We start from the raw sequence: 51,019 nt of genomic DNA, 5'->3' as shown, positions 1-51,019 counted from the left end.
TAAAATCAAATACTGCTTGGATTGTCTACAGCAGTGGTACTCTGGTGCCCTCGAGATCTATTCCAGTTCTGCTCTTTATTGCAACCAGGTCCTACATTAGTTAATTGCCTCTTAATAGCTTCAACCTGGACTGGATTGGATCTTGAGGGCTAGAGTTGAGTACAGCTGGTCTCATCTGAAAAGTTAACACCACATAGGAGAAGCCGTATGGGCTTGAACATCTGATGATAGATACAATGACCATGGATCATATTAAAATAAAAATTATCCTACAGGATCTGTTCAGTTACTTAATAGACTCTAAATATCATTCATAATAACACTGTTATATTTTGGTGTTGTTATTTTTGTCATTAGTTTAGGAAACTATAAATGTTCATCTTTTTCACTAACATAGGGGGAATGTCCCCTGACCCTGAAATAAATTCATAGTAACATGTGTCACAAAGACGGCCGGAGTGGGGGTCGTCAGACCAGGAACAGAAACCAGGAAATAAACAACAGAGAGGTGGAGTTTGGTGGAGCTGAGTGAATGGTCTCGCTCAGTATTTAATAAATTAACAAAAAAACAGTCATAAAATAAAAGGTTTGTACCAAAAACAGCACATGGCACTGAGGCCAAAATAAATAGACAAACAAAACGAGTAGACACTAACAAAACAGGGTGGACGAACGCTACACAAAACAAGTACGGTAGCAATTGATATTTCTAATTACGCTTCTCCTCTCTCTCTCCCCCGTTCTCCACTCCCGAACACAGAACACCGAGTGAGTGAAAATATGCAGCTTTTATGCAGCTGTACTGAGACTCGATTGTTAATCATTCAATTGGAGTCGCGGTACAACTGCACGTAAATTAATAAAGTGCAATTCCCCGTGCTCACATATTATTACATTTTACCTGCAAGTGAAGTGCTGTGCAATCCTCGTGCCTAAATACAAATATACATTTTAAACACTTGTGTTACACAGACCCGTTTATATCCCATGTACCAATAACTATACACCAACATTAACACACAACACAAAATACACACAGGAGCGGGCACTTTGCCACATATACTCCCCCTTGTGCAAAGCACACATGACCTCAATGGCCACCTCCCCCCTTAAAATCCCCAAAGTCTCGGGCCAAGAACAGGGACTTTAAGGGGTTGATGGGCGGCAATGTTGCCAGTAGCCAGGCTGCTATTGGACATGCTGTCAGCAGACGTACTGACTGGGGTGAATCTCTTCTCCCGCTGTACCATTGGTAGTGGAAATGCTGCCAATGGTGCGGCTGTCAGCAGACATGCTGACAGTTCCCAGACTGACTCCTTCAGACGGGGCAAGTCCAGCAGCGGAAAAGCTGCTGGGTTTGGTGGTCTCCAGACCTCCCCCAAGATCTCTGGCAGAGAAACTGCTACGGGGGGAAGGTGGTCGCCTGACCTCTCCCCCCTTTATAGCCAGCAGCTCCCTCTGGGGGTACTCCAGCCCCCAGAACTCCTGCAGCGAAATTGCTGCCGAGACAGGTGGTCTCCTGACCTCTCCCCCCTTTTTCATAGCCGGCAGCTCCCTCTGGTGGGGCTCTGGCCACACTGACCCCTGTGGCCAAGCAGAGCTGACTGCAACCCAGGTGAAGCAGTTCCAGTGACCCCAGGCGATGCGGAGTGGCTGGAAACCCCAGGCGATGCGGAGCAACAGGCAACCCCAGGCGATGCGGAGCAACAGGAAACCTCAGGTAATGCGAAGCAACAGGCAACCCCAGGCGATGCGGAGCAACAGGCAACCCCAGGTGGTGCGGAATGGCAGGCAACCCCAGGCGATGCGGAGCAACAGGCAACCCCAGGCGATGCGGAGCAACAGGCAACCCCGGGCGATGCCAGGCAGGCATTCTTGGATGAAGTGAGACAGGCATCCTTGGGAGAAGCGAAGCAGGCAACTTTGGGCAAAGCGAGGGAGGGAGGACAAGCTGGGATGCGGTTGTTGGCCCTCTTCTCGGCCACTGCGCCTGGGAGGTTCTTCCCTTTACTTCCCTCAGCAGCCTATGCAAGGGCTGCTGAGGACTGCCAGCATCTATTCCTGGTCCTTCTGGTGCAGGGAGAGGCAGCTCCTGCTCATCTTTTCCCGTGATGGTGATGGAGCCAGAGGCAGCTCCAGCTCCTCTCCTTGTGATGGTGGGGGAAGTGATACCAGCCGGCATTCATCCTCTGCTGGTGCAAAGGGACCCAGCAGGCATTCACCCTCTGCTGGTGGAGGTGGTGGAGGCAGAAGCAGCTCCTGCTGCTCTGCTCCTGGCAGTGGAGGTGTCAGGGGCATGTAGTCTCCTGCCAGTGAAGGTGGCGGAGGCTGAGGCAGCTCCTGTTGCTTTGCTCCTGCCAATGGAGGTGGCGGAGACATGTACTCTCCAGGCGATGGAGGTGGGAGCAGCTTGCAGTCTCCTTGCGGCGGAGGTGGGAGCGCCGAGTAGTCTCCTGGCGGCGGAGGTGGGAGCGGCTTGTAGTCTACCCTTATTACAGTGCTCTGCCTCACTTGCAGGGGACTGGTGAGGCTCTCCCTCACTTGCAGGGGAAGGTGATGGAGGCAGAGGAAGCACCTGCTCCTCTCCTCTAGGTGGTGACAGTAGGGGAATTGATACCGGCAGGCACTCGCCCTCTGCTGGTGGAGATGGGGACAGCAGGCATTCTTCCTCTGCTGGTGGAGATGGGGTCTGCAAGTATTCTTCCTCTGCTGGCGGAGATGGAGTCAGCAGGCATTCTTCCTCTGCTGGTGGAAGTGGGAACAGCTCCCTCTCAGGCTTTGGATTCCCGCGGTCCCCCCGCCTGGGCGCTGGAGACCCTGCTACCTGGACTGCTGTTCTGTTTATAGCTGCCTCCAGGTAGCAGAGGACCAACTCCACACTTTCCTCCAGGGAGTTTGGGGTGTGTTCCCTCTCATACGTCTTCCATCGCTCCCTGTCCATCAGCCACAGGACCCGGATGTCTATGGCCATGGACTGGGCCTCCAGCCCAGCATTGTCCTGGATCCAGTCCATCAGTCTGAGGGAGTCTTCTGACATTTTTTTTTTGTTTGTTTGTTTTTGTTTTTTTTTTTTTTTTTTTTTAACAAGAAACTGAGGTTCCTGCTCTGGTCTGTGTCTAGGAGGCGTTGGTAATCTCAATTCTCACACCACGTGTCACAAAGACGGCTGGAGTAGGGGACGTCAGACCAGAAACAGGAACCAGGAAATAAACGACAGAGAGGTGGAGTTTGAATGGTGGAGCTCAGCATTTAATAAATGAACAGACAGTCAGAAAATAAAAGGTTTGTAACAAAAACAGCACACAGCACGTGAGGCCAAAATAAAACGAGTAGACAAACAAAACAAGCAGACAATAACAAAACAGGGTGGACGAACGCTACACAAAACAAGCACTGTGCTGGTGCTTCCAGCACTCACAGCAATTGATATTTCTAATTACGCTTCTCCTCTCTCTCTCTCTCCCCCGTTCTCCACTTCCGAACACACAACACCGAGTGAATGAAAATATGCAGCTTTTATGCAGCTGTACCGAGACTCGATTGCTAATCAATCATTCAATTGGAGTCGCGGTACAACTGCACGTAAATTAATAATGTGCAATTCCCCATGCTCACATATTATTACATTTTACTTGCACGTGAAGTGCTGTGCAATCCTTGTGCCTAAATACAAATATACATTTTAAACACTTGTGTTACACAGACCTGTTTATATCCTGTGTACCAATGACTATACACCAACATTAACACACAACACAAAATACACACAGGGGCAGGCACTTTGCTACAAATGTAATAATGCATTTTAAAGGCATTGCAAAGCCTAGAAAAGCATATTAAAAACAAGGCAAAATATGCTAAACGCGTAAGCAGTTATTTGTGAGTAAAGATACAAACAACTCAAAGGTTAGTCCCTCTTCTTCTCTCACATTGATTATTTAGCAAAATGGCCATTGGGTGTCTTCTTTGTATATAGCATAGTGTATAAAAATAACTTGTGAATGCATTGTTAATACATTGCAATTACCATTGTTGAACAATTCAGTCCAAACAGGACACATTGTTTTCTGCAGGTTTTGAGAATTAAGGCAAAGCAAGAAATCCCAGCTGGTAACAGATAGCATGCATGTGAGTCAACTTCACAGTTGAAATCAGACATTGATTTTATACAAAGACTACAGTAAATAGACCTGTACCTACAATAGTTCATCAGGAGGATTACTACACTGGGGACTGAAAACATCCTGAAGTCAGCAAATACAAGCTAGCTTCCCTTGAGTCAGAGTGATGCAGCAAACCTAGGCTCCGGTTAAACACAGTCAGCAAGCAATGTTGTATGAGTTATCAGGATCCCAGGAGCTGATTAATATTAATAAGTAGCTCAGTTGTGCACTTGGCTATAGAGGCGGTGTATTCCCGTAAGGAAATGTTGTGTTTGTGTGTTTTTAGTATTGCTCTACAAACCAATTTACGATGAGCTGATTTCAGCAGGTGGTGCTGCTGAAGAATTTACAATAAAAAAAAATAATAATAATAATATTCTTTTTTGGGGCATTTTCAATAATTGTGCTTTAATTTTAAAACACAAAAAAGGCGAAGTAGCGCTAAAGCTGCTAAATCTAATCTGAAAGAAGTGATTTGCGCTATTCATATTAGATGTGAAGGTCCATCTACCTATCAATGGAGACTTAATGTACCTTGAGGCATCCTATACTGAATACAGCAGCTTAACACATTGATCAATTGATTGACTGGGTGAACGCTCCAGCAGGATTCAAGGTCAACTCTGCCAGTCCCACCTATCTCATGTCTACTGTATGTAAATGTAGAACACAGCTGAATAGCCACATCGTCACATGAGGAATTCTGTTAAGATCTGGCACTCTGGATTCTCCCGACAAACACTCACGCAAATTTGGTGCAAAGACAGATTATAATAATAGATTCTAAACCAGGACCACGCAGAACAATTGCAAACAACATAATCTAATTATTAAAAATAAATGAACTGTTTTGCTCATATCTGAAGCTCTTGTAGAACATAAAAATCAATCCCACTGTCTTTTAAAAACCCTTTGCAAATTACGTACGCATAGTCACATGCAGATCTGCCAAGTTAGTAATGATTTGTTGATAGATTCTACAAAGCAACAGCCTGACTCTTTTTTTTTTTTTTTTTTAATGCTAGCTTGTATCGTGTTTAATCATCATCAGCAAACATAAAAGGAAAGAAAATTAAGCAATGCATCCTTTAGCTGCCTTTGAAGTTTACATAACATTAAAAAGGAAAACATTCCAGTAAATACAGCCCAACGACAGTAATTCATACAAATATTTCGTAGCACAGTCAGGAAAAAGTACAACATTTAGATACAGCTTTGCCTTTTCAAGGTTTTTATTTTCTTTTTGGATTAGGTTCAAAAAGTATTTTACATATAGATACAAACAATACTGTTTTTTTATTTCATAGATTAATGCTTTTGTATATGTACATAACAAAATAGGAAAACTAATCTTACTGTTGATGTTTGGAGTGTCGTTGTCGCGTTCAAAAAACAGCATTTACTGTTAGACTGTAGTAGGACCACTCTGCCTATTACCCAATTCACCATTCTGTACACTGCCTTTAAAGGTGGTGACTGGCTACCAGAATGAAATGAGCTTGCTACTGTACAGTACATAAACCCCTAATGGTAAAAATGCATGATATTGCCAGCAATGTCATTTGGCTAATAAGGCTCCAGCTTTGGCTAATATCATTTCCTATAGAGTTTAGTGGCTACTGTGAAAAAGTCTGAAGAGCACCCTTGTTTTAGTCTACTGATCTGTGGCATTCACAGTATTATGATGCAAACAAAACATTAAACATTGTAGCTACATATTTTATAAGATTATAACATGTTCAAGGCTAATTAAAATCAAGCTGCTAATTTTACAGTCTCTCTGTCCAGCAGTTTGTGTTGGTTACTGCCCTGAGTTGGTGCTAAATGCTGCATAGCAAATGGTTTCTCTTAAATACCTTAGGAAAGCGACTCAAAGGGGAAATGTGGTACTTTCCAGGCAGCTTTAGGTTTTCTGGCAATAATGTGTGAATTTGTTTTTTTAATTATTTTGCCCTTAACGGTTACAGGCAAAACAAATGTGTTTTGAAGTGATTGTAGTGAACATGTACTTTCATTTTAGAACACACTATCTGCTACTACACTAGGTTACTGAAATCCCTGTTGGCAGGCCTTGCTACTTGCTTAGTCTCCCTGGAGATTGAAATTGTCCCCACACCTTCAGGGCCTTCTTTAACCAACCAGCTGCTTTCCCTAATGGCTGATTGCAGCCTGTAAGATGCTTTGACCCCAAAGACAATATTAAGGGAAATGCACTAGGAAGTAAAACAGTAACAGATATCCTGAATGGCAAGGCAAGCAATCTTTCTTTAACCTAGTGTAGTGCCAGATGTCATAGAAAGACACACGATTGCCATGCCATGTGTTTCTTTCAAAACTGTACATCTGAGAGCTATATAGTATGCGAAAGTGCATGGCAGGTAAGATTTATGAAGGTATTTCATTAGGTACAACCACCTGTAACTCCTAAATGGACAATGCATCATTTTGATATTGCTGCTATAAGATATGCTGTCAGAAGGTGCTTGTGTACCTTTGTCTAAAGCAACAGCTACCGGTACCATAATGAGCAAGCAGCATGCATTCATGCCACAAGCAGCAGGCCCTTCGACAGCTGTTGGTGCTTGACACTGTGATAAGAAATCAACTTTGGGTCATAACTTTCCCTCCCATAGTGAAATAGTAAAATGTTCCTGATACAGATGGTCAGAACACTGGGGCACTGTGCGTCAATGCTGGCATTAAGCCATCCCTCCCTTTTTGCCTCTTACTAAAACAGCTGCTTGTTGGCGCTATGGCTGCAATGCACCACGCCCACAGAGTTTGTATTTACTTTAGCTCAAACAGGTTTAAAAAAATGTGTAGCACCACAAGGAACGAGAGAACCCAAACAATGGATTTAGTTTTTGTTTTTCATTTTAACTGCATCATTATTGTAAAGCAATGGGTCATTCCTGAATAATAATGTATTCCTGTTCTAACTGTTAGAAAGCTGTGCTGAGTTAGTCAATTATACTCCCGAGATATATGCCACAGCTGGAATATTTTAGAGAGAATCCCGGATTTCATCAAACTTTATCCTGCGATTACCCAGAAAAAAGAGTTGGTTGATGCAATCCAGATGGATTCTATTAAGCATAAAGAAGCAATCTTAGCACTCACCATGGAACACCCATCAAAAGGATCAAGGAACTTTAAACTGTTTCTGTGCTTAAATGATCTTAATAAGAATTTTAAAAGTATCTAGAAATGTAAAGAAGTATATAAACGCTCGCTTAGTTTTATGCATAAAGTCAGCTTTTGTTTCTGATATAACTTTTCTTTGTTTAGCAGGCAAGTAAGATAATTGGGATGAGTTGATGTTGTCCATAAGGGTACTTATCTAGAATATGATGTATCTCCATGCAGTGAACAGCAAAAGTTTTTTTTAAAAAATACCCAGAAAAAAAAAAAAAACAGTTCCCCTTCAAGAAGCTTTACTATTGTTTATATCAATCCTAACAATTTTTCAGGCTTTAGCATGCTCAGGTCATTCATGGAAGTATATTTCTTTTGGGATGATGTAGCTCAATCATTTTGTCTTTTTCTTTTTTTATTCAGTTCTGCTATAATGCAAATGTTTGTATAGGCTATAGAGCTACAGATACAATTATATCTAAGCATGTAATTCAGATTACAAAAAAAAAAAATGTTTTGTAAATTTATGAAAATGCTTTTGTAAAAAAAGGTTATCACAGTTTTGGTAACTTTATGAGTTCATACTACTGAGAATAATTCCCTCACGTGATTGTAAATGAATGGATGGCTGTGCTCTCAGTTGTAGGTTCTGAAGCAGTAGACGCCATACAGCTTGTGTTTCTTGTCTGGGAACCCCACAAAGCGAACCGCCGCCTCGTCTGGACTGCAGCGTCGCCTGGGCCTGGAGATCGGGTAGCGGACACTGCCGTCAGCCAGCCAGCCTCCGTCACAGCGGTCGTATCCCATTAGCTTCCAAGCAGCGAACATCTGGCCCACTTTAGCGATCTGAGACCCGTCCTTCAGGCAAGCCTGGACTGCCTCATCGTAGGTCAGCTTGGTTGGGTGTATCAGGTAGTAAAAACGTCCTGCAAAATGACAGTAAATAACTGAAATGAAATAAAAGTCCTCTCCTAGAGTGATCCGAATTGAAAGACCAATTTATTGTTCAATGTGCTCTAAGAGTGACCAGAAATATCATTCATACTTTTAAACACTCTATCAAGTACTAAAACAACTTTAGAGAAGCATTTCATCAATGAGTGTATTGCTGCATTTACACTTGTGTCCAGGAATCTTTGAAAGGATTCCGAATCACTCTGTTCTGGAAGGGTGTGTTTACACTGGTATGACACAGCAGTGCGTACTTCTCTCAGATGAAAAGAATGAGCATGAGAGTAAGTGAAGTATTCTGGCCAGGGCAGCAGGAAGGTCTGTGGCATGACCATGTGCTTTTCCCCCTAAGATCACAGCCACCAAAGGGTGTCTCCAACCAACAGATGTAAGATGGGAATATGTTATAACAATCCTAAACATTTTAAAGAAAAATGATTGAGTTACTTATTATTGGCAGTATGGTAATCAGAACAGTGATTGGGCAGGGCAACACAAAACTTACTAAATGCAGAGTTATCTACAGTATGCTGTAGAAACTGCAGACCAGGTATCAGTGATCCACGTTTATGTTCAGATGATGCAGGACAGATGCAAATTATTTAATTACTACAGTGGCTACAAGATTGCACGGAGGTTTTCTACAGCATGACAGCTTACAGGAAATGAAAAATGAACACTGCAATCTGCAAATGCGTTTGGTCTGCAAAAAAGTTTGAAGATCCCATCGGATATTCTATTGGTCACATACAGTATTAAAGCTGGGTGATCTGTGGCATCGAGATCTGATACTGTTTCTGGATTACAGCTGTGCAGCTGGCTACAATTGTTAAAATTGACTTGGTTGATAGCTTGAAATCTGGTACAATGCTGCTTACCTTTGTAGTTGGAAGTGAAGCAGAAGACATCATATCTGCCCTTCTCTTTATCACGAAGGCCGTAGTTTCTCACACCAGGGACAGTATCCTTGCCTCCACAGGGTTCTCTGGGTTTGGTAATGGGATATTGCACCGACCCGTCACTCAGCCAGCCCGCGTTACACCAGTCTAGACCTCCTCTCCACGCATCATACAGCTGCTCGAAGGAAGCAATTACTGCATCCTCGTTCTGGCAGGTCTGCTGAGCCTCTTGGAAGTTCAGGTTGTAGCGCCCCATTCGAGGAAAGTAGGGGAACACAACGCCTGTGTGAGTAAAAACAAGCCAGCAAGTAGCCACTGCTCATTTGGAATTCGTATTGCCTTTCAATGGCTCAAGGTGATTTGCATTTGACTAGCAGTAAAAAATAAACAAAAAACTATGACAGTGGGAGAAAACTCTGTCAGACAACTTGATCTTCAGCACGTTATTGCACATTTAAAGGGTTTCCTAATTTATAACGTGCTGCAAGTTTTTAGAACTGAAGCAGGTTAAACTGTTCCAGACCACCCTTTAGTGTTTATAAAACATGCATTGCTTCACCATTGCTGAATCCTGTGTTGTACGTATTGCTGAGGTACATTTTTTAACATAATGACATTGTTTTGATTTTTTTTCACACATCCTGGGTCATAAATCAGCTGGAGAATGAAACTGAACATGTTTCACACATTATTCTAGGCTGTGTCTATTAGGAGGGGCTGCCTTCTGTATGTCACTGAATCTTGTGTTTGCATCCAAATAAATTCTCCCTCCTGCAGCAACACAGCACGGATTGAAAAGCAATAATGGGAACAGAAAAACAGTAGTTTGCAGAAATATTCACCCCCCTGCAAAGTTTTCACATTTTGATGGCACCTGAACACACTTTCAAATTAGACTTAACATGTAGAATCTACACAAACGTAGACAAAAGTCAGGGAAAAGTGGTAGAGAGGCACAGAGCAGGAGAAGGGTACAAGAAAATGTCAAAGGAGCTGATTATGCCTCTCAGCACAGTGAAGTCCATAAGAAGTGGAAGATGCATCTTACCACCCAGACACTACCAGATCAGGTCGCCCTTCCAAACTGAACAGCCAGGCAAGCAGGAAACTGGTTCAGAATGTCACTCTGAAGCCAACAGTGACCTTGAGAGATCTGTAAAGTTCTGTGTCTGGGATGGGAGTCAGTGTTCACACATTAACAATAATCCGGTCCCTACACAAAGCTGGCCTGTATGGACGGGTAGCAAGAAAGAAGCCATTACTCAAAAAGCCTCATCTTAAAGCACATTTGGAGTTTGCAAAAAAGCATGTAGATGATACCTTAGACATGTGGAAAAAAGGTTTTGTGGTCAGACTAGACACAAATTTAACTTTTAGGTCTAAATTCCAAGTGTTACATCTGCCACAAGTCCAACATTGCACATCACCCAATCAACACCATCCCCTGTCAAGCATGGTGGTGGCAGAATCATGTTATGGGGATGCTTCTCTTCAGCAGGGACTGGGAAGCTTGAGGGGATAAAAGGGAGAATGGATGGTGCAAAGCACTGGTGAATCCTTGAAGAAAACCTGTTTGAGTCAGCCAATACTCTGAAACTGGGGTGGAAATTCACATTTCAGCAGGACAATGACCTGAACACAAAGCCAAAGCCACACTGGAGTAGTTGAACAAGAAGAGAATTAATGCTCTTGAGTGATCCAGTCAAAGTTCTGACTTGAATCCAACTGAAAATTTATGGCAAGAATTGCAGTCCAAACCGATCAGAACTGGAGCAATATTCCTCAGAATAATGGACAAAAATTTCACCATCCTACTGTGCAAAGCTGGTAGAGACCTATCCAAAAAAATGATAGCAGTAATTGTTGCAAAACGTGTTTCTACCAAGTACTGACTTAAGGGGCTGAATACTTATGCAAACAGTAAATTTCATTTTGTACATTTTCTTTGCAAGTTTTGCTGACGTTTAATTTCCTCTTCATATAACAGTGTTCAGTTTAACCAATGCAGCTTTGAATAAAAAGGTTTGTTTGAAAAACTGCATAAATTATTTGTATTTCAACAAAATGTGTATATATGATACATCAATGTATATCAGACTTCATTTTATACATATTTGGGTATAAGTCTGAATCAAGTCAATGTTAAGTTTTACCGGAAACTATCAACACTTACCAAGTAAGGTGGTAAATGTCCAGTATTATATATCTTTTTTGACATTTAGCGGTTAATTTTATGACTTACCGAAGCTTATTAGCAAATGTTCGTAATTATGAAGAAATATTGCTTTTCTGACATTTACCAAAAACTTCCTGGTAAAGGCACTTGGTTATTCTTGAGGTTTACCAGTAAATGTCAGAAGTAAAGCATTATCATGTTGACTTATATGGGAAATTATATTGTTCACCTTTAATAACTTAAGAAATTTCATAGCACATGTATCTTTGAGTTTAAAAAGACATAGCAGCATTTTGTACTTGTTCTATGAAGGACACAAGAAGCCAAACTAATATAAAAGACTTAATAGTTGAAACCCATTATAACAAAGTAACCCATCGCATACCCGACTGCGGTGGGACCAGAGTAAGGACGGAGATGTAAAAAGTAAGATCAATGAATCCAGTTTTAAATACTGTAATGTACTCGGAAATTACAGTGACAAGGAGGCTAAACAGGGTTGAACACTAAGTTTATTGGCACCGACAAAGGCACGAAATGTACCAAACATTAACAAACAGCTATGTGCTGTAAGAATTGCAGGGTTGCTGTTGGCCACAACCACGTAACTAATATTTTGTTATCTTCAAAAACACACTGGGCTCTTTTATAGTTCGTCCCTACATGCCACTCTACTCACCACTACCAACATGGCTGTCCCCCAGTCCTACCACACCCGCTAAATCCCGCCCCCCCTTCTCCGAGTCTCTCAGACCAACCACCAGAAGCAGTCCTGTGTCTCCGCTCATCACTTCCCATAGAGTCATGTGGGGACCCATCAATCGTCATCCAATCAGCATCAAGACTGGTGATTGCCCCTCAGAGCAGGGCTAACAATGGAGTCTCAGCTCATAATTTGGTGTATGAGCCCCCGTGCATATTATACCATTATACACAGCTGTAACAAGTGCTATATTCACACATTGACATTCAGCTTTTGTTATGGAGATCCCCTAAATCCATTGTTTAGAAAGATACAGGGTATTCTTGCTTGTGACAGAGTAGCCATCTGCCATGTGGGTGCGTGCATTTGCTGCTGAGTGACAGACAGGAAGTCCAGATGATTGAAGTTGATACACCCTCAGTCAAACAGGATTTCTTTAAATATCAACACATATGTTTTTTATGTTCACTGCAATCAGCTGAAACAATTTTGGAAAGGTGCCAGGCAAATGACCTTGGATTATTCCTGCACTGTGTGGGTAGTATGACCATTCAATCTGACTCCCCCAAGGAAACAATATAAAATAACCAAGTGTTGTTCTAGCTATTTAAGATGCATTTTATAGCATCTAATAAATCTTTTGGTTATTTTTTACTTTATGGATCTGAAACTAATATTCACACATTTCTCGTGTACATGATTTGGTATGTGTTACTTTCCTATGATTTGCTAAGCCTTTTCCTTGGTATATTGCAGTAAACAAGTCTTATCATATTATTTAAATATAAAGACACCCTTATTGTCCCCCACCTCCCTTTCTTTACTCTACAGCTGTCCCTCATCATTCACTGAGTGTCCCACAAGTATTAGAAATATGGACAAAGACAGTTTATGTATTGCATGGTTCGACCTGTTATATTTCTTCTGAAGGTCTTGAGAATGGATTTCACTGTATTTAGATTTGACATTTTATTTTAAATGTAAATTCATTTGGAAATCACTGATAAAAAGTTTGAAGTATTGTCCATTAGATAAATCACTGGCGGACTGAACTACTCGCTGGACTCTACCTTTTTCAGCTCCTCTTTACAAGTTATTGCAACATCACTGGGACAACATACTTTATGCTCAGTACAGACCAGTCAAGTTTGATAAAAAATATATTTATATTTATAAAATACTATACTATATTTATAAAAAATATAGTATATTTACAAAAACATTTTGTTATGTGCGTGATTTCACCTTTACTATTCCATCAAACTTGTGAGGGGCCTAAATGATTACTAGTATTAGCTAAGCATTACAACAGGCATTCTGTTGCAGAGCACTAAAGCTAAAATGCCTGCTGCATTATTTGTCTGCACTGTGTACTATTCGCTTCAAGCCAAATTGAAAATTAGAGTTTGCAGATCTTTGCTAAAATTCGCCTGGGGAAATGTTTTATGGCTGGAACAGGAATCGAATCTCTTACAGCCTCTAACGGTTTCTGTTATTTCTGTCATGCAGGAATATCATTCTCAATTTTCTTGTCAAACATTGGATCAGAAAACAATAGTTTTTGTGCTACATAAGTTTTTTCATCAGTTGCCAGGACATCTTAGGACGCTGGACAATATATAGGCAAGAACAGACATTTTTGTGAACAGTTATTTTAAAAAGAGAAAAATAAAACAACCTATATTCACTAGTTTAAATGAGATGTTAATTGATTGTCACAAATAATTAAAAATGGCCAAAGTATAAGGTTATATGTTTTAGTGCTGTATTTCTTGTTGATTAATTGTTTTTGAGAGTGACAGCTGAAGAACCAATCAAAACTTTGCACGCACTAACTGTTCCTGAACCCTCTGAAGAGGATTTAACATTTGCATTACTATGAGTAAATAAGATGTGGGGTGGGAGGGGCACAGATATTAAATAAATACAACACAGTCATAGCAAAATAGCAATTACCTTGTAAATCAAGAGTGACAACTCCAGTGTCATCCTCCAGTCCTTCAATGATCTCACATTTGTACTTCCCGTAGTCGTCCAAGGTGATGTCAGTGATGATGAGGGAGGCGTCCCTGTTGCTGGCTTCCTGCAGAAATACCCTGCCATGGTAACTGCCGTAGCTCTTCTGATGGTTGCCCATGGCAACAAAGACATCAATCTCCTTGAGGTAATCTGTGGTGAGCTTGGTCCATTTGATCCTCGTCTTGGGACTGTTATCAGTGCCGGAGCTGAATTCGCGGTGGAACTTGCAAGGCAGTGTAGCGTTGCCACCGCGGTGGGAGATTACTTTGGTCTGCTCCATCTCCACTGATAGACGAGGTCCATTTTCTGAAATGAGGCGATAACTTGTGTTAATAAAGGTACAATTAAGAGTACTGTAGCCTTGAACATAATCTTTTATACTACTGAAAAGTTCACAATTGGCCCCTTTTTCCTTTTAGATAATATAATTACTATGTTGATGCAAAAATATAACTTTATTTATAGTATACTACAATATAATTAAGTACTATTAAGGGAAATTCTATCTATCTATCTATCTATCTATCTATCTATCTATCTATCTATCTATCTATCTATCTATCTATCTATCTATCTCTATATTCAATACATATTCAAGATACTAGCTTTCATATGGATTACATTGTAGAGATCTAAATACAAGGATGCATGTCTTTCAAGTTTACATTGACAAGGCTTTAGCATCCAGTGTATTTTATAATATTATAGTATTGCCCTTTATCTGAGTGACATTTAATTAGTTGGAGAGTTACAGTATAACATTAATTTAGATGTATTGTAGTTAATGTTAGGAACGGTAGTGATTGCACTGTACACGCAGGCAGTTACTGCATATGGCATAATGCACAATACATAGCTTTATAGTTGTCTTACTGAGGTCATGGAACTAGGACATATCACCAAGTACCAAATTAAATGGTTAAATCAATTCCTATGTATCACCCATGAAAACACTACTATAGTCCTGATAAGACTACCTCCATAGAAATCTAATATGAAAACGTCTAGCCAGATTGATGTAAAGCCCATTGCATAAGTCAATTAACTCACAAAGTTCATTCTCTTATTAATGGGTTAGTTAATAAGGGGAGAGCAGGTCAGTTCTCAATGGCGCATGTTCATTACTCCATATAAAAGTTTCCCATAGTAAAAGCAAAGCAAAGTGTAATAAAGCATAGTAAAAGTATGGTAATACATAGGTAAGCGTTGTAAATCCTACAGATGTATGGTAAAGCATATTTATAAGCACTGACTGCAATATGAAAGCAAGATGGCAACAGTTCCAAAACCACTGTATTCTCTAACAAAAATCCAGAGAATAGCTTGTCAACATGCTATTCTTAGTCCACTTTATTTATTTTTATTTGTATAGCTTTAGCATCTATTCAACTTAATTTAGGACCATTGGTATAATGTAACACCATGTTTACAGAGAAAGCAGCGTCTTTCATCATCAAGTTAACGTATTCTGTGTCACTGGACTATTCATAAAGCCACTAACCCACACAGTTACAGCAATGGGGGTGATAATCATAATACTCTTAATCTCCATCGTAATAGTGGCTTTTAAAAAGTGTCAAATGAGATCAAAGCAACGGCATGGATTTACATAACTAATGTTTTTGTGTATTTTAAACAGGGTTAACATGGAGCATCTGGTTCACTTTAACAGTATTTTCAGGCTGTAAATTGGGAAGATGGACTAAAATCTTAGAGACAAGCTATCAATATAGTGATTTGTTTTGTGCTGAATCAAAACGAAACAATGACATTTATTTATTTTTAACGGAAGCATGTTATTAACAGAGATATCATTGAAGATACTGCATACAGATTTATATATATATATATATATAAGAACAAGTTGCTAGTCTTTTGCTGTAGCAGAATCCAATGATCAGTTATTAGCAGCACATTTTATAATCACAAATGTCCCTACTTTGCTTTTGCCATTAATGGAGACATCAATTACAATGCTACTGGAAAACCAATTAGTTTGAAAGTCAGGTAATAATAACTTTTAATACTGCATAGCTTGTAAATCAAGTTACCCAGGAGCATGATGCCAACCATTACAACAAACTCAAAATATGTACTGTGACATTTAATTTGACATTTAGCAATTATAACACCAGTATTTTATCAGCTCGTTCAGAAGTGTAATACTGTGGCTTAGGCATTCTAAAGAGCTACAAGATTACCATGAGCATAAAAGTATGAAGCTTCATAAACTAAACACCTCATAAACAGTTATGAAAGTGGGGCCAATCTTAATTAACACAGCCGCTGGTCAAGTGTGCTAATATCTAGTGTCCATGTTGGTATTTACTGTCCATCTGCTTTTGATATGCAGTACTATGCTGGTATTTCTATATCAGTTTATGGGCTTATATTTCCAAACCTTATGCAATCTATGTTGACGTCTTAAGTGATTGACCTTTTATTGTTGTTTGAACTGATTGTTTTTTTTTATTTTTATAATATAAAATGTTATCATAAATATTTAAATGTCTCCTGCCCTTGATATATATACAATCAAGTATTGAAACAGATGAATACTGTGAATGCAGAAGGACAGGTGATGGTGCATTATTTTTATTTCTCTACAGCACCTTTTCATAGTGGACCACCATCACAAAGCACTTTACAAGATATGAGACTAGGGTGTGTGAGCTATGCATCAGTTGCAAAGTCACTTACAGCACCTCACCTGAAGGGCAGAGCACAAGGAGGTTAAGTGACTTGCTCAGGGTCACACAATGAGTTGGTGGTTAAATTGGGATTTGAACCAGAAATCTCTTGGTTACAAGCCTGTTTCTTTAACCACTGGACCACACAGCCTCCTATAATATGTGTATTTTGGTATCTCTAAATCGTCTCCACTTTGAATGCATGCAGTAATTTAGCATTTATCAGAATTGGGCCCTTTGTTTTTAAGCTGGTCACTTGATATTTTGGGGGGGGTGGGCTGCATCTTTTTTTCACCAAAGTCAGTATACAATGACCTTGTAACCTTGTGTTAGCAGCATAAGAACTGCACCTTAACTGCAGTATAACTATAATTCAATGCTAAAACGGCAGTTTTAAGCTATTGTTTTTAATAGAAGCTTGTGTAATACCCCCGCCCCATATGTGTCTTCTGATGTAGAAGAGACCATAAGTAAGGAGATGTTATTGATCTGCACCTACGTATGTTCCCTGAGCGCTGGTTCTACACTGTTATGAATTGTAATTATGTATGCACAGTGCAGCTACACTACAGTTAAACTGTGCTGCTGATGCAACGCACCTGCTCTGTATCTTGTCAAGTAGTATCAAGATGAAACACTGATAACATACCAGATTGGTCCTAGTGATGATTTTTAAAAAGTTCAAGTTGGGCGCTGTTTTTGAATAATCAAATCACTTACACAATACATATTACAGTACATTAGTTTTCTGAAAACTGTTTTTACAGTACATGAAGTGACATTGTAATTACTTATCCTCGCGATCCTGTACCAGTGTTGATGTACTGTCTTCTCGTAAAATCCCAACAGTGGTTTACAGTGTTTCATCTCATTTAACATTAATTTACACTAAAAAGCTCATTTCCAGCTTCTGAACCAGCATTATAATCTGCTGAGTCAACATGATGATCTGAAAGGTTGCACAACCAGCTCTGACCAGACTAAACACTACGCTGGACATTGCTGAAAAATCAGCAGGGCCATGCTCTGTGTCAGAGGCAAAAGCAAACTAGGATGACTTCAGCACCCCATGGGAGGTGAAAGGCTGGTTGCCAATTCTCGCAGAAAGCTTAATAGCTCAAAACTATTTAATGTTTAGCAATTTTCCTCTGTAAATTGGACAGACTAGAAATCAATGAGGCTTAAAGTCATGGAGAAAATAACCAGGCATATTCCCATGAAACTCAAACACATTTAAAAGTGAAGTCCCACCCAGGTCTTTGTTAAAATGTCCTGAAACTCAATTGTTATTCCATGAAATAAATGAAAGAAATCAATGAACCTGTCAATCATTATACAGCTGCATATATTATTCTATTGCAAGACCAGTACTCTGAGGAACCAAAGCATTTCAACATAGTTGCATCACCATGAAAAGATTAGATTTCATGAGGTACCTTGTTTAAAATAAGACTTTTTAGCAAATTGCTTTCAAAATCATAGTTGGTTTGGGCAGCTGATGTGAAACAATTTAGTAGTTTTTCCATATATAACTGTAACTTCAAATAAAATCATAAAATTTTCCCCAAACAAAAGTTTTGTCTATATTTTTTACATATAGTGATGTTGAATATATATGATACAATTTGATTTCTACCTGAATTTCATGTTAAAACAAAACCATTTTAAATTTTAAATGATATATATATATATATATATATATATATATATATATATTATATATATATATATATACACACACACCACACACACACACACACACACACACACACACACACACACACACACACACACACACACACACGATAACAGTTTCATATATATATATATATATATATAAGATATATATATATATATATATATATATATAACATATATGTTCTTATGGGCTAAACACAGCTTATTTAGAATGATAACATATCTGAAACAAGGCCAACTGTCAACTTTACCAAGTATGTTCTAACCTTTGCAGTGCATCTCAATGTCTGTTTTTATACTGTAGGTGTGAACGGCCAGAGTCAACCCTATCAGCCAACGCTGCTTTACTGGCTCAAAAATACAAAACTCATAATGCAATTACTGACCTGCTGGTAGTATATTAGTATGTTGTTGTGTTAATTAATAAAATAGTTGTTTATTATTATTATTATTATTATTATTATTATTATTATTATTATTATTATTATTATTATTATTAGTAGTAGTATCCTACCTGAGATGTAGATGGTTCTATGGTGTTCCACATCACTGTAGCTTCTCTCATAGGGATCTGCCAGACACAGTGAAGTCAGAGCTAGCAAAAGCAGGGAGTTCATTTTTACAGCACCAATGGGTCTCTTTACTGGGGGAAAAAAAAATCAAGATGATATTAAAATTAATCCACTGTAATGCTACTGCACATCATGAAAAAAGGGGTAATACAGATAGCAACATTTTAATCCTGATTAATATATCTTATGTTTTTTTTTTAAAAAAAAAACAATGTCGCAGTGTTATTTAACTTTACAAAATGTTCCCTTCTGAAATACTCTTGAATTTTAATAAAAAGTGAAGGAGAAATAATGTATAAAGACTATACACAATACAGTGTATAAGCAAACATACTGTACATAGAGTAAGTCTCTATCGCTACAGATCTGCACATACACATACACAGAAATTCCAACTGCAGTATGACTCCCGTGAAGCCTTGGAATGCAGATCTCACAATGTGCATCAATGTCAGTGTAAATCTTGTTATTGCAGAACCAGCCCAAGGAAATGAGCATGCTTATTACTTATACTTGAAATTGCCATTAAAGCAGTCATTAAACTTTGAACTCGCACTTTCAACATTCTTTAAATAGCCATTATACAGCATAAGAACAGAAACTCTCTATGCAGTATAAAACACAAGAGCAATTTGTAACGCAGCAGTACTAAAATAAAAACATAGTAAATGTAATTTTAACATATTTGACACTCAGTATCATGCAGCTAAATGAAACTTGCTAAACATATCAAAACATAAGCACATAACAAGATTAAACTCCCCTCTAAGGCAATTTGTATCTGAACATTTTAAAATATCAACTCACCATGATAAAGAGTGCTTGCACCTGAACGAGGTATGTGGAGAGACACACACAAACTAGGTTAGGGCTGTGGGGGCTCACACTGCAGTCACAGTGATTGATTTTTCATTCATTTCTACCTAGAATGCTGACGCACTCTCCCAGTGTGGCAGGTAGAGTTTCTGCAGTCAGCAGAACCAAGCGCTGCAGAACAGCCCTCACCAGCCTCCAAATAGTAATTAGGCAAATGAGGATCCGAAATAGATTAGAAAAGGACAGAAATAAAAGGCCCCTTCTGAAGGGAGTCCAAAATCATAGACGTGGTTTTGTGTCTAACTAAACTGCTTGATTTTTTTAGGATGCAACATCGATAATGGATAATTGCAAAGCATATGACATGGTTTATTTAGATTTCCAGAAAGCTTTTGACAGAGTCAAACTGAACGCAGTAGGGATTCAAGGAAACACATGTACATGGATTAGGTAGTGGTTAACATGTAGAAAACAGAAAGTAATGATTAGAGGAGAAACCTCAGAAAGGAGTGTGGTAACCAGTGGAGTACCACAGGGATCAGTATTAGGTCCTCTGCTATTCCTAATCTACATTAATGATTTCGATTCTGGTATAGTAAGCAAAATTCACAGACAACACAAAAATAGGAGGAGTGGCAAACACTGTTGCAGCAGCAAAGGTCATTCAAAATGATCTAGACAAGATTCAGAACTGGGCAGACACATGGCAAATGACATTTAATAGAGAAAAGTGTAAGGTACTGCACACATTGCATTATAAATATCATATGGGAGATATGAAAATTAAAGAAGGACTCTATGAAAAAGACCTAGCAGTTTTTGTTGACTCAGAAATGTCTTCATCTAGACAATGTGGGGAAGCTATAAAAAAGGCCAACAAGATGCCCGGATACATTGTGAAAAGTGTTGAATTTAAATCAAGGGAAGTAATGTTAAAACTATACAATGCCTTAGTAAGAACTCATCTGAATATTGTGTGCAGTTCTGGTCACCTCACTACAAAAAGGATATTGCTGCTCTAGAAAGAGTGCAAAGAAGACGACCAAAATTATTCTGGGTTTAAAAGGCATGTCATATGCAGACAGGCTAAAAGAATTGAATCTATTCAGTCTTGAACAAAGAAGACTATGCTACAACTTAATTCAAGCATTCAAAATTCTAAAAGGTATTGACAATGTCGACCTAAGGGACTTTTTCAACCTGAAGAAAGAAACCAGGGGTCACAAATGGAGATTAGACAAAGGGGCATTCAGAACAGAATATAGGAGGCACTTTTTGTAACTTTTTTAACATGAATTGTGAGGGTCTGGAATCAACTCCCCAGTAATGTTGTTGAAGCTGACGCCCTGGGATCCTTCAAGAAGCTGCTTGATGAGATTCTGGGATCAATAAGCTACTAACAACCAAACGAGCAAGATGGACTTTCTTATGTTCTTATGTTCTTATTTTAACCCTATTCATCTCGGAAGAGCTGGAGAACTTGTTCAGTGCTGTGCAGGCTGCCAATGCAGGGATAGTTTCCAAAATTTTCACATGCTTCTTTGTAATCTAAAGCATTTATCAGTAAAGCGTGTCACCCACAGCAGTAGAAACAGACAGCGTTTACCATTCTGGGAAAGCCCACAGCGCTAAACCAATAAGCAATAGCAAGATAGGACCACAGATCAATGTGAGCCTCATAAGAAAAGACAGGATTCTCAGGTCACAGGAGCAGTGCAGCCATCACATACAATGCCCAGAGCCTTCATTGCATTTGGAAAATGTGAGAGGGCTGTTTAATGACTAATAGAAAACACCCTTGGCAAGGCTGAAAATGAGGTTGAGGCTGGGGAGGAGGTAAACTGAACAGTACGGGACAGACTCAATGGGGGGGGGGGGGTTCTATAAAACGATAACAAACAGGTCCAATTATACACTGGCTTGAATATGTCTGCTTCATTTGTGGTGAGTTTCTTCTCAAGCAAATTAGCATTCTTGCAGGTGTATTTAGTGTTTCCTGCCTGAGCCTTTGCATACCTTTACAGTTATACAGCAGAAGCATTTGTCTTTTGCACCTTAAAGGAAGTTGCTCAATATCAGTATATAGTATTATTAACACACATAATAATGTGCCCATGTTTAACAAATGTCATATTATATAACAAAACTATGAAACAAATGAGACAGTACCAGTTTTTTGTATGAACAAGAACAAGCAACTTTTTCAGTAAGCCGTGCAGAGTGAATATTAAAAACATAGAAAAAGCACAGCCAAAATAAGCACAGATAGCACTGACTCAGTCAATAACAAATGAGAACAGACAGCAATGACTCAGTCATTAACAAATGAGAACAGACAGCAAAGACTCAGTCATTAACAAATGAGAACAGACAGCAAAGACTCAGTCATTAACAAATGTGAACAGATAACACATCACAAGGCAAGCTAATCCACACACAGGAGGAGGGCGGGCACAAACCCGGGACCTTTTGCACTGAAGCATAGCGCCAATACCGCTGTACAAAGGAGCTGGCGCTATGCTTTAGTGCAAGTGGTCCTGGGTTCACGCCGGCCCTCCACCCGTGTGTGGATTGCCTCGCCCTGTGTGAGGCGCCTGCCTGCGTTAACCAAGATCATTACAGTATGTGTATATATATATATATATATATATATATATATATATATATATATATATATATATATATATATATATATTTGTTGCAACTTTCTGTTATGTGGAATTTAATAAACAAGAACTCAAATGGTGAGTTTTTTCCCCTCTTCACTTTGCAATGCCATTTCCACGTTTGTTTTATTTGAAGTGTTTAAAGGTAAATTTAAGTTTTTGTTTGCTTGTTCAGCTACAAAAAGGCACAAGTAAACCTGCTGTTATTACTTTATGAAAACATGTTGATGGCCACTGATTACTGTGAAGAAACAGCAATGGCAAGGAATGAAAAAATAATAATAATAAATGTGTTGTCAAGTTTATGTACTATTTATTTTGGGAATAAACAAAACAATCTTTAACTTGAACTGCTATTTGGCTCCTTTGCTTTGAAGTTAATTCACTAGGGTAAAGTAAGTCCTTTACTCCTGGGATATTTTTCTATTTTAACGTGTTACATATTGTAAGGTCTTGCTGTAAAAAAAGGCACACACACAGGACCACGCCCCCCTGCCCGTGCTGTTGCTATGCTGTCTCTGCCAGCATTCACAGCAATATAATGGCTTTAATTACTTTCTGAAAAACAAACGAATATCTAAGTGAATATTTAAATTGTGAGCGAATCTTTGTGGTATTTAAATTGTGAGCGAATCTGAAGTCAATCTTTTTTATTATATTTGTTTCTGATTGAGTGTTTTGAAATTGTGACGGATACTTTTAAAAGTCAACATGCTGTTAGAAACTTTGCTATGGTTTATATATCTGCTGTGGATTGCGTGGGTATGTGTGCTGGAAGGGGGTGGGTAACTCTATGTAATATGTTTACCACAATATCTTCCTCACTGATATCTTGTGAACATCCCTGGCAAAACAATAATGTGTGTGACTCACCAGTCAGGGCAGTGATACACTACTGAGCAGTGATGCACACAATAATGCACGCCTGCAGGGAGCAGTTACTGGAGTTCATCCAGGGTTACAGTATAAGCAATGGTGCTGTTTACTTCATGAACACATGCAGAGCACAAGGACTATTCAAAAAGCTATCTAGAGAGGCATTAGGAAATGTAATATTGTCAATAAACATACAAACAACTTGGTGGTGGCACAAGCTGTTTTTAAAACTCTGAAGCACTTTAAAATAATATGGAAGCATATTTATGATATAATATATATATATATATATATATATATATATATCTATATATATATATATGATATATATATATATATATACTCTATATATAGTGGCAGGGGAGTGACAGTCTGGTGTGAGTAAACAAATAACACCTTTTTTAGATTTCTGTTGTTTTAACAAGTGATATGTGCATACCAAGTGCTTTTCATAGTATCGACCGGTCTCAGTTAAGCTTTCCCAGGATGGAGTCATCTCTTAATGTGTCAGTGTGGCTTTGTTCACAGAAAGGCAGAAGTAATCTAATCTCTGCTTATAGTTTCTGATGAAAGAGGATTTATCAAATGTAGTATTTTGCCAGGGTGATTAGGGGGCCTCTAAGATTTCTTCTTTAAAGCTTTCCTTGAATAGAAAGTTTTTCTAAGAAAGAAAAATTCAGAAAAACAATGTTTTCCTGAGCTTTTGAAAAGGAGATAGCGATAGGAGCACGTGAACTGCATCAGCAAGAGCTAATCTTCATGTACCAGTGCTGGTCTTCTTCCTGCAGGCTCAGCTCTGCCTCACCAAACAGCTGCTATCAGACCCTTCACAGAGAACAGAAACAGCATCTGAAAGGAGAGACCTTGGCAGCTCCATAGGTAACTTGGTTATTAAGATCATTATTTCTGTAGATTCATCTTCAGCCAGGAATTCCCACTTGAAATTAAAAAAAAAAAAATACTGCAAATATCCGCACTTTTACAATATGCAGCAGCCAGACAGAGCCGCTATTTATTCACCTATAGGTTTTTGTTCTTTTTTTAATTCTCGCCTAGTTTCCAAACAGTTATCTTCAAATGTGTCATGTGAATATTATGATTGGATGTTGAAAGGACACACATTTCATTTCTAATAATGAAATCTAATTTGCTTGCCAGCTAAAGTCGGCATTGGTTTCTCTGCAAAAATGAAGACCGTCAAAGCAACAACATAACATATCAGCCACATTACAAGTACATGCAGAATAAAACAACACCATTTAACAATGGCATTGCCAGTTAACCCTTAACATGTCTCACTAAATCTTTAAACAGCAGAATAATCACGTTTAATCAAGGTTCTTGTACTCTTTCTCCTTTCCTTTCACCTTTTCACTTTCCTTTCAACAGACCTCCCAAGTTATCAAAGGCTTTTAGTTGAGAAGCCCATCCCTGCACAAATATTCATGCAATGAATCTTCTACCGAGTGCATTGTTTCAGTTTTAAATACATCCTTGCTCTTAAACCAAAACAGAGTGAAGGGCTGTCTGTTTGTCTGGAAACATGCACACTTTGGCATTTATTGTTCAAAGAATAATACTGTATTAGTTCGCTGAGGGACTCAATAGCAACATCTGGATTAGGTTTCTGTGTACATGTACATTTGATTGAGGCTGAATGAATAAGTCTTTCAAGACGCAGTATAATACAAGTATTGCCCATACGATAACCGTATGGAAATGACATTAGAAGGCACATGGCTTGAGTTTAGCTATGGTATGCCATTATTTTTGTACATATTCACTTTAGAAATATTCTTCACCTTATAGTTGACCAATACATATTTTGGTTCTTTGCTTACTGACATTGCTTTACTACAGATGTGTTCACTTTTTCTTTAAATATTTTACAATATATTATACAAGTTGCAGTTTCTTCCTGAAACAATCATCTCCACTTTTAATCTGCTTTATATTTCTGAAATCTACATATGCTGATAAAGACAAACAAAGAACCAAAAGACTGTCAGCACAAATGAGGAGCCAGTGCTAATGATAACACATTAAGAAAACAGATTGGAAAGCCTGGTTACACCTGTGAAAAAATACTGCTGCCTTCTGTAGTAAATACTACAACATCCAGCGCTAATGTGCTGTAGTATACTATAGTTTGTTGTACTGTAAAAAGTGGTTATTTGTAGTATCCAGCAACATTACCCATAGTTCTACAGTCTGTTCAGTATTCTACAATAAATACTACAATGTGCAGTAGTGGTATTTTTTTAATACAGAATTATTCTCCAGTCACCACAGTAAATGCTTCTGACTACTTTAACCTCCTTGAAAGCAAATACTTGAGAATACTACAACCAATTACAGTATGTTGCAGTTATCTGCACTAATTGTATGCATTTGCATCTGCACGTGAAAGTATAAGGTCAATGTTACAGAGGAGGAGAGTTTTACAAGGATATCATTCGGGAAGCCGAGAGAAAAACACAAAAATCAACACTTCACTGCTGCATGGAGACTTGTGACACACTCGTCTTTGATTCTCCTGTTTGTATTTGTAGTCAGGTCTACAGATCCGTCAACTTGTCAGGCATCCATTGTGATGCAATTCTTAAACCATTAATCTTATGGTGCCCATTTTACAGTCCATTAGCAGCTTTTACTTTGCTTAACCTCATGATGTGCCAATTTTATGATGCTGTCAGAATGCAAAGCGTACTGAAATGCAACATGACTTGTGCACCCAACTGTTAATTATCATTATTTATATGGTCTGGCATATATAAACAGAGATTTCACAAGTATCCATTTTAAACTCTTGGAACAACCTGGGTTTCATTCCAAGGCTCTCAAATCTAACCTACAAAGACAAATGCTGTCATGATATTCGCTACAGACGAAAGTTAAAGGAATCCTTTATGATATATACAATTCAACAAATGACATAGGAGACCGGCAACATAAACTAAATAAACTAGAATAGTGCACCTGTAAAACTTCGCTCTGGAATAGATAAAAAAAGACTAAATACATACCTCTATTTTCACCACTATGAACATGATTGGACTAATGCCATCTGAATCATGTGAAAGTCCAGTTCAGTAAACAAGGCTAAGAACGCAAACCTCAGCTTGCTGCTTTGAAGCTGTGTGGATAACACACCAGGGCCTGTCTCTCATCCCAACACATCCACCATCGCACTATTGTTAAGAGTAATACAGACTAGATAGGAGTAATCAGCCGAGCCTGGCACTTCCACGCTCCCCAGCTGGTAAAAACACCATGGTGTTTCTCAGAGTCTTTGGAACAGATTTACTCCACTACCATTATCTTATTGTTTAAAACTCATATAAAAAAGGGAGGGAGCTTGAAGCAACACTTTAAATTGCACTTAACATACCTGCCTTTCACTATGATTTGTTTTGCTTTATAACAATTCTCTAAGCATTTGCTATGCTATACCAGAGCTTTGTGTTCCTGTACAACTACCTAGAAACAGGTGGGATCAGTTATATATCTTGTGAGGACTTTCTTCCCAGTTTTAAAATGTTACAATTGATTGATACCTTTCAGAAAAAATAAAAATAAAAAAAAGAATCCACTACTTCATTTTAACTGTAGGGGTCAGTCACGTACACACCCACTAAACTTTGATTTTCACAATCCCACCTCTGGCAAGCTACAAAATATTCAGTTTGAGGTTTTACTCAGAATCTTTTAACATTTTTTATCTTATTTTATTGTTTTACTTGATATTTTGTTAGCAGTAAGCCATAAGAAGTAAATATAAAGTTAAAGCGCTGTCATACACATCCTTGTAATGTGCACTATTACACTCAAAAGAGCCTTGCACTGGGAAAGAAAATGGCATATGATCATGGCCATACCTAGCTATGAGAACACTGAGGTCGTGTTCTCATAGCTAGATGCTCATGTAAAAATTCTGGTAAAGTACAAAAGACTCCTTTATTTTCTCTGTTGGTTTGCCGTGTAACACAGATTTGGAGGTTGAATAATACATACCAAGCAGTGATATAAATACTGCAGCTATACCCTTGGTAGAATGGCAGCTCTGCTTACGATGCTGCATACAATATGATGTATTCATTTACGTTTTAAATGCAGTGTCTCATTTACACACAGGACCCTGAAGTGCCATGCTATTCCTGGTGTAAATGTGTACATTCTCCAGAGGTCATCACTTATAAGTTTGTTTTACAGGGGTGGTCTTAAAAGCATAAAAATCTTGTAATCGTGTTCATATCAGCTTTTAAAAAATGCTCATATTCGCTTTGAAACAATTGTTGAACCTCTTCAATAGGTAACAAACACAACAGGTGCTGCTGTACAGTATATCCCAGATAGGAATTTCGAAAACGAATCCTCAGATGAAAAGTAAATGAAATACCTGCCTGCCACTGCAAAATAGTGGACATAATGTGTGCGTGTGTACAGCACTGTATCTGTCTTTATAAAACGACATCTCAGCAACTGCCTCAGGACAACTGCAGAGATCTTACAAACATCATCACACTTACAGCCTATTCATGCTCAGTAGTAATGTGTTGGAAACTTCAGTCTTAGGGATTGTCTAGGTCAGGGGTGAAATTCTACCGGTACTCACCAGTTCTCTGTACCGGGACTTATTTTGATGCCAGTACTGAGTACCAGGACTTATTTAATCCGCTTTTCATCCAACATGGATGCATTCCATCCACCCAGTCCACTAGCGCAACATTTCTCAAATGCGCTTTCATTCAGCACAGTGTTGCTTGCATTCTGTTTCCTCATACTGCTTCTGTTTCTGTCAGCTGCTATTGGCCACCATTAATGTCAGCATAATCACTGCATGTTGACTGGCCGTGCTTTCATTCTGATCAGATTCCATTTTGGCAAAAGTCACAAATCTCTGCACATTTCTCTTTGTGTCAACGCTCATTCATTGATCTATGAAAGAAGACCTTAGCAGTGAAACATGGAAACAGCAGTATGGAGTAATTTTGATTATTATGATGTAATATTTATTTTCTTTAGTGCGGCTGAGAAACTATCTGAAATATTAGAAACAAACATTGCTGCACAGTGATCAACGTTTTGTTTTGTTGCGATCCTAGTATTTTCTGTTATGAGGATTGTAATAAACCAAAACCAAAACGTTGAGGTGTTTTTTTTTCTTTGTACAATGCCCCCTTTTCTAAAACATTTTGAAGAGTTTATTTAAGTTAAACATGAGTTTTTAGTTCTGTGTACATCTAAAAAAAAAAGCAGAAGTAAACCACAGTAATGCTATTACTTTATAAAAATGTGTATTTTGCCACTTTGTTTATTGTGCAGAAACCACAATACCAGGGATACATTTTTTTTTAAGTCTACTTTTATACTGTTTCTGCCTGAAAATTATTTTTATGGAATAGATCACGGTGATTAATCTGCGTAGAAACACAACAGAGCAACACACAGAATATATTATTGTAAGATAAGTAATAAGTAAAAAATACAAAAAAGAAACAAGAAACAGGGATATATGTTCTAATCCACGGCTATTATTGTAGCATGGCCAGGTCCTGTTGCAGGTGAGTATCCAGGGTCTGGAAAGCACAGGGATGATTGCTGAGAATACTATAGAGATTAAAATGGCCAAGTCAAGCATGTTATTAGTAGTTGTAATAGTGTCTGTTACATACAGATTTGAGGGGTATTTTAGCTGCTATTATGTATTGTTTGACTTAGAAATTTAGTATAATTTTTTCCTAGAACAGTTGTTTTTTAATACCATTTTTTATAACATCATCCTTTTTTTATCTTGAAACAAAACTCCCTCTCTACAGCAGTTACTGTATAGTGTAATACTTCTTAATGCTTGTCATTTAAGGCTTATCTTAAGTGTTCTATTACAGTGCATGACTGAGCCATACATGCAGAGGATACAATGCTTTCAGTATTTTCAGCTTCCTTGTTTGTGCTGAATTGGTTATAACTGATCAGTTATTTTTTAAGGCTTATTTTGTATTTACAAATGTATTGTGTACCGATATGTATACATTTTAAAAGTTCTTATTCATTGGCACTCAAATTGTCTCCAATTTTAAAATGTTTACGCCTGGCTGTGCATATGAGTATCTGCACTTCTTTGTTCAGAGTTTCACCCCTGGTCTTGCTGATATAAATAACGTATCATGTGTTGTTTGAAGGAACCAGGCTGTGCTACCTCACAATGCATCTGAATTATACATAACTGAATATGCTAAGAGAGGGACAGACAGAATATATTCACCGAACCACCACAAGAGGGCACTGTTGATCTACTGTACAAAGTGCAGTGGTCACTTATGTTTGCCATTCTGATCTGCAGAGCTGCAATACTGCAGTCAATTTAAAGCCAGCTCCAACTTACTTCCTGTTTAAGGCTGACTTTGCCACCCCTTTAAAATGCAGCAACACTCTTTGTATGACAACCAATAATACCTGTCGTATTTACTGCTCCATCTCTGAAGAAACAGACAATGACATATCTCTCTCTCGCAAACAGAGGTTTACAATACAGCGCTGACAATGCCAAACATGTCAGCCGTGTTATATATTGTAGCGATCTCGGTTCCCGCAGACAGGCGCTTCACCCAGGACCTCTCGCACTGAAGCACAGCGCCGATACCGCTGCACAAAGGCGCGTATATCAGGCTTCTGTCTTTGTATGTGAATACGTCAACTACCAGCCCTGCTGCTGCCTTCCCTCATGCATGCAGTTCGGGACAACTATTATAAGCCACAGCTAGGCAGACGTATTGACATCGTCCGGCTTTATTAGAATAGACCTACTACCGATCCGTTTTTTACATGTAGTCCTATGTATGTATGTATTTTACTGTCAACTACAGGCCTGTATACCACTACAGTACTGGGCACACGCGAAAGATTGCCGTTATGATACTCAATTTTGAAAGACTTCTTTCCTTTTGCGGAGACCAGTAGATGGCGGACTACACCCACTGAACTGCACAAAAAGTCCCCATTCATGCAGTAAATAAAGAAGCGCATTATTAATTTATACCGTTACACAGACTCTGCCCCAATATTTGTTTAGTCAGCTGTTTCCTCCAGCACTCCTTACACTTCACAGAAGTGTAGGTCTTGTATAAATTCCCTTTATAAGATCGTTAGCCCGATCGTTAGAACATGCAGTCATCATAAGCACTACACAAGCGGTCTTTCACCCGCTCAGCTCCTGCACGATACAGCTACAGACTGGAGCCACACAGTCTCCACAGCTCAACAGAAGCAAATTGAGCGCTGAAAACCCCTTTAAATCTTACTTTCACTTTTTGAACCCCTGCTAGTTAACAATAGTGCATCGTCTTACTTTTTTTGGACGGGTCCAACAATGCATAATTATTTGCCTTGCTGCAGTCGACAGCAAAGAAATACGAATTATAATACGAACTGTATCTGTTTGCCCTTTTAGTTTAATGCGGTACAAACTCTGGTATGCATGTACACATTGACTTAAACAGTGTACCTATCCATTAATAGACAGAGAAACAGATATAGGTTTCCTGTAATGTGTGTTGTCTCAATAAGCGTACAGCACGCGTTGGTTTAACTTCCATGGTGTTTGCGCCATCATAACAATACATTCATTCTTTCAGATAGGTACAGTACTGTATACATAGCAATTATACTGTATACTGTATTAATATACAATATCAACTGATGTGGATTTATGAAGGGTACGTCGATTCATACTTAATTCATGTAAAAATATCACAGTAAATGTGATTATTATCACACGACTCAAATATTCTAGAGCCGGACTACTTGAACGAGATTCAATGTAACACCGTTAAGAAAAAGAAGAACAACAAAAACACAATAATAAAATTGGGCGCTTTTCCCCTTAAAAGCATTACATCTGATTTAGATTTGGCTCTGCTGTTTGTAGTTTATTATACGATAGCTGGAGATCTCTATGACGATCTGTTGCGTTGCATCTCGAATGACTAGCACTGATCTGAACACTAGATACCACCGAATATGCATTCCCAGCTGCGCGCGTCTTGTATACTCTACAGGTTCCAAGGAAAATATCTCGCAGGTCGAGGTCAGAATATTACATCACACGTCAACTCACTCTCCTGCCATATGCAAGCGTTTTTGTATGATTTAGCTGACAAGCCACAGAATCAATGAAAAATAACCTCCAGGAATGCTTAAAAACGGCCACACTTTACATCTGTAAACAACATATACCTTACTTAACATAGCATCGAAATCTAATTATACAACTACAACAACAAATACATTTACTACTACTACCACTGTTGTACATCTTAAGATACGCGATAATACTATACATGAATCAATTACTCGATTAATCCCTGTAGTTCTACACAGGTGTATGTTATGTTCAAGGTAAAGCTTCGTTCTGGATAGTGTTCTAATGGCTATATGGCAACAGTGTACATCAAATATGAACTAAAATCCCCCCAAACTCTATTCAAATGTACACTTATCCACACTCAAATGAAACGGTTCCTTCTGTACTGCGCATCCCACCATTAACACGCATACATAAAACTCTTGAAATGACAGGTCCTTCTCTGAACTTCTAAGACATTCTGTTTTATAAATTAATACTGCGGTCGTATTGTCAGATCCGTGTATATAACAGAACCAAATAAAACTTCAGTGTGCTCACCTTGTTCAGCTGTGTGTTAAGTTCAGAATGCGTCTTGGTTAATCAGTGGTCCTAACCCAGGGAGGTGGGGACCCATTTTTTCACAAAGTTAAAGGAGGAACCACGTCATAAGCAAGCAATACGCCTTAATTCGAGAACTGTTATTTACTGTGCAAACAAACCCCCATATAGAAAACTGCATTTTGAAAAACAAGATGCACTTAGGGGAGAACAACCCATGCATTCACCTTGATACAGAATCCCGGTCTCCTGACTTTCTTCTCCAAGATAGAAATAATAAACAAGGCATGAATGGTCTAGTATTCAAGCTTCCTTCGGATGCACAGTCAATGCCACAGTTGTAGCCAGTGTAAATTTGTGTTGCGTCTTCTTTGAAACTGCTTAACTTGTGTAAGGTGGCACTTCAAACTGACAGCTGGGTACATCTGGCATTTATAGCACGATCAATGCACGGGGAGTCGAGTGGGTGCAATCCTAAAAGCGATGTATCCATGAACTTTAACTTAGTCCTCAGGTGAATAATAATAATGATAATAATAATAATAATAATAATAATAATAATAATAATAATAATAAATAATAATAATAATAAAAAAAAAAAAAAAAAAAAAAAAAGCATAATAACATACTATGAGAAGTAGTGTTACTTGTGAGAAAATCATAAACACATGTAATGCACACACACTGGACCGACCCGAACGTGTTTTTGTCCATGCAGAATTTTTTTTTTTTTCTCACTGAGTGCTTTTGATCAAGTGTGCATCTAAAATCTGGCAACTACTTGTTAATACGTAGCAGTCTTATGCAACGCACACTTCTTACACGCATTGTTTCAGGCGAGGTTGCGTTGAACTCGGTAAACGAACTGTCACATCTTTAACACAGATTGATTTGTGACTGTGATGGTACGCGCCCCAGACAGAAAGTAAACACATTGTTCACGCGCCAGACACATCTGCTGTTTCATCAACAGTCCAAGGGTAAATTAGCATGCTAAGGAGAAGAGTGACTATTTTCTGAAAAAAAAAAAAAAAACACCACCGAACTAGACAAGAATGTATTTAAGGAAATTGTGTGTAATTATGTGATTGATGCATTTTAAAATTAATCTATAACAGTTAATCTATATCATAGTAACTCTTAAGAGGATATTTAAAAGCAACTGTATTGCTATGAATGGGGTTTATTGTATTTGTGGATTCCTTCCATCAAATGACCACAAAGTGTTGAATTCCATTTAATTTCACTGCAGTGCATTTTATTAATTCGGTTCAAAAAATGAAGAAAAAAAAAAACAGAACAGCTTCCAATAATAAGTGTATTTGGGGTGAAGGGTGGATTTTTTTGAACAGAACAACATTGGAGACTTTTCAGGAAAAAAGTTACACTCGTTATACGAAGTCACTCTATAAGGTGTACCAAAGTTGCAAGAATAAGCTGAGAGGCACAACAAATGTCAGTTTCCATCGGGAATCAACATGTTTATCACCCCCCATCTATGCATGTGCTACCTTAGCTTTTAAAGCTACAGTATAGACACGCTTTCACAAAAATCTTATATTCTAGTTGAGTAACACGTCGTATAGATGACAATAACATAATTAAAAAAAAAAAAAAAAGTTTCTAAGTGGGTGTTTGTTATACTGGTAACATCAACTATACAGCTATATAGAAACGTCGTATTTGTAGTTTAATTAATTGTACAATTTAGTTACAGATAATTTAACTAGTGTTCGTATGAAATCTGCTGTGCCAGAAGGGGGCGCGTATGTGACAAATCAGTTGGGACCACAGGAAAGTTGTTCTAAGTATGTACTGTAGAGAGTAGACAAAAATAGTCTCCTGAGGAAAAAAAAAAAAGATTTTTATTACATGGAAAACTACTGAAGTGAAGATTAATAGCCTTACAAAACCTGAACACACAAATTTACTTTAAAGGCAGGTCAAGCAAACATGCATAAACATGTCTTTACACAACAGGGGCGTTTCACTGAGGACACAGCACAACTGACAGTATATGGTGCATATATCAGAATGCTGGAAAGGGTCATCACTATGCTCATATTCTAGTACATAGGTACTCAACTCTGTCCCTCAAGATTAACTCCAGTCCAGATTTTTACTCCAGGTTCTAATGTAGTTAAGCTACTAAGAGGTAATTAACTAATTTGGGACCCAGTTGGAATAAAGACCAGGACTGGAACAGATCTCGAGGGCCACTGTTCTAGTTTATAGATTGAAACCTTTTTGTGTGTGTGTGGATTTTAATTTTCTTTAGCAAAATGAAAAAAAACTAACAAATTCTGAAAACAGAAGAGATCTTTAACCACATAACCGCAGCTGTAGGTAATAGGACTACATCAATTTGAGGATGCATTTTTTCAGTGTTTTACTTATAAAATTAGCAAAATGAGAGAGAGAGAGAGAGAGAGAGAGAGAGAGAGAGAGAGAGAGAGAGAGAGAGAGAGAGAGAGAGCATTTTTCTAAAAGGGAAAGTCTTCGACCAATGCGTGCTGCCAGTGCTAACTTACACATGCGAAACCTGGACCCTCAATACAAAAATGAGTCAAAAATTACAAACAACTCAATGGAGTATGAAAAAATGCATGCTGGGAATAACAAGACGAGACAGGAAAAGGAAGGAATGGCTAAGAGCGCAAACAAAAGTATGCACTGTTATTATAAGAGCAAAAAAAACCTGAAACGGCAGTGGGCCGGGCATGTAGCAAGAAGAACAGACCATCGCTGGACCAAGGAGATACTACACTGGATCCCAAGAGAGATAAAGCGACCAAGAAGACCATCTCTGGAAGAATGCAAAATGAAATTAGGAAACACGCCGGAGCAACGTGGATGAGAGACGCAGCAGACAGGCTTTTGTGGAAGAATCTTGAGGAGGTCTTCAACCAATAGTGGATTAAAAAAGCTGAAGAAGATGATGATTATATACACACACACACACACACACACACACACACAACCTGGCACAGACTCCACAAGGTGATGGATCCACGCACATTTAATGCACTTGGTGCAGAGAGGTAGGAGTAAGATTGTGCTGATCAATGTGTCATTGATTTTCACCCTAAACATGCTGAATTGGATTGAGATCAGCAGGTGGGGTCATGGAAGATACCTGAAGTTTTCATGCACAGTTTAGACATGGTAGTAAATGGATGCATTATCCTCTTAACAGCAGCCATCGCCATCAGGGTGAAAGTTGAGTTGATTTGCAATGATGCTGTAGTAAACTAATTTATAAAATGGGACGATGACAAGCCCTAATACAGTAGGGTATGTGAAAAAAAGTGTTGAAATGTCAATTTTGAAATAATGGTAATGACCCTTAAAGCCATGGTTATCACTCTGTTAAGTGTAGTAGACCAGTGCTGGTAAGGTCAAAATATCCTTTGGGATGTTCACAGCATGGTTGTACCTCCTTAGATTTCCATAACATTATTAAAATAATCACCATTTCATCCCAGTCAGAGCATGGAGCCCCACAGATCTAGACTAGTACAGAACTGCATACTTTAAGAAGAAACAGACCCTCAACTTGAATCAGTCCAGATTTTTGCCTGCCCATTTTGACATAGTTTTTGATCTGGTGCAGGGGAAAGCAGTAATAATGTATACAACATGTTTAAATGCATTTGACAATGTTATGCAACCATAATTCCTACAGCCTGCACAGCTACTAATAGATGGTTTGCAGATGATTTGTTATCCCTGTATACACAGCACAGTACAGATAGCATGTATTTCTTCCTTCCCAAAGACAAGATTAAGTTGTCAAATACAGCCACCCAGGTGACCACTGCAGACCACTGTAACCCTCTAGTAGGCCCATGTGCTGACAAAGGGAACACCCCTTCTCATGGTGAAGAATGATGGGTATACCAGCCTTTAGTCACTGAGTGTAATTTTTTTTTTTTTAATTAATAGTAAAGACAGACGATGTCGTGTATCTTTTATGTTTTTACATCTAAGGTCATATCACAACATGGTTTCCTCACAAATTATTATTAAACTTAGTCACTATAGTTCACCAATTATGCTATAAACTACAGCAATACCTTACTCCAATAGTAAGTCGCAGTTCTGGCTTAATTTTAATTGATTAAATCATGAATGCTTACCTTCTGTAAAAGTGCACCTTGTTTCAAACAAAAAAAACACAGACAATTTAAGAAATAATGATTTTTAACTAGTTTATTATATAGCACACATGGATAAGCAAAGACAACACATAATAGATATTCTAAATCTAGCAGCTGTAGACAACTCTTGATAGGTTAAGAATTATATATTTACCCTTGTGGAGCTTGAAAAAAGGTTTTAAGAGCAGGAATGTTTCAAAGTTTTGCAAGTTGTAAAAACAGTCCATTAATGTGCAAAACTTGATTTAAGAGTCTTGGAGTTTCGTTGGAAATTGTTAGATTTCCGAGAACAACGTGTCAAGTTTTCTTTTAAAATCCCGCATAGAAAGTCAACTGCAGTTAATCCTCTTTAAAGATATTTACTTTTGGTCACAGTTCAATTCAAAGTTTAGTTCCAAGGCAGATCAAAGTTCTTAAGTTGAAGGTTTTCTCCAACAAGGCATCTTCTGTAGCTTCCAGCTTTATAGATGATTTCTCAAAGAATAGGTCCAGAATAGATCTTGAAGGGATGGAAAAATCAAGACCCCAGAAATCAGTCGATTTCCAGTCTTTTAAAATTGGCATGAGATGGGTGTTCTGAGACAGCAGCCAATCATTTGGGATTGACCCAAAATGTAACCTCATTGGCAGTTGTCCTTAGAAAAAGGTGTGTCCATGATCTTCAAAGATCTTCAAAGGCTGTCCATCAAATATCTTCTTAAAAGGTAACTTAAGAAAAGTCTCTTTTTTTAATAACTCCTCTGTGCTCCTTCCTGTCTCTATAAAACCTTCATAGTCTTGTCGCCTACAAAATGTGAATAACTCCATACCTTATTATATATGGCTACTCAGAGCCTGAGTAACACAAATTATATTTGGTTATAAAGTACTATTTGTTCATTTTAAATTGAAATTTACAGATTTAACCATGTATGTGCCAAATGTCATTGTAAGGCACAAAACAAATATTTTCAATTCTTAATATCATACCGACAGCTATCAAAATACAATTTGACATACAACAATCATCACAATGTGCATAGTGTTTGGTATTGTTAGAAATTTATGAACAAAATGTTAGTGTCAATCTTGTATTTAGAAAGTTTTAGGAAAACTATGTATACTCATCTAAACATTTTAAAGGTTGGCTGACTGGCAAAGCTAATTCAAAGACATTATCTGACTCACTTAGAGTTATTCATAAATTTCAATAGACATTTTAACACCTGGGCTAGAGACAGACATTTTATTAGAGTCTGACCATTTAGAAAAACAGACACACTTTCTTGAGCCACTTGGCTTGGCATCCTTATCTAATCAAAACAATCTTGTTAATTTCTTCCTGGCCCTGGCTAGCAGATCTGCAGACTGCTTCTTAGTTTCTTTTGAAGCTTGCATTTTAAGTTGGGTAAGGGGAGATGAGAGAATGAATGCAGGTAGAACTCATCACATACAAGAAAAATATAGTTTTATATTAGAATACGTAAAGTTCCCTCACAACAAAACCCTCCCACAAAACCAACATACTCCACAGGGAACCTTACTACAGGGTATTAGAGTTTATAGTGATATTATTATTATTATTATTATTATTATTATTATTATTATTATTATTATTATTATTATTATGTGAAAAATGGGAATAAGGAAAAACAAACCATAAGGTTCCATGTCTACACAGAAATGCTTGAACACATGTGTATAAATGTGCACATACATATAAACAAATACACATACACATACGCACGCACACACACACACATACAGTACATATATATATAGATAGATAGATACATACACATACGCATGTACATAAACACAAACATATGCATGTAGAAATGTACCAAATTCAGGCCTGGTATAGAAAAAATAATAGTTATAAAAATAAAATAAAAGTAAAAATAAGTGTGGAAATAAATACTTAAAAAGCATTATAAATCCTGAGTGATAAATGAAAAAAAGGGTCCTATATTTAAATAATCTAATTGTATTTACCCTGTAACCTTGGTTTGAGTCTCTTCATAAGTGCATGATCAAACATTATATTTAGCCATTCGGGAATGATATGTTAGTTCTGCTTTTCCAGTGCAGCAAAATTAGCTTTTTTTGCAATTGTAAGGCATATTAATACATTTTTACTGAAGGTCAAAGCATGAAAGGTCACCTAGTAAGCATAGCGCAGGTGAAGCAGGGATGACACTGCCAAAGATAGAAGATAGAGTGTTAAGGACCTTCTTCCAAAATGTTTCTATTATTGGACAGCACCATAGTGCATGGACATAGCTGTCTATCTCATCTCCTGAACAGTACTGGCATGTTTGGGTGTCAGAAAGACCCATCAGAAACAACCTTCTGCTGGAAGGGTGTGCTCTGTGCAGAGCCTTAAATTGGATAAGGTTCACTTTAGCATTCCTAGAAACTGAAGGAGAATTGCTGGATATTTTACCACAGAAAGCAGAATCGTATGACAATTTAAGCTCCCTCACCCACTCATTAATGAGGGCAACAATCTCCCCTTGATTGGATGTCAAGACAGACTATATATTAGAAACACATTGATCCATCCGTCTGTATTTTAAAACACTCCGAGCCAGAGCAGAGGGGGACATACGTATCAGTGCGGTGGATAGTTTCGTTTTTAAAGGCTGCCTCATTTGAAGATATTGAAAGTAAGAGTTTCTATGAAGGCAATATTTTTCTTGCAGCCTCTCAAATGATTAAAAAAATAAATAAATTATTCTCAAAAAGGTGGTTTAGATGGGAAATACTGTTTTGCCTCCAGGAGAGAAACTGAAATGGTTTACCTGCTATCAGGTTTGTGCCGAATGGGAGAGCATTGAGACGGGTGCAGGCTATTTAGTAATTTTATGGGTTCTTAACCATGCTTTAGTTCTAGCAGAGACACATGGGTCACTGAAACAGGAACACAGGGCAAGACCCTCACATGTAGATCCACAGTCTAAATCTTCCAGATCTACCCAAGCTGGGGAAGCATCATCGTGATGATCCAACCATTTTGAGGATCCAGCCATTTTGCTAATTTTGTAATTTGGAAAACAATTAAGTATTTAAAAAAAAAAATCAGGGGCTCTTAACCCACCTTGGTATTTGGACTTGAAGTGTAGATCATTTAATCCTGCTTTTTTATGTTTCCATCAAATTGTATTAATGGCCTGATTAAGGGTATTAAACCACCTAGTTTTGGAGTAAACTGGAACCATTGGTAATAAATAGTTAAGTTTTGGTAATATATTCTTCTGCATGGCCACCAACCATCCCAGCAGTGTAAGAGGAAGGGAATTCCATGCTTCAAGATCTTCAGTGATGGATTTTAGAAGGGGAACATGATTACAATTAAGCAGTTCATCAAATTGAAGGGATATGTTGATTCTTAGATATTTAATACCATTAGGAGACCATATGAAAGGGAGAGTTGAGGCTAAAGCATCCCTTCTAAACTGATTTAGAGGCAATACAGATTTAGACCAATTCATCATATAAACTGAAATCGATCCACAGTCATTAAAGAGCTCAAGAACAGGCGACAATGTGTTATGAGGGTGCTGTATGAATAGTGACATATCATCAGCATACACATGTATTTTACGATGTATATTTCTAGATACAACTCCTGAGATAGGGTATCCTGATGTATGGCAATGGGAGGGGGTTCAATAAAAAGAGACAATAACAGAGGAGTGAGCGGGCAGCCCTGTCTGGTACCTGTGAAGAGTTTAAAGGACTGGGAAATAATCCCACTTATAATAACCGAGGCATACGGGGGAACTATTATTATTATTTGCTTATTTAGCAGACGCCTTTATCCAAGGTGACTTACAGAGTCAATTACAACAACGTCTCACCGGAAAGACAGAGCATAAGGAGATTAAGTGACTTGCTCAGGGTCACACAATGTAACATCTTAATCCAATCGAGAATACATTTCCTAAATCCAAATAAAAGACCATAAATATAAAAGATCAATTAACCCTATGGAAAACCTTCTCTGCATCTAAAGAGGTTACCACAGTAGGATTGCTACTTTTACTGGCCAAATCCATGGTTTTAAAAAGACGTCTAGTATTATATGATGAGTGCCTGGGAGTGTATAATGGCACTATGTTACCTATAACACCTTTAAATTAATAAACGAATCTTAAGTTTCCTATAGCAGGGTATAATAATTTTATAGGACAACTTCTTCTGTATGAAGGCAGTTGCTTATTACATACAAAGCTGAAAACATAGAGACAGCCTATTTAGCATATTTTTTAAACTGGTGTTGGTTGGATAGCAATTCACCCTCCTGATCCAATCTTTCTTCTTCTAAAAGTGGAAGCTTGGCTAATGTAAAACAGTACCCTTTTTGTTCGAAGAGTATGGCTGAATTTCAAAACATGACAAACAGGTACATTCACTATATAGCATTTACACAAGTCTTTCCCTAAAGAAAATAGAGTGAACTGCTGTTGACTGTTAGTGTTGTATCGGCTTAGCCAGCAAAGACTAGGCAAGTCATAGTGCCTAGGTGGATCAGGAAACCAACATATAATACGCATGATGCAACTGTAAGTCTGTGGTCATGCCCTGTTTAACTGGTTAAAATGAACAGAACAAAATAAAATAAAAAGTGTCACATGAATATAAAGCTTGCAAGGTTTTCAGGCAGGAAATCTGTAGTACCATTAATACAGTTCCTATTACATTACATGTATTCTTTAGTCAATCTGCAATCCAATTACTGGCAAGTTCCCATCAACCTATTAGGTATATAAATTTACTTTGCAAACACAGTCCTGCTGTGCTCTGATACTTATTATTAGTTTATCTGGAAGATGCCAAAGCAACTTTAATTACTTGATTTTAGTCAGGTCTATGTAATGTAAAATGTAATAAACAGAATATGTGTACTATTTCATATTGCTGGTTTCTGGAGCACAAGAGGAAATTACCTAATTCAGCTGTAATAATGCTATTAGTGGCAGGCTGCTGTGGTGCCAGGTGCTCAGAGTTAAATACGTGAATATTACTTTCTAAAGTAAGACAATGGGTTATCAGATTATTGTGCTGGACGGTTTATTGCCTGCATCAGAAAGTCATTAAATTGAAAGATAAGGAAAACTTGCAGATCTCAGTCATGAATACTGTAGAAGGGAAGGTCATTGGATTGAAAGATAAGGACAGCTTGCAGATGCCAATCATGAATACTGTAGAAGGGGGTTGCAAAATTATCTGCTGCCAACTGTGGATCAACACAGTGAGCTTTGGCAAACAATGATCATAGGGGAACCAGTAAAGCCTGCCCATTAGAGTTAGGCAGACTGACTCAATTGTAATGCTCTCTTGAACAATCACAGCTTTTATGTTTGCTTGGGTGCCTGGGTATTTTCTAAACCTATTCCTATCTGTGCAATATCACAATTGCAATATCACATTACTCTTCTGAAAATGATTAAAGTTTGTTTTCAGTCATCAACCTTTTGACTTTAACAGCAAAAACAAGTACGAAAAGCTCTGAAAACAACTTTTTTCTAATGCCTCACAGCAGCTTTACTTATTGGCATAGTCTTTACCACCTCACCAGTGAAAGTCCTTAGTTGCTCCAATTCTGAGCCATTACAATTTTCTCATGAATCTGCCTTTACCTGGGGAACTAAATGTAAGTGGGATCCGTCCAATGCCACCATCAAGCTAATCGCCTTTTAACACATAGGAGCTCACATCTGATATCGGTCCTCTACAAGTCCCTGGATGACAAAGTCCAGCCCTTGCCATCAGGGGCCGCTGTAGCACAATTAGGTGACTCGGTCCCTGACGATTTAGGCACCCTAACCCAGAACCAATGCAAGGCTCCCTGTGGAATCACCAGAGCTGACCAGCAACTTTGCACAGCCAGGTCATGAATCTTACTATATGAATTCTTGGATAATGGCATAACAAATCTTACTGAGCAGAAGGGTGGAGGACTACTACATATGTCTTTAATGTGGTTGTTGCTGTGAATAGATCCAGCAATACAATTCTTACCCATCACTAAAGTACAGTTTTCATACTTTAATATGTATTTACTTTAAAAGAAAAAAATCATAATAATTTACATCGTAGCCAAGCATGTACTAACACATCTGGAATTCCCATTGGCTGTACTCTACATACAAATCTAGCGCTTTTAACCTTATTCTATGGCATTTCATATTATTCCAGCAATCTCAGGCTTCAGCAATTTCCATTGCTGGCATTCGCAAGTATGCTGCCCAAATCTGGCAGCCCTAGCAGCCATGGTACAAAGCACAAAACCATTTGATTACTATTCACAAGCCATGCTTTAATTGGTTTGCATGAGTGCATTTTAACACAGGGGACATTAAAAAAGAGAAGTAAATTATTAGATGCAGCTGCCAAATTATTTTGGATGCATTATTACACTATTACACTTGGCTCTTGGGATGTTCCTAGTGGAGTACACTGTGCCGCCTGTAGCGTGTGCCAGTGATTCAGGAGCAAGACCCATCCATCTTTCCCATATGGAGGGGCTGTGATCTGTGACTGGGAAGGGAAATTTCACATTGGTACACTCCGGGTGCTATAGCTAATTCAGGGCTTGAGTTCCTAGTCAGAATGTAAAGCTATGCAAACTGTACATGCAGCTAAGAAAATGATCCTTTGATTGAAAGAAAAATCATTGCAACTACCACCAAAGGTCAAGCAGACATTGGACCATGGAGTTCCTGCAACCCCACATTCATGTGAAGCATAATTCTGTGGCAGTTATAAATAGTACTCAACCCAGGTACATTTAAACCTGCTTCTCTTCACAGTGCTACGGGTTTGATCTCTTTCCCAGCCTGATTTTCGTTGGCAGTCAAACTGCCTCCCTGTCTAACACTCAGTGCCAGCTGAGAGATGTCAATCAAAGCTCTGAGCAGCACTGAGTGTAAAATCTAGTAAGTGAAAAACACTATAATACACGTTGATGTGAACTGTGTTTATTCTCCAATAAAATATTGTTTTATAATCCTGACTTAAAATCAAAATCCATTAAACAAAAATGTAGGCGACAGATTTTTTAACGGCACCTGTTGAAGGAACTAGTTGAATGTGACATTATCAGCAGTTTACAACACAAAAAATTTCCGGGGGGGGGGGGGGGGGGATTGGTATAAAACATTGACTTGTGTTAAATTGTTCCATAAAAAACTTGTTCATTGTTTTTCCGGTTTCTGCCAATATATTAAAAATGTATAAGTTGAATTTAACTTAAATTGTACTGTACCTGACAAAGTTTGGGTTCTCTAGGAAGATCACTCTCTCTATTTACATATGTTCACAAAGGCGTCCGCAATGCATACTTCTTAAGAATCCGGATCCTATAGACACTGTGACAGTCCTAATTTTAAGTCAGGTTGCGTCAGCAGTAATTGTCCACCTTGGTAACACCGTTGTTTATGTATTTATTTTTTTGGTTCCTGGGTAGTAAGTGTTATTTCCTAATTGCTTATGCCTCAAAAGTATAGAAAATGGCTATTATTCCCCACAAACTTTGTTTTTGTGACCAGGACAGTGATATTTTGAAATTTACCTATTTTCCAGAACATTCCAGATAGATTCAGTGCTGAGTAAACTTGGAGTAACTTCTAGAACTTTCTAGAACTTTCCAGTAATATAAATAGTAGTATAAATACAGGGGCCTTAAGCCCACCAGTTCAGTTTAGTTCCAACTGCCTAAGTGGATACACATCTGCATTTTTCTGAGGTGGCATCAAGAGGCTGCAATGGTGGCATTCCTGATGGGTCTCCAAGGCGGTTTTACCAAGTTTCCCTGTTATCTTTGCCTTTGGGACAGCAGGGACACCAAGGCGCACTACCACAGGCGGGACTAGCCACAGCGGACCGAGTTCTCTGTGGGGAGGAACAACGTCAAGTGGGAGCCACTGGTGGACCCCCGGAAGGTGCTGATGCCACCACTGCACATCAAATTGGGCCTTATGAAACAATTTGTTAGAGCTCTAGATAAGAAGTCGGCAGCCTTCAAGTACCTTCAAGACTTCTTCCCTAAGCTGTCTGAGGCAAAGATCAAAGCCGGTGTCTTTGTCGGACCCCAGATAAAGAAGATCCTGGAGTGCAATGAATTCCCCAAGAAGCACTACATTTCCACCAGGATATACTGGACTTTGAACGCTGCTACCAAGGACAGTATAAAGAGAACATGATGGGAGACTACATTTGGGGAAAGTGATTTACAGTATAATCGTAAATCTCGAAAAACTACTCACTGCTAAATCTTTTGTAGTCATTTTTGTATTACTTTAGTATAAATACATGTTAATTTGGATTCACATGTTGTTTTTTTCTGACTTTATGTGAACGAAAAGATACAAATTCACCCGTTTTCTCATTGGAAATAGGTAAATTTCAAAATATCACTGTCCTGGTCACAAAAGCAAAGTCTCTGGGGAATAATAGCCATTTTCTATACTTTTGAGGCATAAGCAATTAGGAAATAACACTTACTACCCAGGAACAAAAATTATGTTACATAGTGTAATTGACAGTGATGCTGGTTTGAATACAAACTGTTGCACTAGTTAATTTGTGAAGGACTATATTAAAAGCAAGGTTTTTTTATGTATTGCTTATGCAGATGGTTGTTGTGTCAGTACAGAGTAACAGAACATGATGGAAATTTACAGATACTGGTACCGATGCTTTTAATTACTAGTGATGCATACGCACACTCATTATTAATAAATGCATTTAAACTAATCCATTGGTTACTTTACCTAGTTATTTATCTGATTGTATTTTAATGCGACACGTCATTGATTTCCTTGACCTGTCTTGCTTCTGAATGTTTCTGTAAATAAGATGTCAGTAAGAACAAGCCTACTGCAGCTACCTAAACACATTTGAGGATTCTGTATGGTAATCCCAACACATGTCATTGTGTTTTTAGCTCATTTTTAATGAATCTCTTAATCTGCTTGAATATTGATTGATAAACAGTGCAATTGCATTGTAACAGACCTCAAACAACTCAGAACAGAATATATTTTGATCACTGGGAATAAACCAAAAAAAAAAAAAAAAAAAAAACAACAAGGGTCTTATCTTACTAATAATAACTTTATATTGTAAGATACAGGATACTCTATTTCGTGATTTCTTCCTACAACCCATAAAGCACTAAAGAAGTGTTTAATTTGTTTTGTAATCAGTGTATTCCACATAGACCAATACAGTCAGATGCAGTCCACCTCGTTATCTCTGATAAATCACATATTCAGGTTGGTACGCTCAGTATGAACACCATAAACCAGCAACCTGCTCAGTTTTGCAAGTTTTGATTGGTTCAAAATCATTAGCCGGTAGGTTGAAAGCAGTGCAATGTTCTGGCCAAACATCTAATATTTTTGGTCCATTTCCTATAGTGGATTAGATTAAGAATTTTAGCACATTTCTCACTTACACTTCTGAGAATGTGCTTTGATAACGTTATATATATATATATATATATATATATATATATATATATATATATATATATATATATATATTCCTCTCTTTTGGACTGAACCTCAATGCTTAGAGGTTGTGTGGAATGGCTGCAGCCACTGTTTATAACCAACCAGCCACACAAAGAAGCAATTGGGGATGCATGTAAGCAAGGCTCTCTGAGTAACCATAAAACTGGCCGCTGCTGTGAATGATTTCTTCTGTAGGTCAAGTTGTAAGAGGAACAGGGTTAGGCATAGTCACAGAAAGCAGACTCTGTGCCGGCATTACAAGGTTTAATTCACTTGTAAAGGCCCCTACTGGAATTTACAGGCTAGTTCCCTGAGGAGGATGGTGTGGTTGCATTATTACTGACTGTTTTATTTATATTTCTGCACCCTTTGCAACTGTGAGTCAGTAAATGAAAAATATATTTATAAAATCACAGATAGAGACGAGGCAGACGTTACAGCTCCACTCCCCCAGTGCCCATTTATAAAACCACCTAATTTCAGAAAATGTATCTTTTAGGAATCCTTTCTTCAAGTATGACTCATTATAGGAAAAAAAGGAAATATTGAGATTAGTAACGATCTAAAGAAAAACTCAACAGCGAATATAATAGAAATCACACAATAGGATATCAGAGGGGTAAGAAAAACAGATGGTATAGAATCACTTAGATACACAATCTATTAGTTTGACCCTAGAGAGACTGTTGAAAAGAGGAATTAAAAAAAAAATTCTTACTGTTTTTCATTGCTGAATTTACACTAGCCTGTTCCGTGACACAAAATAAATACCAAAGCACCATATGTAAAGAATAATGAGGAATGCATTGTATCCAGTCACTTGCATTCAGGCACAACAAAGATAAGAGATATACTTGAACTTTTCTTACCAAACCCTGCTGTACATCAAACAGATTAAAATTGATTAGAAATGTAAATTGTACTGTTGTGTGCTGCAGATAATTAAAAAAAAAAGAACAGCAAAGGGAGTCAATCTTCAGTAAATGACAATAAACAACAGAAAAATCAGGGCCGGCGCCAAGGGGGCCTTAGCCCCCCCCCCAGTTCAGATCACACATTGAGATAAAAAAAAAACAGTCTCCAATGAATACTGACAGTGTGCTGTTTTTTATTAACTCCATGTTTATTTGAAGGGTGTGTGCAGTTTTAGTAGAAGTACATTCTGTAAAACACACCCTATGTTATAGCTAATTGATTTTTTTCCCCTTTTCCTCAAAAAACCTAAAGGAATGAACATAAGAACATAGGAAAGTTTACAAACGAGAGGAGGCCATTCGGCCCATCTTGCTCTTTTGGTTGTTAGTAGCTTATTGATTCCAGAATCTCATCAAGCAGCTTCTTGAAGGATCCCAGGGTGTCAGCTTCAACAACAAAAAACTTGTGAAAAGTAATCATTTATTATATTTGCTATTTTTTTTTCCTTTGTCTATGATTTTGCCATTTGTATCTCTTAGACATTTAACCTCCTCTTTGAATGTTCTCTTGCTGTTGTAATATTGGAAAAACATTTTGGAATTGGTTTTAGCCCCCTTAGCAATGTTCATTTCTATTTCTCTCTTGGCCTTTCTAACTTCCTTTTTGGCTTGCGTTTGCAGTTCCGTGTACTCTTTCTGTGTACTTTGCTTTTGGTCCCTTTTAAATACTCTGTAAAGTGTCTTTTTTCACTGAATATTTTTTTTGGCAATTTAGTTTTACATTTAGATTTGTCTACTTTAGGAATTAATAGTTTTGCGCCTCTTGTACTACATTTTTCAAGAACAACCATCCTTTTTCTGTGGATGTTTTCTCTATTTTACTCCAATCTACTTCTGTTAGTCTCTGTTTCATACCTTCATAATTTGCCTTTCTAAAACTGTAAACCTTAGCTTTAGTCATTACTTTTGGGGTTTTAAAAAGCACTTCAAATGAGACCATGTTGTGGTCTGTGTTTGCCAGTGGTTCTCTGACCTTTGTTTTAGTTATTCTGTCTTCATTATTTGAAAAGACTAAATCAAGGCATGCCACCCCTCTAGTCAGTGCCTAGGAAGCAGTCATTTGTCATTTCCACCATTTCAATTTTATCCGCGATGGCTTTCCTGGTTTGGGTTGCTGTGGTCTGCTTCTGTACTGACAGCTATCCATCCCCACTAACTTTCTTATATATAGTTCAGAAACTAGAATGGTCTATGCATCATGTTGGGTTACTTCATACACTTAATAAGTTCATCAAAATGCTAAATCTCTAAATTATAATGATGTATTATTTGATGGTGTTTGCAGTCATTCTGGGCTCTACTGCTCCCATATCAATATCACCTGTATTACCTGGCTTTGGGCTTTCTTTGAGTTTGTCTGGAGTACTCTAAGTGGCTGGATGAGAAAACGATTCCCAGTCCCAGCGTTTAGGATTCTCCAGTCAAGCTGCTGGTAAAGTAAAGGCAGATTCAAGAACAATGCTAAAACGTACTATTGGAGCAACAGAACCCAGAACCTCTCAAAATGACAACAGAGAATTGTAAAATAACTGTAAAAAGCTACTGAAATGACATTTGAAGTTACAGTACATACTCTTTATTAATTGTGATGAAGATCATTCATGCTTTGTCCACTAGGGAGAGCACTTGCCTTATAAGTTATACCTCCTAGTACAATATAACATAGCTATAAACATGCTTTTCTCTGTTTGCAAATAATTAAAATAAAAATATTATTTGAGTTCAATAAACCGTAACCCAGATTCAACGTAAAGCTTTTACCAATTGAACCCGTACTGTATTACAATGCACCCACTGCAGGTTTGCTGTACACTTTTGCATGCTGGTCAGCACTTACTGCTTAAATACTGTAATACTGACCAGCAAAAGCACTTAGCACCTTAGCATGGTTCTGTATCCACCGATCACAGGTTCCAGTCCATCAAAACCTACAGTATATCTGCAGCTTTTGTTTAAAAAGAGGAAAATAAGAATAGTGGGTTATCCTCCAGAGATGGAGAAAATAACAATCAATTATTTGTGGAAAAAAACAGTTTTATTTGTGTTGAATAAACAACATGAAACCTGTCTGCAGTGGATCACAGTGGTCTCCTCTGGCAAGATCACATTATTTCAGAGAGTTCAGCTGGATTGCCCTGCAGAATATACCCTCTGTGTGTATATCCCCACACACAACTGCTTGTTAAAAAAAAAAAAAAAAAACCTCTGAACTGTCAGCTCTAATTCCTCACTGGCCCAGGTCAGCCTTGGGCAACAGACAGCCTAAGTGAGCCGCGGGAATCATAATAATTTTGGAAGGTAATGGCTTTTAGACAGACCACCTGAGCATCATGCCAAAACCAATTTCATTGTCCCTCCCCTCTGCATTGCACATCACATAGTGCTTGATCTAGCGGCAGTCAGTTACCTTGTTCAAATTAAGTACATCCAAGCTTGCCACCTCGAGTAAGCCATCACATCTGTTTGGCTGGATTGCAGAATTACGGAAATAGAGAATACACTGTGAGCTGCTCATGGCCTGTAAGTGACTCTCTCTAACATGCAGCAGTATGCAAACTGGCTCCACTTAGCCCAGTATCTCAGGGAATTTTCAATGTCAATGGAAACCAATTCAGTTCGATAAGGAAAAACATTGGACTCTGTTGCTCCTATATTTTAGTGAACAAAAACAAACAAAATGAGGTTTAGTGAACAAACAGGTGTTTCGTACAGTATATAAACAAAATCAGTTTCTACCACCTATCCATCTTCCCGTTCTTTATTCAAGCAACATTACAGGAGTAAAATTAAAAGGCAACTTAATAGTATCTACATTTTCCTGTTTAATAACCTAGCCTGTGTTCTGTATGACTCTCTACTGCTGTCCCTGCATAGATCATTGCTTGCTGATTGGGCAAATTGTGAGGAAGGTGGGGAAGCATATCTGAGTTGACCAATAATTATGTGCTACTGTATACAGAGTAACACTAATATGCTTCCCCACCTCATTATACAGAGTAACATTAATATGCTTCCCCACCACATACTCTCTGTTATATCTGAGTCTTTTCAGAAACTATTTTTGCTTTCATAACAAAAACAACAGTAGGGAATCACACAGAACGCATATACTAGGACATTAAACAGGAAAGAAATGAACTGAAAGGGATAATGCAGGTGATATAAAGTCTTGCATTAAATCCATAGCCTGCAAAGCTTCTTTAGGTATGTCACCCTTGTGACTAACTTGCTTGTTAGCTTGTGAGTGCATGGTGTGTTTTTTTTTGTTACTATTACTTATTTTTGATATTTTTGTTTGAAGACACTTTTGAAAGTTTTTCTATTAAACACTTTGTTATTGTGACCACTTATTATTTTTTTCTACAAATTTTCTACATATATAATTTTTATATATATATAAGCTGAACATTAACATAAATAAGTACAGCTGTGCCTGCTGCAGTTTAACATGGGGAGAATTAAGAATAAAAGGAGAGAAAAAAGAGAACGGATCAGACCAGAAAAAGACACACACACTTCAGGCAGGCAGGCAAGCAGGCAGGCAGACAGAGCAGCAGGATGAGAATAGGGAGCAGAACAGTGGGAAACCCAGCAAACTGAAGCATTTGGCAGAGGACGAACCAAGTGCAGGTCTGAGGAGAGTTATGTTTTAGGAATAAATGTCGTGCTGTCTTTCTGTTAACCACGCTTTCCCTGTAGCTGGCTGATTTTTAGTATTAGTATTTTTAAACCTTTTTCTTTTTGGTCTTGGTTTTGTATGTGCATTTCTTTTATTTTGCTGGACTAGTTTTTGTGCTGTTTATTGTTTCATCACCTATCCACCCCAAGAGGACACCACCCCCCAAGGAACATTGAGAGGACACTATTAGATATGAGAGACCCTGCTCCCTCAGAGTGGCGTGGCTTGGATGTGCTGATTGATCAGTAATGAGATAAGTACAGTGTTTTACTGGGACACCAGGCCACGGACACAGTGGTGTGAGGTGGTCCTACACGGGTAGAGGAGGGATTTTAGAATATAGCCATATCCTTTAACCCACTCCCTCAGACCTCTCTCCTCCTGTCTTCTCCTACTTACTTACCCTACTATCTGCACTCCATGATGGCTTCTGGAGGTGACTAGGATCCTGAGTGGTGAAACCAGAGTTGGAGCTGAGATAATTCAGGCTGGACTACGTACTTTTCCCCGCAATGAGGTCATTCCGGCAGTTCTACATTTCTCCCCCCTGCTTGACCCTTCATTTTTGTGACGTTCTGTTTTTTTATTATTTATTTTTTTAATCTTGTTTTTTGGACTCTCATTATTTTTAAATTTTAGGTGCTTACCTTTTTCCT

General features: G+C 38.2%; 1 protein-coding gene across 2 annotated transcripts; it reads right to left on the bottom strand.

Annotated features, from left to right (window-relative positions):
* Positions 1-3,771: 3,771 nt before the first annotated feature.
* On the bottom strand, positions 3,772-32,146 carry LOC121306259 (hyaluronan and proteoglycan link protein 1-like). Of its 2 annotated transcripts, none has more exons than XM_041238005.1 (5): positions 32,048-32,146; positions 18,949-19,077; positions 13,984-14,352; positions 9,128-9,430; positions 3,772-8,224 (listed from the first exon to the last, which is right to left on the bottom strand). In XM_041238005.1, exons 2-5 carry the CDS (start codon positions 19,049-19,051, stop codon positions 7,935-7,937), a joined length of 1,065 nt encoding a protein of 354 aa, XP_041093939.1. In that variant the 5' UTR covers positions 19,052-19,077; positions 32,048-32,146; the 3' UTR covers positions 3,772-7,934. The 2 variants fall into 2 exon arrangements, with proteins under 2 accessions (XP_041093939.1, XP_041093944.1); XM_041238010.1 differs by lacking the exon at positions 32,048-32,146 and adding an exon at positions 19,814-19,896.
* Between the last annotated feature and the right edge of the window lie 18,873 nt (positions 32,147-51,019).

This window comes from Polyodon spathula, chromosome 2 (assembly GCF_017654505.1).
Source record: "Polyodon spathula isolate WHYD16114869_AA chromosome 2, ASM1765450v1, whole genome shotgun sequence".
Taxonomy (NCBI): Eukaryota; Metazoa; Chordata; class Actinopteri; order Acipenseriformes; family Polyodontidae; genus Polyodon; species Polyodon spathula.
Note: the sequence above shows the minus strand (reverse complement) of the source record. Positions and strands in the feature narration are given on the sequence as shown.

Coding starts and splice junctions, on each gene's coding strand:
- LOC121306259 (XM_041238005.1), bottom strand. CDS start 19,051: ATGAACTCCCTGCTTTTGCTAGCTCTGACTTCACTGTGTCTGGCAGAT. Junction 14,353..18,948: donor TAGAACCATCTACATCTCAG/GTAGGATACTAC, acceptor GCCTCATTTCAG/AAAATGGACCTCGTCTATCA. Junction 9,431..13,983: donor TGTCACTCTTGATTTACAAG/GTAATTGCTATT, acceptor TTACTCACACAG/GCGTTGTGTTCCCCTACTTT.